This window comes from Neofelis nebulosa, chromosome 2 (assembly GCF_028018385.1).
Source record: "Neofelis nebulosa isolate mNeoNeb1 chromosome 2, mNeoNeb1.pri, whole genome shotgun sequence".
NCBI classification, from domain to species: domain Eukaryota; kingdom Metazoa; phylum Chordata; class Mammalia; order Carnivora; family Felidae; genus Neofelis; species Neofelis nebulosa.
Genome location: NC_080783.1, coordinates 29,052,472 through 29,124,560, shown reverse-complemented (window position 1 = coordinate 29,124,560; position 72,089 = coordinate 29,052,472). Strand labels below are relative to the sequence as shown.

The window sequence follows — 72,089 nt, the reverse complement described above, 5'->3', positions numbered from 1 at the left end:
CAAAAGACATGAATAGACACTTTTCCAAAGAAGACATACAGATGGTTAATAGACACATGAAAATGTGCTCAACATTACTCATCATCAGGGAAATACAAATCAAAACCATAATGAGACACCACCTCACACCAGTCAGATTGGCTAAGATTAACTCAGGCAACAGCAACAGGTGTTGGCAAGGGTGTGGAGCAAGGGGAACACTTTTGTACTGTTGGTGGAAATGTAAACTTGTGCAGCCACTCTGGAAAACAGTATGGAGATTCCTCAAAAAATTAAAAATGGAACTACCCTGTGACACAGCAATTGGACTACTAGATATTTATCCAAAGGATACAGGTGTGCTGTTTTGAAGGGACACATGCACCCCAATGTTTATAGCAGCACTATCGACAGTAGCCAAAGTATGGAAAGAGCCCAAATGCCCAGCGACTGATGAACATATAAAGAAGATGTGGTACACACACACACACAAACATACACACACAATGGAATATTACTCAGCCAACAAAAAGAATTAAATCTTGTCAATTGCAACAGCATCGATGGAACTAGAATGTATTATGCTAAGTGGAATAAGTCAGTCAGAGAAAGACAAATTTTATATGATTTCACTCATATGTGGAATTTGAGAATGAAAACAGATGAACATAGGGAAAGGGAAGGAAAAAATAAGATAAAAACAGAGAGGGAAGCAAACCATAAGAGACTCTTAAATACAGAGAATAAACTAAGGGTTGCTGTAGGGGAGGTGGGTGGGGGGGGAGGCGCTAAATGGTTATTAAGGAGGACACTTATTTGGATGAGCACTGGGTATTATATTAAGTGATCACTAAGTTCTACTCCTGAAACCAGTAGTATACTATATGCTAAATAATTTGAATTTAAATTAAAAAAAAATTTAAATTAAAAGATTTTGAAAATAAAAGTAAGAAACAAGTCAGAAGGTCTAGATTTTATGTCGAGATGAAACATCAGGACCAATGGACAGTTTGGGAGAGTATTTAACAAAGCTAGGAGCCATATGTCGTAGGGCATAAAGAGGGGGGGAAATGAGGTATTACACCAGTAATAGATCCAGGAACTATACTAGGATGGGAACCCCACAAGAAATAGTTAAACGAGACCTTCCATAGAAAAAAATCAACCCGATCCACAATAATGGCTATCACTTAATCAGAACTTACTCTGTGCCAGGACTGTACAAAGTGCTCTAGTCACAATATTTCCTTTAATCCTCCTCACGACGACTTTTTGAGTCTGTATAATAATTAACCTCACAGATGAGACATGCTCAGGCTCATATGGGTTGACTGACTTGCTCGAGGTCACACAGATTACAAATCACGGAGTCGGGATCCCAACCCATGTCCAAATCCAAAGCTAGGAACTGGCACTAAAATTCAGGTTTACACCACAAACATTATGGAGATTCCCTTCCATATTAACTGATAGCTTTAAAAAGAAGATGGTTCTTCTTCCACTGTGTTTCCCTCCTTCCATGGAAAACTGTGAAAAGGTGGTTTTTAAAAAAAAAAGGTTTTTTTAAAAAAACTAAGTTCAAAACACCTCTGATATAGTTCCAGCAGGCTCATGAAATCCTTGAGAAGTTAAAAAAAACAACAACCCAGATTGTAACACCAGCTTTGTCCATTCACTGAATTGCCTCATACAATGTTGCCTAACTTCTTGGAACTTCAGTCTCCTCATTCACAACAAGGTAGAGTAGATGATGTAATTGGTCCCTCCTAGCTCCTAAATTCCATGTTGCTCTTATTCTTTGTATTTTTGTTGCCAAATGATGTTGACTAGAGGACTGAGCTGACAAAATCTAAATCTTACTTCACTGTCAGGACTGCATATAATCCCTTATAATTGCCTTATGCATTCATTAATTTAATCATTTATAACGGTTAAAAGATCTGGAGTATCTACTACATGCCAGAAGCTTCTCTAGATGTTGTAATTATAGCAAGGAACAAAACATTGATCTTACCTCTTGGTAGAATAACGATAGCTAACTTTTAAAGAGTGTGTCTTTTGTTCTTATATATGATTTAAGTATTAACTTATTTAGTCTTTACACCAAGCTTGTGAAGTATTTCTTCATAAGAATGAGGCACAATGAAAGTAAAGTAACGTTAGCTATATAGCAAAATCAGGTCTTAAGTCAAAGCAGCTGGGTTCCAGAGCCCCTTCTCAACCTCAGTACTTTGCTCAATAATCATCACAATCTCTTCCCCAGAAAGTATCTCACTGTGAGTAGCGCCATTACTTGGTCAAGGCTGAAATGAAAACCTTCAAGAGAGGCTACAGGATTCTTTAGAATCCCAAGGCTATATCTGAAGTCCAGTTTTGACACACGCCTGTCAAATCAGTGATCTCAATTTCTCTGCAACTCAGTTTTCTCATTTATAACACTGGGAAATATAGTGTCTTCCCCACAGGGCTGTCCTAAGGCAAGGGACAAAAGTGAGTGCTACGGTGGGAGTCAGAATAAGTACCCACATTCTTTAAGAAAATACACTAGCGCTTTGGATGTTGGAAAGTATTTTTTTTAATGTTTATATATTTTTGAGAGAGAGAGAGAAAGAGAGAGAACGTGTGTGCGTGAGTGAGGGAGGGTCAGAAAGAGACAGAGAAGCTGAAGCGGACATTTAACAGGCTAAGCCACCCAGGCACCCTGGATGTTGGAAAGTATTTATAGATACAGAACCCCATCCTTACCTCAGCCATCTGATCACCTACTTCGAAGAAGCCCCTAGAGCCTAAGATGTGCTAATTCCAAACTTTAGGCATTAAAACACTGAAGTGCATTTTCACAGAAGAGTAAATTCTTAGAGATTTCCCATGCATTCTATAAACACTGTAATCACTAGGAACAAGGGTGGAAAAAGCGTAAAAACATCCTGGAACTATAAACACTGAAGGGAGGTTAGGTTTCCTCTCTGATGAAGGCATGTTGAATATTAAAGATGCCTTGTTGTTTTGTGTAACGTTGGTTGTAAAATGATCTTCAACACCTGAGGATCATTGTGTTGGCACCAGTATAGCCCCAAAAGGGAGATTAGCAGGACTATTTTGCACTTTAATTGATTCCTTGAAACATTTCCTAGGTGAGGCCATTATTTGCATTTTCCTGATGGCTAATCCCAATGTAGAACTTCTAACGGTTGAGATAAGACACACAATAAGTTTGTGTCAGTGAAAAGCGAAAAGAAAGAGGAATCACAGTACCTGGTCCCACTTCTCTAAATGCTAAACTGCTTTTCTCTTCCCAATAACTATGACTATATAAATAAATAAATACTCAGGCTCATGGAGCTGCAATTTCAGAGTATGACAAGAATTCAATTAAACCTACACGGAAACAGGCAATAGATGAGATATACTCATCCCTAATTCCTTGTGGTAGAATTATACAGTGCAAGGCAGACTCTAAATCACAACCATGACCGCCATTTGACTAACCCTTATAACTTAGTCTTTAGTAAAACAGAATCTAGAGCCAACAGATTAGGGTTTATATCCTCATTTTCCCACTTACTAGCGGGGGAAATTGCTTCAGCAAATTATTTCTCTAAGACTCAGTTTCCTTACCTGTCAAATGGGAAATAAAAATACGATTTACCTCTATGGGCAATAATGAGAATCAAATGATATAATGCATATTAAACTGCCTAGCACGGAGCCTGGCAGATAGTAAGAACTCAGGTTTGTTACTGTTTTAAAGCACCTCGTATACATTATTTCTGATCTTTTAAAACAACGCTTCCAAATAGACGGTCACTCCATCATACATATATGGCAACACAGGTCCAGACCAGCCATGTGACTTGCATGAAATTAAATAGCTGCCAAGTGGCAAAGCCAGGGCTTTCCGACCACAGAGTTCAGGCGTTTTGCACTGGTGCCGTTCTGCCTCTCAGAGTCACCTTGGTCCCCATACAACCCACCATCCTGACTGAAATGTTCAAGTAACCCCATCCTAAGTCAGTTTCCCCCAGAGCCCGGGATTCAGCTCTAAGGACCATACTTCAGCGAGACTCGCCAACTAGACAAAGAAATGCCGACATGGACTTGTTTACAAAATGTCTTTCACCATAGAAACCAGCCACTTTGACAGGCATATTTTAACAGGAAACAAGGTAGCTTGTTTTCCAAAGTGCTTGCTCTCGCATCTCATAACCAAAGGAGAAGAGCAGCATCTTTTTTTTTTTTTTTTTTTTATTGGCCCATAACCTTTTAGTTATGTGAGTTTGGCACAAAATGACAGCTGTTAACACAGCAGGCCACCTCTTGGCATTCCAGTGATGGCTATATTAGTGCCACCACAGGCCCAGGCCTGTCATAAGCCTTTCGTGAATCAAAGTGCCACTAATTTTCCCCTTATAAAGACCACAAGATGGTATCCAGGCTGTGCCTTTCAATTTATATTGTTCTGCCGTGCAGCAGCAAGATCATGAATTTTAAATGCCTACTGTGATTTGGTCCTATAACTGCACTGTGGGCCCAGTGCCATTACTGAGAGAATAGTGCAAAGTAAGTATAATAGTATTTTTACAGTGAAATCTACTTACAATAAATCCTGAGGATGGAGAATAAGTTCTATGGAGGATCCTCATTAAATACTAATTTCCCCTTTCTCCCCCTCCCCCCACCCCACCCTCTCACACATTATATAAGCCTTATCTTATAGGACTCAGCGTAAGACTAAAACGAGCCCCCTACTGTCTTCCGTAGATGCTCGTAATAAAGAGGAGAGATCGGGGGGATAAGATAGAGGAGGAAGATAGAAAAAGAAAGAACTGGAGGCCAGTGTTGAATGTAGCTTTGTTAATAATTCATAATCTGTCACTCCCAGCCAAAGCTTCCTCCCAACTTCCTTTCTCAACCAGTATTACCATAATTCTCCTAAACATCCAGGCTTAAAGCAATGAAACCAAATCTCTGCCTTTCCCCACTTTGCCCCTCACATGCAGGCTCTAGGTCTGTGAATGCTTCCTTTACATTATCTCTCACCCCCCCAACCTTCATTTCCATCCCCACTGCTATCACTTCAACAGAGGTCATCATAACTTCACAGCTGAATTATCGTACTCATTGGTTTATCGGAGAGTAGATAAGAATTCAACTCTGAAGACCAACAAATCCAAATGCAAATTCTGGACCAGCTTCTTGCTAGCTGTGTGCCCTTGGACCAGTTACTTAACATTTCCAAGCCTCATCTGAAAAGTAGAGATAACAATAAGTAACTACCTGTAGGGTTGTTATAAAAATCAAGATACTGTGTGCAAAATGCTTATGTTACTTTTTAACTGTTTTGCATAACCAATGTCTTCCCCCTTTATTTCACTCTATACACCTATTTCAAGTTTCTGTTTCTAATATAAAGCAGCAAAAATGACATCTTCTCTTCCAAAACCGAAGCTAGATCCCCGGCATACAAGACAAATACCAAACACCTTGGTCTCTCATTCAAGGGCTTTTACCATCAGAAGCGAAGTTACTTTCCCATTCAGCCCCATTTCATTACTGTTTATGGGTCCTATCATTCATTTCCCCTTCATCTCCATCCCATCATTCAAATGTACACAAATGTTAAGGTCTAGTTTAACCCCAGCATCCTTCATAAATGTCTTCTTGACACTTAACCCAAACGAGTCTCCTTTCTCCACCAAACCCTGTTGATGACACCTATTTCCTATGTCATTTATGTTGTAAAATACATATTGTCAAGCTTGACGTCCTTCTTTTGTGTATTTATGTCCTATTTGTGTAATTAAATGAGAATGTCTTTCGGTTCCAAGCTAAGGGAACACCTTACGGGTGGTCAAAGAACTGCCAAATGCCAAAGAAGAAAGCCTTTTGATTCTTTAGTAACTAATTTCTTTGGGACGCAATTCAAAATATCCGCGTCTTGCATGGCACCTTAGGGTGATGACGTTTGGAAGAAAATGACTTTAAACATTTAAGCTTGGACCCAGAAAGGACTGAGAAGATTTCAGAATCCTCAATGCTTGCTTGGTAGCAGCTGAGGTGAAGCCAGCAGTGAATATTTCAGGAAGAGGCCCTTCTTCAAGGCAGAGGAGGGTTCTTCCCCCCAGGTGTCTGAGGCAGGTCCCTGGAGACAGGGAAAATGTTCCCTGGGTTATGGCCATGTGTCAATGGCTAGATGTCTTCATCTCATGAAGCAGAGACCAAGGAGCCGTAACCCACCTCACATGTTGAGGGAGCAGAAGGAGGGAACCCCATCCTAGACAACATCCATGGGCCTCCCGTAATACTCTTGTTTTTGATAATAGAACTCATACCACAAAGCATGTTGTTTGAATGGAGCCTTTTTTGTATACAATGAATCATAACGAATAAGAGATAAAGTACCGGGGCACCTGGGTGGCTCAGTCGGTTAAGTGGCCGACTTCGGCTCAGGTCATGACCTCGCGGTCCGTGTGTTCGAGCCCCGCGTCGGGCTCTGTGCTGACAGCTCAGAGCCTGGAACCTGTTTCAGATTCTGTGTCTCCCTCTCTCTGACCCTCCCCCGTTCATGCTCTGTCTCTCTCCATCTCAAAAATAAATAAACGTTAAAAAAAAAATTAAAAAAAAAAAAGAAAGAAAGTACCCGTGTGTGAATGGATTCTATTTTATAAGGCGATGAATTGTCCTCACCCATGTCTTTCTTCCATCCTTATTAAGCAAGCCATCTGTTTTTTTCCAGCCAAACTGAACAACAAAATCTTTGTCCTGATCCATTTGACAAGTATAAAGCCAAATTTCTCATTCCCAAAAGCCACTGACAGTTGGCCAGAGCACCAGAGGGGGAGCCAAATCAAAACCAGGGATGTACAGAGCCGTACCAGGAACCAAGAGAAAGCGGTGGTAGGTTATTCCCAGAAAATGTGTCACCGTGACAGCAAAGGAACAATCCAGGGGGGTCTTTGGGAGATAAAGATGCCAAAAACCAAGAGCCAGTTATCATAACCAGGACAAAGAAGCTAGCTAATAAGAAGCAAAAGTGTTGGGACTATCATCTTCACCATCATTCTACAAACCTACAGTCCCGTCTGAACCCCTGAGCCCTAGACGCGTCCTGTAATTCAGAATTTTTGGTTTTGGATATGTCAATTAAATTAATTATAATGCATTACTATTTCTGCAGCAAAACACAGTAAACGGGATTCAATGGAGCCAGTAAATAACCTCATGTCAGTCCAGGGTCTGGCTTTGCCACCATATGGGTCTTGACACCAATTTATACACAAACAAAACAACTTTTGTGTTTTGTTTTGTCGTGGGTGTTTTGGGTTTTTTTTGTTTTTGTTTTTGTTTTTTTGCTTTTTTCAAATTTGGGGGTTTTCAGAATGACAAATGACACTGGACAAAAAGAGCACTTAGAGAATGTGAAGTTACGGAGTAGGTGAGGACCTTCACATACCCGGAAGATTGGGTCTTGGACGATGAGCGTCAACTCTACTGCAAAAAGAGGAAACCGAGGCCCCCAGAAGTTAACAATATTCTCATAGTAATCTTGTAACCTGCTTACAGCTTGCAAACCACAGCTATAGGTAGGTACAGGATTTGGACATATATAGGAATCCTCCTTTTTCTGACTATAAAGGGAGTCACATGGCAAAGCCATTTGTATGCAGTGAATCCAGGTTTCCCAAGAAAATTTTCATTTGATGTTGATCTAATTTAACTATACTCTGGAGTCTGTGTTCATCTCATATCGCTGCTTTATGGGCCTTGCCCACTGCTCTGAAAGGTCTCTATCTTAGAATTCTTCCTCCATGACTTTGGGTTATAGTTGAGTAAACAGGTCCTCTTACTCTGATACTTATCATTCATGCCAGTTACTCCATTTTTTTCTAATGACTAATTTTAGGGATTATATCTAAAGTTATTTAAAAACTCATTTGACTCTGCAATATCACCAGCAATTACCTGGACTTATGGTACCATGAGGCCTGCAAGAGAGAATTTTGTTTAAAAAACTAATTTTTTTTAATGGTCCAAGAAGACAAGGAGATCATGCTGTCCTCTCTTTAGTATGCAGATCATATTCGTGCATAACAATTATGGAAGTGCAACCAGACAATTACATGTCTATCCAAGCACACAGGAGACAGCTTTACCGACAAGTATCACTATCCCCACACATTTGTGCCTTGTTCCCTCCTCTGATTCTCACTTCCTCCTGCAACCATCCCTCAAGACAGGGTGCCGCTCCAAATTAGAAGTGCTGTGGAGTCAGATCAATGTCCTTGGCCCCCTCCCTATACTATCCTAATGATGCCTCCCCCCAGAATGACCAACTCAGCTGAAACCATGTGGGGAAGGACAGGAGGGCAGACAGAGGGGGCAGAAAATATCCATTTACCCTACCCTCTCCCCTAAGCCTGCTTTCCTGAGCTTCCTGGGCCATCTCATCTACGACCTCACTTCTACAACCAGGCACTAGTCAGAGCAATTTAAAAAGACGTGACCCCTGAGGGGATTTGTCATTCAGAGGCTTCTCCAAGTTTCCCGGCGCAATTTCTCCAATTTCTCCCTAAAGTGGACAGATCCTTTAGGAAAAGAAACACCTACTGTTTGGGACTTGTTTTCCCCAACTATTGGTTTTCTACCACATAAATCATTAAGTCATTTGCTGCATCTATTTCCCTTTGGCCTTGAATGCTCTGAGAAGTTGGTTTCTCATCCTTGAACCCGCAAAAATGCAGTTGGCAGAGAATGGAGTATAGGAAGGCTGGGGGAAGAAGGAATAGTCCCCTTGCTAGTGTGTGTGAATGCTTTCATTTGACTACTATTAATCCTAATGAGGGTTCTCCACCAAACTCCCTGTGCACTGAGATGGAAATATATGCTCTGGTATAGAGATTTCCTGTTACACTGTTGATAATTCATTGTATGATGTGATCAACTTATACTATAATAATGGCACTTATACATCACACTTTGAAGATGCTTTTTATTGACTTAATGTGAATATTATTGCCATCGTTTATTACAGAGAAGTATCTTGTAGTAATTGAAATACAATATGGTGTCATTAATCATCCTGAATACAAAATGTTAACTTTAAACTGGTCACACTGTATTAAATGCTCCCCTAACCGTAAAGCAATTTGATTTGCGAGTCTGTAAAAAGCTGGATGTTTAGGATTTAGTGTAACGAGCACGTGGAACACATTTCTCTATTCGATTTCTCAACAGTTGGCTTTACCTGAAGTTAACTTTTATTGTTTTGTTTGGGTATGTTTTCCCTTCACTGGATACGGTGATTGTTAGAAGTCATTTTCCTACAACATGAAAACAGGACTGTTTTCTTAATCTCTCTGTATTGACACTGAGGACTAATTAAACTACCTTACCCACATTTTCAATATTTAACACATTAGGACATTACATAAAGTGGAAAAAAAATCACTGGAAATGAGATGGCGGGGGTGGGGTGGGGTGGGGGTGATGATTGCAGACCTCTATCCACACATCACTCTGGTGTGCCCTGTTCCAGAAACCCCATTTGTTATCAAGTATTGACTGAGATTTTACAAGTTAAATGATGCGGGGTCTTCTGTTTCTTTTCACACAGCTAAGTGTATCTAATGACCGTTGTGCTGGAAACATTTCCTCTTTTGTCTTTGGGCTGAGTAATATACAAAGGGAGAGTAGTTGTTTAATTTTGGGTATAATATTTACCTGGTTACTAAGAAACATTTCAGTCCATCTTTAACTCACCTTTTATATCAGACAAAGATTTCTTAGGCATATGACACTTTGTCTACATTATTAAATAGTTTTCTTTATTCCAGTCATTTATAAAAATAACTCATTGGGTGGCATTTTCATATTTTAAAAATCTGTACTGTAATTCCATTTCTGTTGAAAGGCTTTTTGTGGATTACAGAAGTAATGCCTGCTCGTTATAGACAGATAATCTGCAAAATACAAAGAAAAACTTAAATCACCCATAATGCCTCCAGGCAATATTTTCAAAGGCCCATGTAACCATTTTGAATCGTACAGAGATGTTTAAAACACTCATTGAAGACGGTTTCCTTTCCTTTTCATTTGGAGTAAACCGCGAAGCAGTTTAGGACCCTCTGTGTGATAGGTAACAGAGTGATTCCGTGTCATTTTAAATTCAACTTTTGTCAGTTGTACTTCTCTTCATGGGGACATTTATTTTTGACCACTTTGCAACGAGATTAAAATGAAAATGTACGAAGTGTCCCAGAAGGTAGTCTGCTTTGAAAAGCTGTTTACTTGCCTCAGGCGCGATTTGGGAGGGTAAAGGTCAAGGATGAGTCACGAGAAAGCCCCATGGGCTGTCCATTCAGACGGGCTCAATACTCTTTCATTTCTCTCTGTTTTCGTTGACACCAGCTGTGTCTACCTTAATCCTCCCTGTGAGTTTACATCTTTTTTCTTAATAATCTATAAGCAAACCATAGAAAAGAGGCATGTGTTGACTAGAAAGTAATGGTGGGGGAGCAGGTGATAGGAAGAAAAGGCAAGGAAAAAAATGTAATGGGTAGCAAATTCCTTTTTGTACAATGTCAGAGAAGCCAACCGCATATTTAATGCGCCTTGGTTTGACTCAAAGCATTGGTGGAAGCTACGGTTCTTAAACATTATCCAATACCCGAAACAAGGGAATGTTAATATCCTAAATTTCTTATAAGAATCTCAAAGCACTTTCCACAAATTACCTTTTTTGTAAGTGTAATAGGGGACACATACAGTTTCACGATTTTGAAGGCATTAGTGACCATGAACGTTGAATACAATGAGCCTAGTAGATTATATGTAAGGTTGGTATTTTGCGTGCATGCTTCCAGTAAATGGCACTATCTAAGTAAGATGTGCTGCCCTAAGCGCCCCCGCCCCCTTTCGTAAAACAGAAAAAAGTCGGGATGAACCGGCATTTTAATGGATTTCTGAACCCTTCAGTGTGAAAAGAATGGGAAGTAGGTGGCAGAAGGAAAATCGGTGCATCTTGGTCAAATCTCTTGGTCAAAAGGATATGTGAATGCGCTGACAGGATAAGAGGAGAATGTTTAAAAGAGAAAAAAAAAGGAGAAGAAGAACAAAGACAACAAAAGTCCTGAAAATACACTGCCATGGCCAACTATCTGAAGAATCCAATTAAGAACTTATTAACTGAGTGACATCTAGGTTGGTACATTCACTGATGGACAATGCCTGATTGTGGCTCCACCCGCAGAAGGCAGCAGGTTGGAACCCTGTTTTGAGGTTTCTAGAAAAAGCGGTGCTGATGCTGTGATCTACAAGGAAAAACGGGGCAACAAAAGCATCAAAGACAGAGAATACCCTAGGCAACAGCTAGGGAATTTTCAGCATATTATTATTTTATTTCTCGTTCAAAGGAAAAAAACAATCTTTAATATGAGCCGCCAAGGTGGGGGTGGGGTGGGGAAAGGAGGGAAGGGTCGTCTCTCCGGAGAGACAGGAGCACAGCCTGGAAGTGATGGGTAAGGCTGAAATGCTGAGTGCTCTGTAGTAACCCGTGGCAACAGCCATTCCCAGAACAGCTGTCAAGCAGTGACTTAAATGGATGCCCCCAGTGCTGGGTTTGTTTTTATTTGGTTGCTTGTTTTTTAACCCTGATATGTGGCTTTGAACACCACGGAAGTCTCTTTTCTAGGAGAAATAAACTGGCAAATATTTTAGGTTCTGAATGCACCTTTTCTTAAATACCCAAGGGAAACAATTTTACTTCCAGAAGCACCAAAGAACTGGCTAATGGATTACCCTTAAAAGCCCAAATCCCAAAATTTAGTACATGCCGTGTGCAAGTACTATCATTCTAATTAATGCTTTCCGCCACTTTCGAGAAAATAGTGCTGTGTGCCCCATTTCTCCCCTCCTATCCTAGCCCAGCAGAGGCACATTGCCTGGATCGGAGCCCTAACTCCTCCCCCAGATATTAGCCATGTATTTCAAGGCAGCCACGGACCGGCTCCACACCTCAGTTTATATATCTAGAAAATGCGGGTAATCATGTGACCTACCTCTTAGCAATGCTGTAAGAATTAAATGAGTGCAGGTAAAGCACTTAGCACGGTGCTTGGCTCATGAGAAATGTCCAGTAAAAGTTAGCTAGCTATTATTACCGTATTTTATCAAATGCAAAATGCCTTCCTGTGTACAAATAAACGATTATTTCATGTGCCACTAAGAAAGGAACATTGATGTCAATACACAAGTAGGTAACACAATACTTTCTTGCAGTCCTTCATTTTATACTGTGTCAAAAGTTCTTCTAAACTTATTAGATACATATTTTATCACAGATCATTCTTGCACATATGTCAAAAGGGAAATGTAAGTTAAAGAAATACTTGAATGTATTCCTCAAACTTCTCAGCATTAGGGCCTGATTCTACTGAATCTCTTTTTGAATTATCAGAGCTCTGTACCAAGACCACCGTGGAACACTGCTGATCACACAAAACTGGGTTTATTAAACTTGCTGAGCAAGAGAACGCACCAGCTTGATAGCGTCTTAGCAGTGTTTTCAAAAGAGGAGTCAGGGGAGGGTACTTGTGGGGCTCAGGGAAGTCTGCAGTAGTCATAAGGTGGGTTGGGGCAGAAGACAGTGAGGGTTGGGTGAGAACAGGTCAGAATTTGTAATGAGAGGAGTCGCTGGAAGCCAGTGATCTTAGCCAGGCGCGAATGGGTCAGAACAAGCTGATGTTAAAACACTTTCAACTTGGGGCGCCTGGGTGGCTTGGTCGGTTAGGCGTCCGACTTCGGCTCAGGTCATGATCTCACGGTCCATGAGTTCGAGCCCCGCGTCGGGCTCTGGGCTGACAGCTCAGAGCCTGGAGCCTGTTTCGGATTCTGTGTCTCCCTCTCTCTCTGCCCCTCCCCTGTTCATGCTCTGTCTCTCTCTGTCTCAAAAATAAATAAACGTTAAAAAAAAAAAATTTTTAAAAAAAAACACTTTCAACTTGGTTTGCTGTGCCTATCACGGTCTGTATAGTTTGTCTGCTTTGCCAGTCACTATGGTTTTGCGAGCTGTGGTTTCTGTTTTATTTCCTACCCATTGTCATCAACGTCCATATTTTCCACCAACATCATGTTCTGTGTCCTTACAAGTGTGGGTGATGAAGGGGCGCCTGGGTGGCTCAGTCGGTTGAGCGTCCGACTGCAGCTCAAGTCATGATCTCACAGTTCATGGGTTTGAGCCCCGTGTCGGGTTCTGTGCTGACAGCCTGGAGCCTGGAGCCTGCTTCGGATTCTGTGTCTCCCTCTCTCTCTGCCCCTCCCCTGCTCACACTCTGTCTCTCAAAAATTAACAAACATTAAAAAAAATTAAAAAACAAACAAACAAGTGTCAGTCTTATTGCCTCCAGGACTTCCTTTGCAGTAGCTGGCACCCATTCTGGACACTGTAATACCCGTGTGCATAGTGCTGAGAGCCCCATCACCACTGTGACCAGGCTGCTGATGATTTTGATATGCCTCCTGACTTCAAAAATCATGTGAAAATATGAAAAAAATGGTGCATCTTAGAATCAAACAAATGCAGAAATAATTTGATAACAATAAAATCTACTTTTCATCTTGGAGAGTAGAACCAACTCTGTGTTCATACTCCCATTAAAGAACTGGCCAGTGTGGGACATGAGGCAAAAGGTGTATCATAAAACTACACCATAAGAACACTTATCGCCTTACACCCCCTCTCTGAGCCCTAAAGGAAGTTCTTATTGCTTTGTTCTGATCCTTATAATTTTAGTATTAATTTTGTCTCCTCAACTGAGCAACTCACTAATTTTTCAAAGGTTTGTCTACTGGGAAGGTATCTGGTTCCAGAAGGAATGATCTAAATCATGTAGACAGGAAATGTCCACTGGGTTCTGCCCATGGAATTGCCATGCCACAGGATGAAACTAGAAAAGATAAAGACACTCTAAGGCACTTTTTAAATTGGATCTTTAAAAATTGGGTGGATCTGGGGCGCCTGGGTGGCTCGGTCGGTTAAGTGTCCGACTTCGGCTCAGGTCACGATCTCGCGGTCTGTGAGTTCGAGCCCCGCGTCGGGCTCTGTGCTGACAGCTCAGAGCCTGGAGCCTGTTTCGGATTCTCTGTCTCCCTCTCTCTCTGCCCCTCCCCTGTTCACGCTCTGTCTCTCTCTGTCTCAAAAATAAATAAACGTTAAAAAAAAAAAATTAAAAAAAAAAATTGGGTGGATCTGAACTTCATTTCATTGTAACTTGCCCAATGGCAAAACCTAATAAGGAGCACAACGGCAGCTCTCAGGAAGATAAGCCCAGGAGCAGATAATCCATCAGAACCCCAACCTTTGGACTCACTGTGATTTCCAAGAGACAGTGAGTCTGTGTGCCCATTGATGTGTTTGCAGCGGGAGAGAACTGAAAATCCATGTATATTATCAATACTAGTATAATACCGTATCAATCTCTAAAAGATTACCCAAAGTGTCAGGGGTAGAGATAATGGCTGTATCACCTTATGACCAGTATGGGTCAAGGATGAAATCCCATCCCAGGAAGCCCTTTAAAGTTTCCGTACAGTGAATAGATGTTGGGGCTCCACCCCCCCCCCAATCTTGAATAGGAATTCACATCAAAATAACACTAAGTCAGAAAACAAGTATAAGAAACCCAATAAGGATCTGCTTTCTCCACGACTATTTTGAGACTTTTTCTGAGATATGAAAAATCTGTTTTGTTTTCTTTTTCCTTTTTCAACAAAAGAAATGTGAGCTACCCCTGCATTGCTAATGTCCTGAACATATGCTTTGTCTGCCTGCTGGGTTACCCACACTGGGTGGCATCTTAGTTTGCTTCTGGATCAGGAAATGCTCTTGGCTTTAGGCTGTGCAAAATGGAGACATTCAAATAAAATTGTGAACTTTTTTGTGTTCATTTGTAAGCAAAATCCCTCCCCTACCCCTTTCCTAACCCAGTGTCAAATGGATTGTTTCTTCAAGTATGATTCAGATTTTCTTCACTGCAGATTATTCACCCTGTTGGGTTTCTTTATCTGAAATTATCCTGGGGAACCTTTGTGTTTGAAGTACAAAATGATATGAAAAGTCAAGTTTAAAAAAAAAAAAAAAAGGCAAACCTAAAAGCCAAAGGCGGGTGTTGGAAGCAGGAAAATCGTTCCTTGAACTCCCCAGGAGTTGATCAAAGAGACAGCCATAAATTGCAACAAAGGCAGAGATCTACTCTGCTCTGAGCGCCAGCCAGAAACACTGGCAATGTTTCATTATTTATTTCATTAATTCTGTGATAGCAATCTCTACTGACAAGATTTGCAAATCTAATCATTTATTAATGAAACGTGTCTGGTGGATTGTGCCCAAGATCTTCCTTAGGTCCCAGCCTCTGCATGGCTAAAGCCCTTTGCTAGCTGCCGGCCTGCTCTCTTGCCACGATAAGACATTGGGATTTCCAAGGTCCTCACCAGGGACTCTCTGAGCTCACAGGCACATTCAAAGATGGCTGCCAGACTCAGCCCTGCTCTAAGGACCAGTATGATGGCCACTTCCTGGTACGATGATAGCCAACACGGTTACTTCTATTTGTAGAAAACATTCTCTGAGAATCACAACATCGAGTGTGTGGGTTTAAGCCATGGTGCAAACAGGAATGAATCTTTCCAGCTGTATCTGCATTGTTGCTACCCACCCTGATGCAGAGAAGGCTTAACCTGACTCTTGACTAAGACATTGATTTTTCCTAGAAATTTCACCATGGTTTCAGATATTTCAAAAATCTCAGCCTGTTTCCTTGGCAACCGTCTAAGCTTTATTCCCTATGAACCAATGTGGCATGATGCATCAGTAAACAGCGAAGCAGCAGCCACCCAACTTGCAGGCTTCCTGAAGATTTCCTGGAAAGCGATCCCTGCCCTGAGCTATTTCACAGGCACTGTTGTTGATAGTCCACAGAGCGCAGCTAAAAAAATAATAAAAGTTCCATAACCGTGTGCATGGGGAACAACAGCGTTTATGGAGATAATGAAATGCAGAAATGAAAACCCCTCAGCAAAGCCCCTTTAGATGTGCCTAAGCTCTGTTCATTAATCTGTGATAATTAGACTTATTTGCAGAGGTTAACAGCAGTGGCACATGGTAATTAAGCACTCCCTCTCTACCAGAGGGATCGAAAATGCTTCTCGTGTGACGTGTGTCCACTCTTCAGGACATTTTATGCTGGTTTCACAGCTCAGGTGTCCTATAAGAGAAAGAAATTGTATTCTAGACAGCCATGACCAGACCTTACTTTCCATAATGAGTGGCACCATTGAATTTTAGTTGCAAGCTCCCCAGTGAGCATGACATAAGGTTAGAATTATTACCTCCGATCACTGACTGGCTGTATCACCTTGGGCAAGCTGTTAAATCCTTTTGCCTTAGTTTCCCCATGTATAAAACGGGAAGGTATAAGAATACCTTCATCAGCGTGTTGTTGTGATTATTTAATAATGATAACAATGATAACAGCTAACGTGCATCGAATGTTTACAGTATGCCATGCGCTGTTCTGAGCCCCTTACATATACTCATATTAAATCTCATTTTACAAATGAGGAAATTAGAGCACAATGGATGGGGTACCTTGCCCAAGACCAAACTTTGGGAGCAAATAATTTAATCCACTTGGAAGCATCCAAGTCCCTGGTGAGCAAAGTCCCTCCAAATGGGCACGGACTCGTGGTTTTGAAAAATGTATTTGCTCTCCCTCCTCTAGAATGAGAATAATATTTATGCACTAAAATGACTTTCTCCTTGGCAACAGTCACCATGTGGGTTTAGGCTAGGCACAGTGGCATAATCCTATCTATGAAGAAATCCATTAATAAAGAATTACTGAAATGCAGAAAGGAGACGTTCCACTTCTCCCTAGTTTTAATAATTGCACTTAAATGAGAAAGTATATGCAAAGCTCTCACTACGGTGCTCTGTGCATACTAAGTGCTCAATAAACAGTGGCTAGTATTATTAAAGAAGTAAATGTGCAGGAGAGCTGCACAAAGGATGAAACATATGTTTCACCTCACGTATGCACGTGACTATGGACATACTCGAGTTTGCAGTCATCCCTAAGTTCACACACAGTGTGATTTTGATCTATTCCAGCCAAAGAGTAGATATGTCATCTCTGGCACTAAAAAGGAAGAAATGAACAAAACTAGACCCCTATTTACATGATACACAAGAAGCACTCAAAATGGATTCAACTTAAGCGTAAGACCTCAAGCCATAAAACTCCTAGAAGAAAACAACTGGTAAACTCCATGAAATTGATGATGGCAATAATTTTTTGGATTTGCAACCAAAACAAAGGCAACCAAAGCAAAAAGAAAAATATGGGGCTCTACCAAACTAAAAAGCCTCTGCACAGCAAGAGAAGCCATCAGCGACAGGAAAGGTAACCTATGGAATGGGAGGAAATATTTGCAAACCATATATCCAATAGATAAGGGGTTAATATCCAAAATATATAAGAAACTCATATAATTCAAAACAAAGCAAAGCAAAACAAAAACCATTCACAACCAGTTAAAAAGTGGGCAAAGGACCTGAATAGACTTTTTTTTTTTTTTAAAGAAGGCATACAAATGACCAACGGGTACACGAAAAGGTGTTTAATATCACTAATCAGCAGGTAAACGCAAATCAAAGTTACAGTGAGATATCACCTCACACCTGTTATGATGTTTACTATCAAAAAGAGAGGAAACGCTGGTGAGGATGTAGAGAAAAGGGAATACTATTGCATACTATTGGTGGGAATGTAAACTGGTGCAGCCACTGTGGAAAATAGCACAAAGGTTCCTCAAGAAATTAAAAATAGACCTACCATGTGATTCAGCAATCCCATGTCTGGGTATGTCTCCAAAGGAAACAAAATCGCTGTCTCAAAGAGATATCTGTGTTCCCCTGTCAGTTGCAGCATTATTCACAATAGCCAAGGTTCGGAAATAGCCAGGGTAGGGAAACGACCCAAGTGTCAGTCGACATATGAATGGATAAAGAATACGTGGTATATGTGTGCAGTTTGATATTATTCATCCATTAAAAAAAAAAAAAAAAAAAAAAAAGGAAACCTTGCCATTTGTGACCTGGATAAAACTGGAGGGCATTATGCTAAGTGAAATAAGCCAGATAAGAAAAACAAATACTGCATAGTATCACTTAGTGGTGGACCACAAAAAAAAGAAAAGAAAAATTGAACTCATAGAAACAGACTAGGATTGTGGTTGTCAGGGTCTGGTGTGGGTGGGTGGTGGGCAGACTGGTCTGGTGTGAAGCATGAAGTAGGGAGAGGCTGATAGAAGGACCCAAACTTTCAGTTACGAGTAAGGTCTGAATATCTAATGTATAACATGATGACTACAGTTGATAATACTGAATTGTATAATTGAAATTTGCTAAGAGAGTGCAATTTAAGGGTTCTCACCAAAATAAAGGTGAGTATATGGGGTGATGGATGTGTTAATTAGCTCCATGGTGGGAATCGCTTCACAACGTATATGTATAGCAAACCATCATGCCGTATACCTTAAATGTATTATAATTTTGTCAATTACACCTCAATAAATCTAGAGAGAAAAAGAAGATGAAGAGAAAAAAAGAGAAGGAGGGAGAAGAAGTCAGGGAGGGATCGGGGCTGGGGGGTGGGTAGAGAATGGGGAAGAGAGAGAGGAAGAGACAGAGACAGAAACAGAGAGATAGAGACAGAGAGAGAAGAGAGAGACAGAGAAAGAGAGAAAAACAGGGAACATACCTTTAAAAAACAACTAAACTTCCCAGTCCTCAAATCTAAGAAAGGGGAATTCAAGTCTCGGGTCCTAAGAAGAAGAGAAGGGTTTTGCCTGGATTTAAGTTGTTACCAAACCAGAAAGTGATAACAGAATGATAGCTGCTTTTCCTCGACACGGGGTTCGTTTTCAATGGGTATTTCAGGATCGCCTCACCTTTGTTACCTTTACTCGTTATTCACGTTGTGGTTAAAGCCATGCTCATGTTTCTCACGGGCAGTCTAGAATCGGGATCTCCGCAGAGACATAAAAAGCCCAAAGCCCAAGCTTGGCTGATTTTCCACACACAGCTGGTACATTCATTAGCAGTTCCTGACTTCTCTCTCTGCACCAATGTGCACATGGGCAGCATGGCGCTTGTTTTTGCAAATCCTCTTTTTTTACATTTTTTTTTTTTTTTTGGCTTTTGAAAGACAGGCACTGACACTTTCCACAAAGAAAGAAAATCCCTTGCAGCACCAAGGAAAGAATGAAAGGAGCTCTACGAATGATCTGGGAAGGTCCACCCATCCTCATTCACATGCGAAATCTGTCCTACACCTTCCTGCCTCCCCTCGGATTGCCCTTACCTTTGTCCTCTGACCTGAATTTCCCCTGGGAGATCAACCTTATTGACCTTGTGGGTGCTGCCACTGTCCCAGAAAACAGGGCAATGCTGACCCCAACACAGCCCTGATTGTCTCGGGGGCAGGGGGGACGTTTATGGGAGGGGGGGAGTAGTTTTCTAAAATTAGGTGTTGGGGTGGGTTTTCCATTCATACACAGAAAGGGGACACAAGATTCAACTGATCGTTTGGGAGGAGGCCTTGTCATGTCACCATTCTATGGTTGCTGAATGAACTCAACGTCGCGGAGCTTTCCAAACACCATTTGTACACCTCTTCACGTTGTCAGATTTCCAGCACACGCAGGATACTTTCCACTTTCCTTTCATTAATTGGACCGGACGGAATGTGAATTCCAGCCTTCACCTGGTAGCTAACCTGTGTTTTCATTCGATAGTCCCTTTATTTAAGATTCCTTCCCCCCCCCCAAGTTTTTGACAGCAGATCTGATGATCCAGATAAGATTCTATGTGTGATTATTACAGCTGCGTGTCTTGTGTTTGAATCACGAGAATCTAAGCTGAGCGATGAAGATTGGGAGAGATAGAAAAAGATTCCTCTTGTTAAAGTAAATTAATTAGTTGGATTTATATGAGGAGACAGAAGGGAGGAAGCCAGGCTGTGTCCCATATTAATAACTCACTTGGGAGAAGCCAGATTGGATTGAAAGCAAAAGAAGGGGGTGGGGGGGGGGAGCACCGTGCCACTTTGGAAGAGAAGTAGCTTTAGTTTTCCTCACTTTGCACTCCGTAACCCTCACATACACAAATGCACATCCTCATTCCTGACATGAAAATGATGTCATCTTTCTTTTTGACTCACCAACCAGACTACATTAATCCCCTGCAGTGTGAGGGCCAGCAGGAGGCTGCTTAAGGGACTTCAGGCCTGTGAATAAATGATGACCCAGTGGTTAGGGGCGGCAGCCTAGACACATTCAGGATGCATTAAAGCAATTAGCTGGAAAAGGAGCAAGAGCACCATTTCCAATCCCCAAGAAGGACCAGGCCGTGCTTGGAACGGGGTGACGAGCTGTACAGCTGAGGGCTGGTAAGAACCACTTAGCAGAACAGCTCCACACGAGAGGAGGCCGGTGTTCACCCCTTGGCCTTATTTGATACTAGTGCCATTTGGGGGTGTGTGTGCGGGGGGTGGGGGGTGGATTTCAGGATCATAGGAGCCATGAAACAAACACACAAACAAAAACTACTTGTGCAAATCAGTGTACCCGAAGCAGCCTCGTCACAGATGAGCCCAAACCGTGGTTTGCAAACCGGTGTCCCGCTAGCTGAGTCTGGCCCACGGACTTTTTTTTCTGCTTGGCCTGACTTTGGGCCAACATGAAAAAAAAAAAAAAAAAAAAATCTGGAGACTTCACAAAACCCTGGCAAGTCTGAAAATGCCGGGCTGGCATTCCTTTACGACACCAATCTGCTAGAGCTGAGTGGCAGCTTCACTCTGATACCCACCTTGTGCTCTCCCGTTTACCACCGTCCTCAGCGCTCACTACCAGTGTGCTCCCCACCCCCCTCCCTCATTTACTTCTCCACGGACCCTGGAGGCATTTGGGCTGGAGACCTTGACCTTAAATGGCTTCTGAGTTAGGCTCGCCCAGGAAGACCAGGTTAAAATCCGCAGCCCATAAGTGCAGTTTGCCCGTGGACCCTCCCCAGCTGGTGGCCCTGAAAGGTTGGCCTCTGGCCTTGCACGGTGCCTCGTACACTCGCTCGGCTATTTCAGCCCGGTCAGGAGTGGTGGCCACGAAGCGACAATTAACGACAAAGAGGTAACCCAACGCGGCTTTCAATTCCGCGACAACTGCAGGCTTGGGCAGTATTGATGCCCGCCAGAATAAGAACAGTCAAAAATGTCACGAGTTAAATAAAATGCCAGCCAAAGCATCTCGGAGATCCAGAAACCGCTTGGCATATTTTGTGACGCGTACTTCACGGGGCAGCGGGGACGTGAGAAATAGCCCAGACCGAGTAAGAACAGCCTCGCCAAGGCCGACGGTTCTGATTTCTCTGAAGCAGCCCTAGCCTCTTTCCGGGACGATCCGTGCTTAACTTAGGTCAGGAAAGCTTTGTCTAGATTTTGTTTCTCGTTCAGATGAACTTCCCATTGGAAATGTCACTTAAAGACAAAAGAGCTCCAGTGACGTAAGGAAACCAAATCGCACATCTTCTATGAAACTCCCTCCTCCTTCCCACCCTCCTCCGAACCCTCAGATGCTTTTCTCACTTCTGGCTTGTAATCTCCCTTCTTGTCCTCCCCAACCACTCGGCCCGAATGGGACTCAAGTGCTAAGTGGCTGCTCTTCCCCCCCTCCCCCCCTCCCCCAGCTGGCCCACATCTCGGCACCCCTAAAAGGCAGCTTCCAGACGGCTACTGGCACAAGAGCCCAATGTTAGCAATCCCTTTGCTGGACACTAGAGGACAAGGCATGGTTTTAAAAGGTGACTGAGAAACCCGTGCGACTACACTTCCCCCGAAAGAGACTGTAGCAGACTGCGGTGAAAAGTACCCGGTACAGGGTCAGGAAATGAATAATTCAGACTTCCCTCCCATGCTGAATTAACCTTGACTCATTTCATGCCCCCCCATCACCCCGACTTCTGCTTCTCTCCAGGCTGGAGCAGGCTAGAGTCATTCAGGTGTGCATTTTAATCCCTCCAGGAAACTTCTTCTGCTCTATTTGGATCACAGAAAGTGAGAGCAGGTGGATAACTTGTGCTCGCTGCCCTGAGGGAAGGGGTGTCATATGGAAGCCTAAAGTGACAGGTCCTTGGGGGTACTTGGGTCCTTGGGGTGGAAAATGAACACGAAAAGTTTTTCCACTAATACTGATAGCCAGGAGGCGAAAGCAATTTGGGGTTTAGAAAAGGCCCCTCTTCCCGGTTTCACAACACTCATTTTGTCTGAGAATTTTTTTTCCGGCCTCCTCACTCACGTTACCCCCGACAGCAACAACAACCTCCTTCACCCTTCACCCCCAAATCCTCCCTTCTAACTCTGCTCTTGAAAGGCCGCAAAGGTGGGGATTCCCACCTGCTTTAAAGTCACCTCTTCTGTCCCACAGTACGATGACAGAGTGTGGTGGCCTCGTCTCCCTCACCTTCCATTCACAAAGCCATACAGGGAAGCACACTATGAAAGTTGTATCTTCACCTAAATCATATTTGCAGGCCTTTTCTCTCTGCTGAGGTTGGCAGGAGGAGTTGGCCAACCGACGTGATGTTCGACATCACTCATCATCAGGGAGATGCAAATCAAACCCACAGTGAGATACCACCTCACCCGGTCAGAACGGCTGAAATAAAAAACACAAGAAATAGGGGTGCCTGGGTGGCTCAGTCGCTTGAATGTACGACTTCGGCTCAGGTCTTGATCCCGCGGTTTGTGAGTTTGAGCCCCACCTCGGGCTCTGTGACTGTGTGACTTAAAGGATATGCCACTGAAAGAAGACTGTATACTCTGAGACAAAAATACATCTGAGTTTTGCCTTGAGAAACCTGTTCTTTTGGTAAATAACATCACGATAAAGCAATTTCTGCAAGAATCCTTTCAATGTTGTCCAACAGAACCTTCGGCAATGATGGAAGTTTTCTTTATTTTCGTTGCCCAGTATGATACCCAGTAGCCACCTGTGGCCATTGAAAACTTGAATTGCGGCAAGTACGACTGAGGACTTGTGTTTTTTAATTTTAATTTTAATGATTGTAAATTTAAATGGCCACACAGGGCTCATGGCTACTCTATTGAACAGTGCAGGACTAGAGGTCAAGACATATCCTATTCCTTGCTCCATTTTTTAAAAACTAGTCTTAAGTATATCTAACTTCAAACACGTCCTCCAGAAATTCTTTCAGTATTATCAGCAATGGGGAAAGAAGGAAGCAAACATCGGATTAAGCATCCTCTAGGCACCAAGATTGGGAAAGGTGCCTTTACACACGAACCTCATCTGTGCTTGGTTCAAACCTTACAACTCTGTTATAAATGATATTATTCCCATTTTATAGCTGAGGAATCTGAAAGTGATGAATTTTAATAAATGGCCTAAAGTCACTAGATGAATATCTAGCAGAAATGGAATCTGAGTCTTTGGATCCTGTCCAATAGTCTTTCCATCTTAAGTAAGTGGTGTTATTCCCACTGCTGTCCCCATTCCACAGAGAGGGAAAACGGGTCATTAATTACAAAAGAAAGTCCAACAATGAGCGGTAACCACAGAGGTTTGTGGTCTTTAGCTACAAGTTTCTATCAGATCCAAGTGCACGTTGGAATATCCAATGAACTTGTACTTCTTGGTACCAACCGTGGGGCAGGCAGATCTGGAATGATAGATTCAAAGTCACCCTTATTGCAACGGAAAGAAGTTTGAGCCCCACAAGGAGCAGGTTGACGTGTTTATTAGGCAAAAGCTGCGTCCAGAACAAGAAATTGGAGATGTTTCCAAATGAAATGGTGTAAGAGTCAGGGAGAAAGCACCCTTCGTCCAAAATAGCTCAGAACCTTGACTCTGGGAGAAAGGAGAATTACCAAGGTTTGGGCAAGTTGTTAGAGGTATTTTTTCTCTTCCCAGGCTACAGCCAGGACCCCTGGCTCCAGCACCAATCGGAGGGTAGTGAGGAGAAAGCTTTTCTCTGCTGGTAGCCATCCACCCAGAAGTTTCCTAGAAGGTGATGTTGATTGTAATTAGAGCCTCTTCTCCGGGAGGGTGGGGGTTGTCTCAATTCCCAGTCCTGCAAATGCAGCTGGTGGCTGGGAAGTTGCCGCCTGGCACTCTCTCCAGAGACAGTCTCAGCTGCTCTTCTCGTCTCGAATCATCACTTGGTTTAGTTTCCCAGGGAAGGGGTTTTGAGGGTGGGGCAGGAGGGAAGATGGGGACGTTTGGCCCTGGAAGGAGGCAATGACCATCACGCAGGCAGCTTTTCACAGCGTGTGTCTGCCCCTGCCCTGGCAGCAGACTTCAGTTACTCCCTCGTCCCTTGCTGGCTGTTCACTTTCTACACCAATGAGCTCTGAGGTGACAAGTTCAATTCCCAGCTCTGTCAAACCTGCATTTTCTTCCCTGACCTACTTTTCCCACTCTGCAGTGTTTGGAACAATGCCTCTCTCTGTTCCCTGTTTAGACCCATCTTTTGCCGGAGCTGGTGCAGAAGCCCAGGCCTTTGCCAGGCTTTTTGCCTTGAATCCCTGACAAGTGTTGATGGGAAAAGAAAAAAAAAGAAGAAGAAGGAAAAAAATCCTCTCATAAAACAGAGTTCAGCTCTCTCACAGATGCCCAGATTCTGGAGGGAGTAAATGCTCCTGTTGGTAAGGAAAGAAATCAAAAGGTCCTGCTTCTCTATTCACACCTCTCCCCCCTTCCCCCTCCCCCGCACCCCAGCCTCCCAGGCACAGTGAGAAGCAGCTGAGGCAATGCCAAGAGCACTCCTGACCCCATGAACATCAAAAAAGCTGCTGCTGCATTTACTGGCTCTAACTGAGGCAGGGTCCAAGACTGCGCTCCTCTACGTGTCCAGAGAACTCCCCCTTGGGTGAGTGGCTCCTGAAAGGAACCCTGGGCAACCTCCCTCAAAGGCTCTTGGGTACCATCTATGGTTCTGACACCGCCAAAAGATTTCTCAGGCTTTGTAGCCACAAGTTTGCTATAAAGAGAGCAGTGTGACCAGGGACCCCGTGAGGTAGCACATGTGAAGATTCTTCAAGATCTGTACAGCAAACGTCAGATCTGCAAATACATGTAGGCTAATCTAACCCTGGAAGAGGTGAGTGGTAGAGAATAGCAGTTAAAGCATAGCCATCCTTTGCCTACTGATTGCTTTCTACCAAGATTGCTCTGTGTGTTTTCATATGTACTGAATGCCTGCTTGTCCTAAGACCCTACGAGACAAGTATTACTATCACCCCCATGTCATAGACGGTGACGTACAGGGCAGAGCATGGCTAGCCAGTGGTCAGGCGAGAGGCTAGGATAGGCGCCCACGGAGGCTGCCCAGAGCCTACACCTCTTCCCTCCAGCCTTGGACTCTGCACCTCCACCCTGCTAACACTACCCTCTTCTGCTCACTCTCTCCCCCACTCTCCGTCTTACACTCCAAGATGGAGACACTGGTGTGTCCTTTCTAACACCCCAGCATCCCTCTCCTCCCACTCCACCAAAGCCCAGCTAAGACCACTGTGGCTCTGTTCCTCCTCGGGAGCATGAAGCAATGGGCTCCCCTGGAACACCCTCCCTATTTCCGTTATTCCAGAAGTTTTCTCTCCTAAGAGGATCTCCAAATACCACCTTGGAGACAGCTCTGTGCTGGGCACAGAAAGGGCTATGCCTGAGCTAACACTCTCGGGTCCCTTCTAGTCTAGGGGTACGTGTCTGTCTAGTCAGCCCTGTTGAGGCAGGTGTCAGAGGACGCATCCTCTTGCCTGCTTGGTCCGCCGCTATGTGATGACACAGAGCTTAGAGCTGCAGGCTCTTCGAACTGTGAGAGAATTTGCCTCTGACATCCTACGGGGAAAAAAACGCGGAAAGAAACGTCCCCGGGAACTTGATCAGCGAGTTACTGTGCCGATCCTGGAGCTGGCAATTTTCAGGTTGTTTGGTGAAAACAAAACAAAACAAAACTTTTGAGTTTATACAATTAACCTACCACTGGTTGGGTTTTCCATTACTTATGGCCCAAGGCAGCCGACTGATAGGGTTACCCAAAAGCAGCCCTCCAGAAAAGGTGCTCAGTGACAACTTGTGCTCCTTGTTGGCCACCGCTTGCCCCCACCCTGACGTGCACAGCATCGGTTCCCCTCCCCAAGAGGCTCCAGGAAGGATACCCTGGCCATCATCCTGCCTCAGTTCCTGGCCTTTGCAATCCCCACCCCTTTTGCAGGGAAAGCCACTCCCCATATCTTCACGGGGCTGCTTTCTTCCCTTCACCCACCTCAAAATCACCTTGATAGAGACAATCCCTGCCACCCAACCTTGAGTAGCCACCCACTAACTGTGTCTTACGCACTGTTTCCTTCATAGAACATCTTGTGCTGTGCAAGTGTCTTCATTGTTTAAAATTTCTGTGCACTGGACAGCGTGCCCATCTTACTCACCTAGAACATCACCTGGCTCATAGCAAGTGCTCAGACATTGGTGTCCAATCCCCTGCTCATCCCCAGCTGTGTTTGTTACGGTGTCTCAGTGGCTCCTTCTCCTCTTCTCCTCCCCACCTCTTCCTCCTTCTTCCCCTTCTCTTCCTCCTCCTTTTCCTTCCTTTTTTTCCCCCCTCCCTTTCTTTTTTCTTCTCTTCCTTCTCCTCCTTTGAATCTACCTGACGCCCTTTAGCTTTACTTGGCGGTACAGATGAGCTCTTTTCCAAATTAACCTCCCCAAATTATTAGAATTGTTGCCTGTGTTCTACCGCTGAAATCCCAGTTTGATCATTTCCAGTGAGGCTTGGTTTTTCGGCTATCACTGTAAACTGGGATGCTTTGATGGAATGGCAATGTGGGGATGTTTTTAAGCTTCTTGTATGCGTTTCACTATATCATCATGGTGGTTTTCAATCTTTCAGACATTTTAATCTATGCTTAATTATGCTCATTCCCAGAGGCTCCTTAAAAGCAAATGACACAATTTTTTTTAATCAAATAAATAATACACACGAGGCCTGCTAAGACTTGATAGAAGCCTGTCTGATCAGCTAAAGAGGACAATCGGGAGACAGGAGATTGGGAGACTCATCACCCACCCTTCTGGGATTTCCAGCCACTCAAGAAAAATCTTCAGAACCTAGGAAGGTAGGGTCTGTGCTCACCATGTACCCTGACTTCTCCTCTCAGCTGGGATGGAATCTGCTGAATCTGATTGCTCTCGGGGATCAGTTTACTGTTCAGAAGAGTATCTGTGGTTCACCTTCCTTCCAAAACAGGTAATATGGAGCCCATCTGGCTGCTTTGAGAAAAGGAGAAGGAGGTTCCATCATAGTTAGTATGGCCTGTTATAACAAAACACCACAGACTGGTAGCTTAAACAACAAACATCTTTTTCTCACAGCTCTGCGAGAGTCCAAGGACACTTCCCAAGAAGTCTGGGGAGTCCAAGATGAAGGCACTAGCAGATTCAGTGTCTGTTGAGAGCCCTCTTCCTGGTTTTCAGATGGCCATCTTCTCATTATGTCCTCCCATGGCCTTTCCTTGATGTGTATGTGGTGGAGGGAGAGAGAGCTCTTTTCTGATCTTCATTTTATAAGGGTATTAATCCCATCATGAGGGCCTTACCCTCATGCCCTCATCTAACTCTAATTACTTCCCAAAGGTCTTACTTCCAAATACCATCACCTTGGGGATTAGGGCTTCAAGAGATGAATTTGGGGGCGGACACAAACATTCAGACTCTCCTGCTATTTCGCCATAATGACAAGAGTCAGTGTAAGATCAGCATTGGGACGTCCCTTTCCTGGGCAATCTGGGACCTCTCAGCTTGTGAAAGGCATCTGCTGATTTAGCCTGTCTAAACCTGCTATGCTCTGCATGTTTCCCTTGTTTTGAGCAGTTTCAGAAGGACTATCAGCTAAGGTTCTTCACCCTTATCTAGCCAAGAGGTTGGCATGGGCCCAAGCTGGGTCAACCTAGATTGTCATGGAAATTTTGATCTTGAACAGAACAAAGACCTAAACTGAAGATGACCCAAAACCCTGGTAACTTCCCTGAAGACAGTGTCCCTTACTTTCTGCTACTTACATTCCCAGGTGCTCATGCTTTCTGATACTTGGTCTTGGGCTTTGGCTCTTAATAAATGACTACTACATATCCTTCAATTAATTGTATTCCCTTGTGAGTTGCCGGGTTAATATCTGTAACTTAACAATAAAAGGACCCAAACCGCCTGGGTCCTGGGGCGCCTGAGTGGCTCAGTCGGTTAAGCCTCCGGCTTCTGCTCGGGTCATGATCTCATGGTTCACGAGTTTGAGCTCCGCGTCAGGCTCTGTGCTGACAGCTCGGAGCCTGGAACCTGCTTCAAATTCTGTGTCTCCCTCTCTCTCTCTGCCCCTCCCCTGCTCATGCTCTGTCTCTCTTTCTCTCTCCAGAATAAATAAACATTAAAAAAAAAATTTTAAAGGACCCAAAATCTTAGACTTTTGAACAATGAAGCCTGGAGTTCTACACCTGCTCCCACCACTGAGGCCTCAGCATATGTTTATGTTATACACCCTCTACTAACTCTGGTAATCAGTGTGAAAAAGGCCCAAATAATTGAAAGAAAAGGAAAAAAAAAGCCTGGGTCACTCTCTCTCTGGTCAGCCATGTCATTTTCGAGTAGAAAACAAAAATGGTAGTTGCAAGAAACCAAGGGAAAAGGAGTCTTTAGGAAAAAAAAAAAAATCTTATCTGCCTTAAAAGCCATGAATGAAATAAAGGAAACAGTGTTCATAGCACCTGACTCACATGATTACTGTGGGTCAGCCATCAATATGTAGATAGAAGGAAAATAATTGGCATAAGCTCCTTGAAATTTCTGCCTACAGTCTCCCCAAGGAGGCCTTGGGGAGATTCCGACAGCATTTGAACAGCTAGGGCTTAGTAATGAGAACTGACATTCTAGCGTGTAGTACAAAAGACACTTCCCTTTTGGAACCAGGAAAAGTACTTTAATCAGCCAAAAAGTTGCGACTGTAAAAAAAAAAAGAAAGAAAGAAAGAAAAAAGGGAAGAGGATAAAATAACCCCCTCTTTTATTGTTTCTCTACTGTTGCGGGGCCCAGCTCCTACTGATTGTTCGAGCCCCTGTGCCGTCTTCTATGCCTACCTCATTAATGCCATTTGCTCATTGCTATGCCAGAAAACCCAGCTGATTAACAGGAAGTCCTGAGCTGAAGGTTGCCTGGGTTTCAAGTCGCTTATGCACACAATTCACACTCCCTGTGTTAGGAGCTCCCTCCTTCCCTCAAATCACTCGGTGAGACTGGAGTGGGAAATCGGCTTTGAATTGTCTCTGGCTCCTCACTGACCGGTCAAACCCCAGGGTGCCCGTGGAATATTTGATTAGTTGTAAACTCAAAACAACCATCACAAAGAAAGATAAAAGGTTAAAACCACAAGCAAGGCACCCCAGAGTGAACAGCCTGAGACACTGGAGAAGGTAAGCTGAGAAAATACTCCGACCCCTCGAAGCAGAAGCTAAAGATAAAACAAAGCATGTTTCATGCCCAAGGCAGAAAATTAAAAATTGAGCAGGTTCCATTCTGAGAGGAGTATTGCAAGGTGAGGCCTCCTTCTTCATACCCCACCCCAGCCCCTGTCATCCTCTCTGGAGTCCAGTCTTACCTACTGGCATGCTGTGTCTCCCTTTGTCCCCTCGCTTCTAGCTGAGATGAATACTTCGTTACTAATAAGTGTGCCTACAAGTGTCATCAACAGACAATATTTTCAAGGCAATCATCATAGAAAACTTGAGTGAGGCATCACACCCTGAGGGCTTTGGGTATGCACTTTGGGTATATATAGACTCCTTTGTATAAACGGCCAAACACATCCTTTAACACATTTTCAGAATCTAAAGGCTGGAATATGGCCAAGGTCATGCCCCCTTCCCGAGGGCATCCACAGCAATTTACTGATCCATGTGGCTCCCTTGCCTGACTTGAGATATCTTTGAAAATACATTCAGCTTCAGAGTGCCCTATTTAAAAAATGGTAGAAATATGCCATGATGGCATTGTAGTTCAACATCCCCCTCTGCTCAATCCTGTTCTATTATTCCCTCAACGATGGTGATCCCAAGAGTACTCCCCCAATAAACTTATTAAAATATTTTTTTTAAGCTGGAGTAGACTGAAGTGGTCTTGGAACCCACCCTTATATTCTGTGACCGTAGAAATCCCCTCTGTGATATCATTAAGAGAGAATCAAGTGGCCTTCCATGAAAACTTACCAGTGTTTGGGGTTCTACATTCTCATGCGGGAGTTAAAAGGAGGTGGTGAGACATTAGGGAGGTCCGTCTCTGACACCGAAGTAGACATCAACACTGTAATGTGATAAACAAAGGACCACAAAAAAGAGAACAGCTTAGCTTCTGGAAGGGGCAAAAGGATGATATGTAAAGGTATTAAAATGTGATGGTCCAATAAATATGAGTGTCCAAAATCTAGCCGAGAAAAATCATCAAATGGTACCCTGGCGTCCTTTTCCTTACAAAGTCGAGCTAATAAAGGAATACAGTGGGTCCTTCTGCCAAGAGTGGTATAGAAACAACACAGGGAATTTATGATAAAAGGCCAAGGAAATGGGCAAGAAAAAAGGAGCTGAAATACAAGGACACTACAGAGAGAACCGTTAAACAAGCATCATGCCCCTGGCTTATCTCCTTTGCACACTGAGCTCCCAGAGGCTTCCAACAGAGCTCAACACGGTGAAGATTGACACAGAAAGAGTTTGGCTTGTCACATATCTAGAATAGCAGGGAAAAGTAGAAGGAGAGGCTGTGAAACATGGAGTCAGACAATTTCTAGCAGTCAATCAGGATGTTAATTTTTGCAGTGACTGTCTGCAGATATGGTCCTCAAACTTTGTGATCATGGCCTAAACCACTCTGGGGAAATACCAAGACGAGGAATAAGGATGCTGGTGATGAGTTGGTGTAGGTCTTCTTTACGTGGGAGAGCCTCCATCAAGGAGCTTCAACTGACATTCGAGTCTGGATTGTTGAAGTCCACTTAGAAAGACGGCGTAAGCAGATTTGCATCAGCATGTTACTTGTCCAGGACAAGACAATAGGGAGTGGGACCTCTTCTAGTCTTGGCCCGGAGAAAACATTTCCAAACCCTTTGCTGGCTAAACTATTATGTCCGTGGCTGGATTTGACTCCCGGGGTGCCAATTTGCAACCCCCACTCTTGAAGATGGGGACCTTCTGAGATTACCTCAAGCAATCACCTGCTAATACCACTATTCACACTCAGATGGATCAGTCTCCCAGCTATGTTTATGTTTCATTCCATGTCAGAGAATGGCCTCCCACATTCCCCTCTCCTCTTTGCTGTTACCATCCCTCTCACCATTTCAGGCCCAGAAAAGTAAGTCAGTGCAACTGCCAAGATGGAGGGGAAGGAATTGACCAAGTGGAGAAAGAAAAATGTTGAATAACAGTGAGCAAAGCACAAAAGGCAGGGTAAAGACCTCCAAGATCGTTCAGATGTGATAACCCAGTTCTTTATACAAAATCAGACTTCAGCATCTAAAGGTAGCTTCCTCCTTCCTTCTTGAGGAAAAGGAAAGCATGAGCATCTATTGAATACCTCAACTCTACCAAGCAAATACCCAGCACTTTACCCAGAGGGGCCCAGAGAACGTGGGGTGGGCTGGGGTTATGATCTACCCTCTTCCTTGTAGGCCATACAGACTTTGACTCTCAGGCCACCCGCTCAGCTGATTTATGTCATTTAACAAGACATTATGACTATGAAGGAAGGGGCGCAGGAACCAAAGGAACAACCTGTGCATTCAATGTTTGTAACCAACAGTAACACAGAATAAAACTAAGAAAACACAGGCTTCAACTGTGAAAAAGAGGACGAGAAACAGTTCTATTCCCAAAGCTCCTAAGCAAGGCTTTGTTTCACTGATGCCGTCTATACGTCGGTTAGTCCTCTGAGGCTCTGATCAAAGGGTCGTCCAGGTACCAAGTGGAGACAAAAGTGGTAGAAAGGCAACAAATTCAAAATCCAAACCAAATAAAGTCACTTCCGATGGGACCACCCAAACCGCACGTTGAAAAGGAAAGGGAGGGGTTTTTTTTTTAAGCAGATAGATCTTCAACATTGTTTCTCATCCCTTTTATAGACAAAGGTTACATGATGAGACCAAGTTTATATGCCAATTAGTACTGCAGAGGTCAAGGATATCGAGCTTTAACACATCTTCCATTTCAAACATCATCTTTTTTTTTTTTTTTAATAATTTTGCCCCATACCTGGGATTATTTGTGCCTCAGCCTCTCCCTCATTTTAACCCCTTTGACTCCTAAAACTTTACATTCATTTATTTGACAAACATGTATTAAGCACGTCACGTGTACCAAGCCCTATTTTAGGTGCTGGAGATAAAGTAGAGAGAGGGGTCAGTAGAGAACCAGGTAGATAACCAAGGAGCTTATATTCCAAAGGGAAGATGTTTGGAAGCATTAGTTGGCTAAGAATATCTCCCTTTGTTAAAGTTAATTTTTCTTTTTTTTTTTTTTAAATTTTTTTTGCAACGTTTTTTATTTATTTTTGGGACAGAGAGAGACAGAGCATGAACGGGGGAGGGGCAGAGAGAGAGGGAGACACAGAATCGGAAACAGGCTCCAGGCTCCGAGCCATCAGCCCAGAGCCTGACGCGGGGCTCGAACTCACGGACCGCGAGATCGTGACCTGGCTGAAGTCGGACGCTTAACCGACTGCGCCACCCAGGCGCCCCTAAAGTTAATTTTTCCACGCAACTTAAATCACCTTACTCCTTTAGAAAGGAGTTCTTACGTAGAAAGAACTTAGACTTTCCTGGGAACCAGATCCAAAGACTTACAGGTTCTAATACGAAACAGTATTATTGTCACCACAGTATTAAAAATAAGAATGCTAATGCAGGTCACAGCCATTGCTTACGCTCACTCAATGACCTCTGCACAACAGCCTACTTCAGAATCTAGAAATGTTTGGGGCATCACTGAGGGGCGCTGAAAGGGAACTAGGGACAGACTGGTAAAAGGAGAAAGGAACAGAAGAGAAAGAATGGAGAGAAACAGCCAGGAAGGAGGAAGATACTAATAAAAAGAGAAATACAGAGGAGGTGGGGCTACAGAATGAAATAGAAAGAGAGCGTGTGCATCAGAGTGACAGGACCCATCGAACGATAGGACCAGGTTGAGGACACAGAGACACCAAATTTAAAAAGGTGCTCATTCTCAAAGTCATGCACGTGCCTAAATATCTTGGTTTCCCTTCCTAATCCCCGCCTTGGCACCCAGGACCCCTTAGTAACCACATCAGTGTCACTGGTACTCAACGCTGGGCTGTGATAAGTGCAGTCGCATCTCACTTTCTCCCGGTTGGACATAGATGCACAAGAATTTTGAGACTCAGGTTCTTTCTACCTCTCATGCCATCTCCTTCCTGAAGAAGCTCTCTCATTCCCCTGAGCTCTCCCTCTTTTCTCTTCAGGGCTGTTGTGCTGTCGAGCTCTTAGGGGATTGCTAGCTGTTTCACAGGGGTAACTTTTGTGTCTCCAACTGATGTTTGAGCAACTGGAGGACAGACGCCATGTCTGTCCACAAGGCCAAGGAGAGTGATGGGCACACAGTAAGTTCTAATTAAATGATTAAATGAACGATTGGTTGGTCGGTTAGTGGTGATGCTGCTGCTCAGCTGTAGAGCTAGAAATGGAGATAATAACCTTTAGCTCATTTTTTGCAGGCCACCCAAGTCACATTTCCCCTGAGCAGCTATAGGTCACACACAACAGGTGTGCGAAGATCTAAGGGTGACACTGAGGAGGTATCAGAAGCCCCCCCTGGATGACAGTGGAAAAAGAAAGCAAAATACAAAACAAGTGTCTGTGTGAAAAGGAGGATGAGACTTGAGTCCACTAAGAAGTGATTATCTTTTGCTTCAACAACAGAATGCCCAGACTGTCATCTCTCCCACTTACGAGGGTGGGGGGGCTACTGTGTATGCAGCTGAAATGCAGAAGAACCTAATCTGCAGAGAAAATCCCCAATTTCCATTCCGGGTAGAATATTGTTAGTTGCTATGTTAAGCCCAACACTACAAAGGAACTAAAGTCTTTGGTTCTCTTTGTGCTTATGAACAGCCCCCTAAGCATAAGGGGGGAGTTTAGCCACTGGGTAACACCTGTCTGGGGTGTGTTGGTCCTCTACATCAGCCTGGCCCATCGCCAGAGCAAGCGTGATCTGGCCTGTGCAGGTAAGTAGTAGACAATTGTCGATGTTTAGGAAAATCACCACCAAACACCATTTGCTTGATCTCAGCACCACTTCTGGATCCCTGGATCTGCAACCCTTTTTAGGCCAACCTGGTTTGAACAAGATCTCACCAGCGCTTGAGCCTCAGCTGCCCTTGCTCTGGCTTTCCAAACCCTGCATCGCATCTCACGGGCAACACAGCTCTTGCCCCCTGGGACATGCCGTGCGGCTGGTATCCTGACTGAGCCAACCCTGGTGGCCCTGTGAGTGCAGTGACTCAGACACCAGGAAACCACTGACAAAGCAGCAAATAGGAATGGCAGCAATTACAAAATTCTCCACCGCACTGGAATCAGGTCTGCATGTGGCTGGCAGATGAGGCCAGGAGACACCCCCATCCCTGCTGGTATTTATGCCAACTGATTTACCTGGGGCCTGAGGGGACCTCAAGGGAGCATGTGATTTCTGTGTACAATCGGGATCCAAACATATGGGCATAGCAGGTGGAATGGGAGGAAGTGGGGAAGGGAAGGCACCCTGAGTCAGTTTGCATGGAGGGAAAGCAGGGCACCCGAGAAAGGCCACACGGTGACGGGAAGAGCCTGGAGTGTAAACCAGATTCAGCAACACGTGCTAAAAATCTGGGAGAAGTCATGCTTCTGACTCAAACTGGTTGCAGGTAGTTGGATGACCCCATCCCAGCTGCTCCACATGCACGTGCCAGGGAGAGAAAGAATTCAGTGTATGAAATAAACCCTTATTAAATCCTATCATAACCGGGGGCGTATGCAACCCTGCTGTAGGATCTTCTGTAGCTGATCATCACATGGAAGGAGAAGGGTTCTCCTCTTTTTTACCAAAGCCTACCAAGTTGTCAAGGCCTGTGTAGCTGGGGACTAGTGGATGCCAGGACAGAGGCCAACCAGGTCATTAAGGTCAGAGGCTGGGGCTGATGTGTGGGCCCTGTAAGATACCCCTTAGGCACTCTCAGGACTACACTTTGGTGAAAGGGTGCTGAGGATGGAGAAGAGCTTTGCAAACTTTCATGGAGTTGGTGGAGATGTGAGTACCAAACATAATGGTACCTAATTCTGCTCACTGGCTGGTAAAGCTTGGGGATCTATTCGTTATGCCCATGTACCAAATATCCTAGTCCCTTTTTAAGGGTGTCAGGAGATATCTGATCTACAAGAACCAGCCATGCTGGTTCTGTCCTAGTGATAAGAGGTCAGTAACTAGGGCACCATCAAGGACCTTAGCTTCCATTGGTCCAGAGAAGTGGGCTCTCTCCACGTAGAGAAATAGGAAGCCCTTCCTAATCACTATGCCCCCACTGGCCCTTTTGTCCCATCATGAAACCACCTGTGCTATCCAGAGCCTTCCTTTGCTCCAGCAAAGATGACAGAAAGCCTTCACTGTACACAGACATCCAATGTCAGCCCCGTCATGTGCCACATTCCAGTATTATCTATTGTATTCTGTGCACCTCCAGCCAGAGAGGAGGACGAGCAAAGCTTTCCACAGTGTTTTTTCATGTGCCTAATCATCCCAGGCATGCCTCTGGTTTCCTCCCTGGCCCTCCAAGCTCATAGTTTGTTTCCTTCTGTGGTGAATGTGGGCACGTCTCGCAGCTCAGGGTGGAGAGCCATGAATCATGAGCAAGAGGCGCTAAGAACACTGCGTTTCTGCTGCTTCCCCCACAAGTCCCAGACAGCCTCGTGGGATCCAACTCTGACCCCAGTGGAGTTCTTCATCCATGACTGGTGCCTTCAGGAATGTGTCTGTGGGCAGCAAGAAGAGTTTCAAATGCAGTAGAATGGGGCCACTGACTTTTTTCCTTTCTTTCCAGGCTGGATGGCAAGAGGGCCCTGAAGGTTGGTGAACTGCACGAGTAGGTAGACACAGAGGCCCGAGGCCTGCTGCTGAGTCATTTCAATCTGTTTCAGATTCGATTTGCTCAGTGCATGGAGAAGAACAAGGCTCCCAGTGGAGATATCATGTAGCTAGAGCCTAGAAGTATTTTCTTAATAGATGAAATTTAGAAAGAATTTGAATCTTCTGTGCTGGGGAGGTAGGTCGCCGAGTGAAATGGTTGGGAAAAGGAAACATTTGGCTCCAGTGATTCCAAAGGACATTTCACTGATCTAAATATTTGTCCAGCTGAATTGCTATGTCCACTGTCACCTGCCTGGAATCAATATGTTCAAATCAAACACAGTCATCGGCATCTGAGCATGGAGAAAGAACTTCTTAAACCTGAGCTGGCAACTGGGAGGGCGAGAGAAGAACCAGACAAGGAGCTAGGACAGGGGAGCTCTTTGCCACCAAGTGAGGGACCTGCAACAATGGTCAATCCCCTAGAGTTCGCATCTGGATCCCGTGATTCAATGACAAGCTTCAGATCGTTGAGGTGTGGTGAATAACTTTGATAGGACAGCGTATGCATTTTTTGAGAAAGACTTTATCTGTTGGAACAAACACTTGCTCTTTTTGCTTTAGCCTTGAACCTCTCAGGATGCAGACAGACCACTGTGCTCGGAAGGCACAGACAAAGCTGAGCATACCGTTCTCCTCACTTTTTAAGGAGTTTTCTTAAAATGCCTGTGTCAAGGCCTTTTGATTCTGAGTCATGTGAGTGTTCTCCAAGAAAAAAAAAAGAGAAGCACTTTTCGATTTAACACTGTTTCTCACCAAATGCATGCAAGTTGGCACAACAGGTAGCCCAGATGTTTACAGCCCCTGCGGTGGGTTCACAGAGGCACTAGCACCTTCCTAGGCCCTGCCTTACATGCGGTGTGGAATTAGGTGGTGAACCCATGACAGTGCGGGAGAATCAGGAAGGACCAGCGTCCCGCGGCTCCCATCGGCGACAGAGGAGTCTGCACATTTGTGTGGACAGCAGTGTGCCCAGGGGCCGGTTCCTGCCACTCCTGTCACCACAGCTATGCAGCCAAGGACACGTTGGATCTTGCGACCCACCCTCTGTGGACTGAAGGAAAAGCGCTTCTGGGCCCTATACATGCTCTTTATGTGCTTGTCCGGAAAGGAGAAGGTAGCAAGACGCAGTGACCATTTTTGTCATCGTTCGTAATGTGGTAGAGTGATTGCAAAAATGTCCCCAACTCTTCACCCTTCCACGAAGCCATACCTCTGCGGCGTGACGTTGCATTTCCTCCCACCAGTAAGTGTCTCCCTGCGCTTGTAAATCTGGACTGGTCTTGTGACTCACTTTGACCAACAGAATATAGGGTCAGTGATGGTGTGCCAGTTCTAAGCCTCAGCCTCAAGAGGCATTGAGCACTTGTGCCCTTTCTCTTGGGCCCATGATTGACCTATGATTGTGCTCTTTCTCCTGGACCACGGGAGCAAGCTGCGCTGCTGGATGAAAGAGACACTGCCCCGGTCCCCCTGTCACTCTCGCTGACAGCCAAACAACTGCCAGACTTCTGAGTGAGGCCTTCCTAGACCAAGCAGCCCTTGGCCCATCTGCCAGCTGACCACAGATCCGAGGAAGCCAAATCAGGATCAACCAAACCTGGCCCAAGTTAGCAGCACTGCCCGGCTGAGCCATAGACCTGTGAGCAAAAGCAAATGCCTGTCGTGGTAAGTCATTAACTTCGGGTGACTTGTAACTTGTAACACAGCAAGAGCCAAGTGTTACACTTACTCAATTCAGTGAGAGGGCACAGCACACAGGATGGTGTAATACCACCCTTCGGGCGTCCACGTACTCATTTATTCCACAGATCGTGGTTGAACTTCTGCTCTATAACAGGTACTGCTCCAAATTCTGAGGATGCAAGGTCCCTGCTTTCTTAGAGTTTGCATCCCAGTCTGGGAACACAAACCACAAATAAATAAATGAGTCAATAAAATAATAAAAATATCAGCTAGCAGTAATGCACAGAGCCGCCGAAAGGGCATATGATAAAGAGTAACGGTGTGGTTACTTTGGCTTTATGGCCAGGGAAGCCTTCCTTCTTGAAGAAAGATTTAACTTAGGCAAGAGGAGGTACAGAGCACAGAGGGCTTTTAAGCCAGGAAAAGAATTAAGATTTTCATGTCAAATGCACTAAGTGAGCTATTATCACTTTTTAATTTAATTTAATTTAATTTAATTTAATTTTACTTTATTTTATTTTATTTTATTTTATTTTATTATTTATTTATTTAATTTTTGAGAGAGAGAGAGAGAGAGAGAGAGAATGCATGAGAGGAGGAGAGGAGCAAAGTTAGAAGGAGAGAGAGAGAGAATCTTAAGCAGGCTCCATGCTCAGCACAGAGCCCGACACGGGGCTTGATCCCACAACCATGAGATCATGACCTGAGCTGAAATCAAGAGTCAGACACTTAACCGACTGAGCCACCCAGGAACCCCTAGTTATCACTTTTTTGAAACAAGAGTATAGCATAATGTGATTAATGTTTAAATGAATCCCGCTGGTGGCAGACATAGTTTTGTTGTTGTTTTTTAATGTTTATTGTGGGGGAAGAGAGAGACAGAGACAGAGTATGAGCAGGGGAGGGGCAGAGAGAGAGGGAGACACAGAATCCAAAGTAGGCTCCAGGCTCTGAGCTGTCAGCACAGAGCCCGACGCAGGGCTTGAATTCAGGAACCGTGAGATCATGACCTGAGCGGAAGTCAGACATGTAACCGACTGAGCCACCCTGGCTCTCCCAGACATAGAGCAGTTTTCAAGGGTCAAAAGTGGAAGAAGAAAATCAGTTAAGAAGCTCCTGCAATAACTTAGCTTGGGCCATGGTTATAGTAATTAAGATTAAGGGAAATATGGTTTAGGGGAAGAAATAATCGGTCTTGGGATGAGTTACGTGTGGAGTCAAAGGAGAGACTGGAATCCAGGGTAATGTCTAGATCTTTGTTCAGTCACTGGATGAACCAAGGTGGAAGACATCAGGGGAAGGGCAGGCCTGAGGGCCTGGCTGCTTGAGTCTGGGACGTCCATCCATTAGGACAGGGAGAGGCCAAGTGTGTGGGAGGCCACATGGGCCTGAAGTCCTAGGGAGGCGTCAGCACTGCAGAATAGGTTGGGGGTCACTGGCATGCACATGCCACAAGCGTTGGACTAGATGAGGTCACTGAGGACAGTAATTAGAGAAGAAGCACACACAAGGATAAGCCTTGGGACACACCCCCACCGACGGGCCGAGCAGCTGAGAAGGCTCCCGCAAAACAGACTGAGAAGGAACAGAGAGTAAAGGAAGGGGCAAATGACGAGGGACACATGGTGTCACCAAAATCAAGAGGGCAAAATAGAGAGAAAGGAGGTTCTACTCTATGGTGTTGAATACTCCTGACTGATACAGAAGGCAGGAACCTTCCTGAAACCATTGAATTTGGCAAACGTTCAAATATCTTGTGTCCTCTCCAGGACAATGATACACCCCAAACATAAAATGGATTGTAAAATTATTCTCTAGTCTCTCTGTCAAAGCAGCCTTCTGTCACTGGATAGCTGAATTACTTAATACCAGCTGTCCCCGCTCCTCTTAATCTCTGTTCTCATAGGTTCAGTTATTCCTCAAATTTCATGATTTTCCAAAGGCCCAGAAATATGAAGACCCCTCAGGCGAATCCCTATAGGCTCTCTGGAATCTGTAAGTTTCATGAAAACAAAGATGGCCTCCATCCTGTTTACACGGTATCCCAGCAGCCACTGCAGTACCCACCCACAAATAAATTCTTAACAAAAGTTGAGTCCATGAATAAACATTAAATCCCATTTGACCTCCTATCATCCATACTGTACATGGCTTCTTCTGGTAACCAAGCTGCCACCACCTTATCCCCCTGTGGATAGATGTGAGGCATTTTTTCAATATTCTCCAAACTGAGGCTTCTCAGGGTTAGGATCCTGTCTCGCTCTTCAATCTGTGTAGCATAAAGTGCTGCTCTAAGGCCAGTTTCCTGGTATTGCTAGTGACTTCTCTGATGTGGACTTCTCATTGGCTGACGAGACTTTCCTGGTGACCTGCCCATCCCCACAGTTGGGACAAATCGTACCCCTAAATTATGTCTGAGGGTCCCATCTCCCAGGACTTTACATTTAAGATTTCATAAGTGTTTCTTGCGGAATTTTTCAGCTGCTTTGTATTCAATTCACACATATGCATGGTCTGTGTGGCTGGGTGCTGGGATGAGTCTGTGTCAGCTCGGGCCAAAATGTTGTCTGTGTCTGAAAGTCAAGGTTACAATGCCTAGCACCGATATCTGGGAGCATCCATGTGGCTTTTGGATCCCTGCAAGGGTATTACTTTTATCCTACAATTCTGACCTTGATGCTTGTGTGTGAATCAGTATCAGAGTTTGTGCTTCCAATAGTTCATTTGGACCCTCTCTCAGAGAGGGGCATTCAGTAACCATTCCAAATGCACCTAGAATAAATCAGCTGCTAATCTGAGGGCAACTCTGTTTCCCAGGACAAGCAGGTGTTAGGAGGCAAAGCACTGAAAAGTCAGCCTCAGTTGATCTGAACAAAAGGCCACCCTTTTTCACCTTTAAACTGATTTCACCTAGAATCATTAGGGTTTTGGCAACTTTTAAAGGCCTTGGTAATTATTCTGGGCTTACCCCTGTAACTTTCTGCTACCATTTTCTACCGTAAATAACTCATATTTGCTTGGCCTGTGATAGGAAATTATCGCAGAAACAAAATCAGATTTTAGCTGAAGTCAAGACACATATTAAATCTGATGCTTCACAGATGAATACAAGCCCCTCCACCTCTGACAGGCTTCTCCTGGCTGTGTGCAGACACTTAATAAATGCTTTTGATGAAGGTCCCTCTGTCTTAAAAGGAAATTAGATTGTTCTGACAATATCTCTTCATCGCTAAACTGCTGGTTATTATCCAGCAGCTTGTGATCCTCTAGGTGTTTGCAAATTGATTGTTTAATGTTTTGCATTCTTCTATGTCCACATTTCCAGGGTCAGCAGGCACATCTACAATTCCCAGTGTAGGTGATGTGTTTGTCCTTTGCTGGTCTTTGGGTGTTTCATTGAAAACACACACACACACACACACACACACACACACACTGTTTTGTTTCAAAACAATTTCCCAAGCTCTTCCTTCATTCACTTCTTTGTATTTACTGACTACCAAACATGTATGAACTAGCACTGGGCTAATCACTGGGGATACATTGGTATGCAAGACAGCATAAAATCTAGTGACTGCAATTTCAGATTATAGTTAGGACCGTGGCTAAAATAAACAGGTGCTATGATGGAAAATAAATGTGACAGCCTTTCTGAATAGGAGCATTTTAAGCTGAGCTCTGGAGAGTGCAAGAGGGAGGGACAGCCTTAAAAAGTGAGTAGAAGGAAGTGATGAATGCAAGGGCCCTGGGGTCCTCTTCTGGTCTAGCACCTAATGGAAGGCAAATGGGAGTGGACTTTGGAAAGAGGGTGAAATGAAGGTAAGGGGTGGTCATTATCAGGAAGCTTACAGGTTGGGTGAACATCCATCCCAGTTTGCTAAGAACAGTCCTCGTTTAGACCGTTGTCCCTGAGTAATTACTGATAAGGCTCTTTATTCTCAAAAGTGTCCTGGTTTGCATAATAAATTATATGGCCATCCTATTTTTAAAGGGCAGGCCAAAGAGTTGGGATTTTATAATACGAAAGATAGAAAATCAGGAAGGATATTAAGCAGAGATATGAGAGAATTTGATTTGTGTTTCCAGACTGTTCCACCTGTAGTCTAAAGGGGGCCAAGCATGCAAGTGAGAGAGAGCTGTAGTAAGGCTACTGTAGTGACCCCGGGAAAAGTGGATGGTCAACAGAGAATCACATTTAGAAAATATCTTATGCAGGGATGCCTAGCTGGCTCAGTTGGTGGAGCGTGTGACCCTTGATCTCAGGAGTGTGGGTTTGAGCCCGCCCCATGTTGGGTGTAGAGATTATTCAAAAATAAAATCTTTAGAAAATGTATGTATCTTGGGGCGCCTAGGTGGCTCAGTCGGTTAAGCGGCCGACTTCGGCTCAGGTCACGATCTCACAGTCCGTGATTTCGAGCCCCGCGTCGGGCTCTGTGCTGACAGCTCAGAGCCTGGAGCCTGTTTCAGATTCTGTGTCTCCATCTCTCTCTGACCCTCGCCCGTTCATGCTCTGTCTCTCTCTGTCTCAAAAATAAATAAACGTTAAAAAAAAAATTAAAAAAAAAAAAAGAAAATGTATGTATCTTATGTTAAGCAATAGTCTATCATCTTTTTTCTTTTCAAGCCCTCAGTGCTGGTTCCAGTAGACTAGACACTATGGTGCTCTGTGGAGGCCCCACCCCTTCGAGACTGAGCCCTCTCTTCCTCCAGCTGCCAAAAGTGTCAGCTCTTGACGGCTCACAGCTAAGTTCCTCCCCAGGAATTACAGAAGGGAGCTGCCTTACTCTAGGTTATGCCCCCTCCTGGGAACAGTGCACGTCTAATTAACTGGTTGGTATAGGGGTACAAAGGCCCCATCCCCTTGTCTCAACGTGGGACATCTCTGAAGGGCCATCCCAGCTCCAGAGCTCCAGGTAAAACCCACTGAGGCCTCTGTTGCGGGTGCATCCCTGTTCAATCCCCTCACCCTCCAAACAGGGGCTGTTCCCAGCGCACTGCCCCCAAAACACTTGCATGCAAATATCCACTGCAGAGTCTACTGCCTGGGGAACCTGGCCTACAATCCCAGTGTTAGCACAACTTTCCATTAAAATACGTCTTTGGTGTTACCTACCCTGACATCTCCACATCTAATCAGGAGGTAAAGCTTCCCTGGTGCTTTCTGCTGGGTATATAAAGAATCTTTTCCTATTGTCTTTTATGTCCTTTGTAAATTGAATCACCTACTTTGTTTTGACCTGGATAATTTTCTCTGCAAACAGTTGTACTGGTTCATGCTACTGGCTTCCTGTAAACTGGCACCCTTCCCACTTTTTGCTGCATTCCATATGCTTATTTCAGATCTTGCAAAACAACAGCTCTTCTTTAAACACCTTGATTTTTGATTACCTAAATTTAGTTTCTTCTTTTTGTACTTGAATTATTTCCTTAGGGAATGTAAAGATCGCATAAATTCCCCCTTTATTTCTTTTATTCATGAGATTATTCCTGGTATTTCTATACAGTAATTTGAAATCTATTGAATACTGAAATAAATTACAGTAGGACCCCATTCTTCATAGCTCATTATCACCAAGAATGCACTGCATCATGGATTAAATCATGCTCTCCCAAAACATAACCACAACCAACAAAAGATGGATGCTGGGTCATTAGAGGATAATAAGAGAGAGTCGGTAATCTTTACAAAGTAACACATCACATCTTCACTCCCTCACAGGCATAAGAGGGATAAACAAGCATGCAGGTGGGGGGGGGGATGCACCCTAGGAACGGGGAGGGGGACGTCCACACACTTTGAGCACAGGGGCTTGCTGATGCAACCTGGTGAGGTCTCTTAACTTGTTTCCAGTCACCCAGCCAGTTGAAGTTTCCCCATCCCTACCTTTGCTCATTGTGAAGAGCACACGGGAGGAGGCAAAGACTTGCATATCTTATTTCTCCCCATTCATTCACTCAACAAATATTCTTGAGCATGTGCCATGGTGCTACGCCCAGGTAGCACTGTACTAGGCGTAGAGCATGTTGGAAAACCATTCACGCTCCCTCCACCCCACCCCTACCACCGCCACCAATCATGACATACAATGTGTCTCTTGGTCCTGAATCCCAAAACAGTATAATAATAAAAATATTCCACTTTTTTGTTTTGCTTTTAACAAGTTTCCTTTCATTAAAAGTCAAAACTTCCAGGGGCGCCTGGGTGGCGCAGTCGGTTAAGCGTCCAACTTCAGCCAGGTCACGATCTCCCGGTCTGTGAGTTCGAGCCCCGCGTCAGGCTCTAGGCTGATGGCTCGGAGCCTGGAGCCTGTTTCCGATTCTGTGTCTCCCTCTCTCTCTGCCCCTCCCCCGTTCATGCTTTGTCTCTCTCTGTCCCAAAAATAAAAAAATTAAAAAATTTAAAAAAACGTTGAAAAAAAAAAGTCAAAACTTCCATTTCAGGTTATCTGTCCTTAGCACAACTTCTACTGTGGAAATCTTTAATCCTCCAATTAAACTTTCCAGTTTTAGAAAGATTAGGTAAAAAAAAGTAGCTTCTTTAGTTGACCCAGAAGCAACCATTGTACCTAATACTTTTCAATCACTTGCTTTCACTTTTATTTCTGAAACATCGGTTATATGATGCACTTCTCACTTCCAGCTTATGTCATAGTAGAAAACATGTGGAAACCAGTTAGAACTTCAGCTCTGTAATTTATGAGTTGTTGAATCAGTCTCCTTAGTCTCTCAAAGCCTCAGTTTCCTCATCTGTCAAAGGGAAAGAACACATAATTTAAAGGATTTTATGAAGGTCAAAATGAATCCTGGCAGTAAAGGCTTGAACCATGCCTGACACGTGGTACATATTCTAACCATAGGTTCCCTTCATCTTTCCTGCCCAGAATGTCCATTCATTCATTCGACAAATTCATGTTGACGCTTAAATTGTGCAAGGCACTGCTTCAGGCCCTAAGGATATAAAATGGGAAAGTAGGACAATGTACCTACTGTTATGCAGCTTCTATTCTAGTGGGAGGAGACAGACAGTAAATAAATAAAAACATAGCAGGCAGCGATAAGTGCTAGGATTAAAATTAATCAGGAAATACATGGGGTGTGGTTGTGCTTTATGTTGCGTGGTCAGGGAGGGCCTCTCTGGGGAAGTGAAGTTTAAGCTGCGACATAAACGACAAGAAGAAGTAAAGTCAACTGAACGTGTGAAAGAGGAGCTCTCTAGAAAGAGGATGTAGCTAGTGGGAGCCCTCAAGAAGGAACGGACTTGGATGACTTTCTACAAGGAGTGGGAGAGTGGTGGGCAGAGGCCTGACCATTGTGGGCTACTTGGTCAGAGGAAAGAGCTTGTATTTTCTTCTCAGTGCAATGAGGAGCCTGTGGAGAATTTAAAGCAAAGGAGGAACAGGATCTGACCTACATGAGTCTGAACCATCAGGAAGGATGGGCCAACAAGAGTAGAAGGAGGGAGATCATTTAGGAGGCTCTTACGGTCACACAGGTAAGAGATGTTGGAGGCCTGGAGCACCATGGGGGCCACAGGGATGGTGAGAGGTACACAGGCTCTGGGGAGGTCTCAAAGCAACCGTCATCTACAGGTCTGCAGTTGGGCTGAATGGAGGAGAAAAGCAAGGGGCCAAGGAGGATTCCTAGGACTAGACTAGCCACAGAGGTGCCATTTACTGAGACAGAGGACACAGGGGCAGGAGCATATTTATGGGAGAAAATCAAGATTTCAGTGCTGGACATTAAAAGTTTGAGATGCTTCTTCAACATCTAAGGGAATGTGACTACAAAGCAATACATAACAGAGTATATGAGTGTGGGTTTCCAAAATGGACCAGGGCTTAAGAATAGGGGTATACATTTGAGAGACATGACTCTAACGATGGTATTTAAGGCCACAGAACTGGATGAGATTCCCCAAAGTAAGGATGTGGATGGAGAAGAAGAGGAGTCAAGGTGCAGATCCCGAGGCAAAGCAACACTTAGGGGTCCAGCCAAGGATTCTAAGGAAGAAAAGCCAGTAGAGAAAAACCAAGAGGGTATGAAATTACAAAAGCCAAGAGAGTGTTAAGCAATGAGGGTATGACTTACAACTGCTACAGTCACTGGGCTTACTTCACAAGTACACCATTATCAGGAAACCAGCATTATACCCAGTCACCCACCTGTCAACCCCAGGAGCCATTTCAGCATTCACTCCTCAGATATATCAGTGTTATGGGTCGCACTGTGTCAATAAAGTAAGTTATGTTGGAGTCCTCACCCCGGTACCTTAGAATGAGACCTAATTTAGAGATGGGGTCTTTACAGAGGTAATCGAGTTACAATGCGGCCATCAAGGTGGGTCCTAATTCAATATGGACGGCGTCTTATAAAAAGAGGACAACAGAGATACACCCAACGCCCAGGGAGACCGCCAACGTGAAAACGAAGGCCGAGATCAGGTTGATGGAGCAGAAGACAAGGAACACCAAAGATGGTCAGCCAACCACCAGAAGCCGGGAGACAGGCAAACACCGACTTTTGCTCGCGGCCTCATGGCCTTCGGAAGGGCGCGATGTCTCAATTTTAGACCTCTCGTCAGAATTCTGAGAAAATAAATTTCTGTTAAGCCACCCAGTTTGCGACACTTTGGCTAGGCAGCTTCAGCAAACTAATACAGGCCTTCAGCACGCTGTCACAGCAGGGGTCTCCTCTCCAGGTGGGCAAAACACAAGCTAGGTTTCTGGGACAGTGTTAGCCACTGTGGGATCCCTCCGTGGGCTTTGTGCTCAGGGTTTGGAAGTGGAACTGTGTCGCCAGCCCTTGTAAGAACACCTGAAACACAGTCACACGAGGTGAGTAGTGTGAAGGCTACAAGCTTTAGGGTAAAAATGAAGCAATATGCTGGAGGGAAGCAAATCGGAGGGAGCATGTCTATTCAATACGGAAGAAGCGAGGAAACCTGCCATCAAAGAAAGCATCATTGTTCATGTGGCGTTTGGCCCCCAGAAGTAACCCCAGATGGGGGGGAAGGTCCCCCCCTCCACTCTGCCTGCCCAAATGAGAGATGGCTTGTTTGGACAATGTACACACTTCGAAAGCCTCCTCTTTCACTCTGCCTATTTCTGTTCCCACAAGGCCCACAGTTTCTCTTTTTATCCTAAATTTATAAAATGCCAAAGAAAATATGACTTTTTAGAAGATTCAAAATCTGGAAAGTACCCTTAAGGTATTGCAGTTAAGCTGTTTTTGATGATAAGGAGCAGATACCCACAAATGCGTTCAACTCGGATTGGGGGCCAGGGGACTGAAGTCAGGAAGCCCCATGAGGTAGTAAGAGAGACATTCTGTTGAAACCAAGATCTTCTGTAATAAAAATAGATCACACTTACACAGCATGCCAGGCACCCTGATAAATGCTTTACGTGTGTTAGCTGATTTCTTCCTCACAATAGCCCTTTGAGGGAGATACTGTACTTCTCCCCACTATACAGATGAGGAAGCCAAGGTAAAAACAAAACAAAACAAAACAAAGAGTAAGTGCCAAGGTTAAAAGCTAGCAAGCAAGGAGCCAGGATTTGAACCAAAATGGGCAGGCTTCAAGGAATGTTCCTTTAAGTACTGGTTTATGCTACTCCATGGGAATCCAAATGGAATGGAAGCACATTAAGGATTTTCCCTTTCTCCCTCCTTCCGTCTAACTTTCTCCCCACTTCCTTCTCTCTCTCCTTCTCTCCCTCCACCCTCCTCTTCCAGTCTTCTCTTTACACCTCCCTCTGACTCTCTTAGTATTTCTCTTCCCCCTCTTTTGTGTGTATACTCTGTTCTCCTTTGCCTACTAACTAGTTTATTCTTTCTGTATGCTCTGTGTTGCCTTTTTGTACCCAACAGCTTCTACTTAATCCTCATTCCTACTCCCTTGTACCTACAGCCTGGACATGGCCCACTTTGGCTACTCCAAACTCACATTGGTCACTACCTCACTGGGATTTCTTAAGAATCCCAGCGCACAAAGTCCAATTGGATCTGTCCATGAGCTGCCCCCCAATCCAAATGGCTATGGCTACCTACTGAGTCATAGGGAACGAAATATGGCAGCCCACTCAGGGCAGCCACCAAGAATGATGCCTAGTAAGCAAAGTATCACCTTCATTTTTGACAGAAAAACTGTCTACTGATCACGTCTGTCACAGATAAGCCTGCCAGCCAAGTCCCCACTGCTCCCTGGCCCATGCCCGAGCATACGATGCCCCTGGTATAATAATGCTCATGCATGCTGTGCGTCTCTGTGCGATGTGGGTAGCTGATTGCAAGTGAATAAATGAGAATCTTGTCTGGCTCCTTCGAGAGAAGACAAATGGGCTGGAGTTGTGAGGCATATCGGAGAGAAGGGGAACCCAGGCATCAGGAGGAGGCAAAAGACAGAGAACCGCATCGTTCCGTGAAACTCATCAGAGACCTGCCCCTTCGACAAAGCAAGGTCTCCATCTGTCTTGGGAGTAAAAGCTGGACACCGGAAAAGAGAAGCTGCCTTGGTAAAAAGTCAAAGGGAACTCAGCCTAGGCCAGGGGTAAGCTCGTATTTGAACTAGAAAGAGAAATTCGATTCTTCTGGGAGAAAAGGAAAAGATGCTGAGCTACAAGGAGGCTGGGCTCACACAGCCAGATTAAGACATCTTGCCTAGAGCACATGGCGTCTCTGTATCAGACTTCTGTAGTCCCCAAACAGTGAATCACTCTGTAAGAGACACCTGCACTCGCAGGCCTGGATACAGAAAGGTATGTAGAAAGCAAGTCTGCTAGCAATTTCTTTTTTTTAAAGGTGACTCTATTCCAAATAAAGTATTCAAATGATACATTATTATGTTTCCACATAATCTCTTAACAGATTTGAACAGCCTTATTATAGAGTTGGACAGGTGTTAGTATCTTGCTTTATCCCAGCCTTCCACACCTTGCAAGATCATTCAGCCTTCCTCCTAGAAATTTTGCTCTCGTCTTTAATACACTGAATTACTGAAAATAGGTTTTCCATATACTTGGAGAGCAAAAATATTTTTCTCATTAAAAATAGAATCACAACAGGCACATAGATATCTAAACAAAGGGTACCCCAAATCTCATATCCGGACAGCGATTCTAGTTTTCAGGACTGCCACAAACATCTAAAAAACTCCCCTACCGCTAAAGCAGAATTTATGGAACTAGTATAATGTGTTGATGATTAACCTTGTCAACTTACTTCTCTAATAACCCCTCCTCGTTTATGCCCTGGTAGTAAAAGATTCCCTTCTCCTATGCAGGAAGTCCAGAATGAAAAGTGGGTTGTTGCCATGGCAACAGAACACAAGGCAGAGAACTCCAGAGAAGGGGGAGGTCTCTATACCCAAGGCCACAGCCACAAGAAAGCCCCAGGCCCAGAGTGGTGGCAGCAAAGCGAAGCAACCTGCTATGACTTCACACTGCCAGATGGCCCGCTGTTGACACAGGGTTCCCCCCAACTGCTAATTATTTGCATAACTCTGGATCATTCATTCAAAGGAAAATAAGGAATTCACTTAAATATGCATTGATATACTTACCAGTTTTTCTCTTTGAACGGCGTAGCATTGGAAACTTTCTCCACAAACATTTAACACAGTGCCTTACACATAGAAGCTACTTAAGAGGGGTGTATGTAACGATTTACTGGGTCCCTTCTTGAGCCAGGTACTACTCAAGATACAGAAATGGAAAAGACAAGTTCCCTCTCCTCAGAGAGGGTAGACATGCGCATATAATCAAGATCCATATAACCTTACATGCCACCTTGTTGCTACAGCCTTGCCCAAGGTGGGGGGAGGGGTGGGGGGGGTTTCAGAAGACAGCCCTACCCTGGAGGAGAACACAAGAAAGGGGAGTGAGGCACAGAGGGTACGTGCCCCATACCGCATGATCTGAGTCCTGAGGATGATTGAAGAGCTAAGGGTGCTCGTTGATTGTTTGCTGTTTGTTTTTGTCTGCTCGCTCTGAGATACCCATGACAGACAGGATGGCAAGAGCGAAGGCCCAAAGGTAAACAGTAGCACGGTCCATGTCAAGAAAGCATAGTCAGTTTGCCGTCCGTGAACAGGAATGTGCAGGGCAGGGAATGGCAGGAAGTGAAGCTGGACACACAGGTCACCAAGGCGTTGACGGAGCGTGGAAGTCCCTCCCCTGGGAGAGCCTGGACTGTGGTTTCTGGACAATGGAGGCACCGACTTGGCGAAGCCTGCTTTCTGGAAGGACTCTTTCGCAGCAGTATGGGGAACTGCTTAGCAGGTAACACCGTACTCAAGAGGGCCAGCTCCAACGGGGCTTCAGACATCCAGGCAAGAGACCATAAAAGCCTGAGTCAGAGTAGGGTATTAGGGATGGAAAGGGTGAGGATAGATTCTAGAAACATTGAGTAAGTAAAATCACATAGCTCCTCAGCATGACTCACCTCCCCAAATCCCTAAGACCCAAATCTCCATCCTCCTCTCCATACCAATTCGAACACTAAGAAAAACCTGGGCAAAGAAGGATAAGATCGGCAGTGACTGGTGCTCCTTCCATAGTACATGGCTTATACATTCATTGAACCACTTAAAATGATCACAGTCACTTTCAACCCTATTGGCTGAGTTGATGGACAGGCAAAAACATTTCTTTCGTGGATTTATTCCAGTACACTGTTTCCAATCATTATGGGTCATGGGGGTCAGAAACAGAAAGGAGATTTTTTAGAAAGATTCTGAACAATGTATCAGTGCCAACTCAGAGCGACAGACGAAACAAAACAGATAATGTTTTGCGCTGAGATAGGATCATTCCTTTGAGGTTCTCCTGGGTTCACAGTGAATATTAATTTTTAGAGCATTCCTATAAAGTAGACAAGTGGCAAAGGGGTTTGGCTCCATTTCAGTGGGGGAAAAAGGAAAAGATGCTAGTGCCTGGAGACATGAACTGATTTATCAGAGGCGAGGCAGGCTGGAGGCAAGCCTAAGGACAGGGTTTGGGCTTCTCGGTTTCCTCTCCTGGTTTTATCATTTCAACCTGTCCTAATGAGGTTATTGTACTTAACATAGCCTGTCCAGATCTCATCTGAAAAGAGGAAGCAAAGACCTGGGTAATTTTCCAGATAATTTCTTTAAGAGGAAAAAAAGCAACCTCTCTTCCCTCCAAATTGTTTATAATTGATGCAATACAGGAAGTCTCACTGCTTTTTAATGAGTTCCCAAACTCAAATTGCGCCATTTAATTTTTTTTTTTTTTTGGAAATCTACATTTGCCTGAAATATCTCAGTAATTCGAGTAGAAAGGGAGGTTTTGCCTTAATTATGAAAATGACCTCAACTTGCTTCTTGGTGCAGCAATGGAACGAGAGGGCAGTGCACAGTATCCTGGCTGTAGGAAGCAAGCCCTTCCCCTGTGGCCTAGGATGGACCCCTTTTGGTGCTGAAATGGGGGCACAGGGAAACCCCGCGCTGGGGCTCGACACTGTGATCCTTTCCATTCTCCACTATAAATTCGTAGGTCATTTTGCATGTGCCAGGACTCCAGTGGACACTGCCTGCTTTGCTGAGCTTATACACAGCTGAAAATGTAAGACTTAGGTTAGCGACTGGAAAAAAAATGACTCAGTTCTTACTAAAAGGTCAGCCTTGGATTCAGGTTTTATATACATATTGCATTGACGGGTAAACCGAGCTAGCAGTGATGAGGCGAGGAAAGGATTGCATTCCTTTTTTTTTTTTTTTTTTTAACCAAAGCACCCATCCCCACTCTTTGTCTCCAGTCCCGTTATCTGTCATGCTGCTTCTGTCCCGCCTCATTCAGCCACTCTCCCCTGGCTCTTTTTTTCTTGCATCTCTCGAGATAGAGTCACCTGCTTCTGGGCAAAAAGCCTGCCTTCCAGTGTGGTCCACGGGCAGCATTTGAGGTAAGGAGAAGGAGCCCTATCCTGAAGTAGCAGCTTTGGAGGTATACTGTGAGTCTATAGGAGGACCCCAAGAGTTTGCCTTTTCACCGGACAAAAGCTTCAGATCTTGACTATGAACAGAGGCAGCTCCTCTGGGCTGGTGTGCCGGCTGCCCTGCTGCTTCCAGCAGTCAGAAGAGCCACGGACCAAAGACGCTCGCCAGGCCACCCTGATGCCCAGCTGGAGTGCGTCCAGGTGTTCTCCACACGCTGCTCCCCTCCACCCTGCCAGGCTCCCTGCGCACACACCCTGCATGGAATTCGTGCTCTTCTGCAGGCACCCACCTCCCAAAAGGGGAGCCCCTTTCTGAGATTGAATCGCTTCATTTTTACATCCTAAACAATTACACATGATTTCCCAAAACGTGAGAGGAGTCAGCAGACTCTCTCCAAATACTGGGCTGCAAGGCGGTAAAGGCAGGGGAAGGGGGGGTGGTGTGTAGAGGAGGGAGGAGGGAGACGCATGGGGGAAGGAAGGCAGAGGCTCTGGAGTCTTTGTTTCTTTCCCATCTGGCTGGGCGCCAGGGGCGGAATCCAAGAGACCTATCCTTTGTCCACTGATCTGACGGCCGTCCCACGTTCCCACTCGGCAGAATCCAAGCGGAATGCATTCACACATTCACATCCATTGCTCAAAAGCTTACTGAGAAATCTAAGTCTTCCTGTGCCTAGTGGAAGCAAGATTTCTGTGCAGCGTATCTATTTTCAAGGTCACAGTAAAATGGAGAGTTCCACTCGCTCCGGTAGAGTCTGTCATTGTTAGCACTCTCCTAGTCCTCCAAGGAGACCAAAAGCATGTGCTCTGTGGCTTTAAGGGAAGAGAGAATCCTTCCCAGGCTCCCTCTATCAAGTCTGGTTAGGTTTTAGCATGTAAAGTTCCAGGCCATAAATAATTCAAAAGGCATGAAGAAGATTTTCTTCATTCTCCATCTATCCCTGCACACAACACCCCCCTCCCCTTTCTGGCTTATAACAAATGCTAATTTAATCAACTGGCAGTAAATTGCACTGGTTGCTGACTCATGCCAGACACAGCCCCTGTGGACTTGACAGAGCTCTGTCATCCCATTTGGAAATGAACAGTAAAGAAGTGCGGTCCTGAGCTGTCCACCTTTCTCCTTTTGTCCTCCTTTTGTCTCCTCCTTCTCCTTCTCCCTCCCCCAAAAAGGATCCTTCAGGAACGTGTGTCCCTGCCGTACAGGCAGGCGGTTCACATCCCAGCCATGCTGTGGCCAAGGGTCTGTGCTCCGTGCAAGTCGTGTGGCCTCCCAGCTGCCCCTGGTGGTGGGGAGTCCCCAGGGCTCCTGAAGGCTGCTGGCTAGATAAAGTCTGAGCAGCAGGGGGAAGGAGGCGGGGGACCAAGAAGAAGGGTGGGAAGCAGAATGAGGCAGAAAGCCCTTGTTATCCAAGCTGTGAAAGTATGCGTGCCTCAAAGACTCTCGGAAACCCCATAGATAGTGCTGGGCTGAAAGCTGATTACCGGATGGAGTGTAGGCCCTTTTTACCTCACCGAGCCAGCAGGAGTGAGGATCTTGGACTCCTGGGGACAGCTGGGAATGGCAGGAACTCCCTTAGAGACAAGACAAGAGGAGCAGGTGGAGGCCCGGGGGCAGAGAGGATGGGACAGGAAGCAATGTCCCCAAAAGGAAATGACCAAGAGATAAGAAAATATCTATGGGAAGTCTAGAGTCCATTTCCTTTTCCTTTAGCTCTTTTACTTTAGCTATAAATATTTATCTTATAAAGAAGCCTTCTCCGTCCCCACCCCACAAGGATTCCTTGAAAACCGTCCCTGCCGAGATCATCCAAATATTTGCCGAGCACTAATGTATAGGAAGGAGATGGGAGGTTGTTTACTCTCTTGTCTTCAAATGGCCGCAAAGCACTTAGAGCATTCGAGGCAGGATCATGCTCGCTATTTTGTTTGCTCTCTCGTTCTGACCGCCCCTCCTGCAGTGCACATCTGATAGCACTGGGCCCCTTTTGCAGGCAGGCTGGGGTCCGTGCACGGCCACAGCTGACACTGTTTCCCCCAGACTCTGTCTCTGAGGTTTTGCACACAGTAGGTCTAACTGCTGCAAAATTAGGCATATTCTTTATTTTCATTACTTTTTAATTTTTTTAATGTTTGTTTATTTTTGAGAGAGACAGAGAGAGAGAGAGAAAAAATGAGCAGGGGAAGGACAGAGAAAGAGGGAGACACAGAATCCAAAGCAGATTCCAGGCTCTGAACTCTTAGCACAGACCTCGGTGCCAGGTTCAAACTCAAGAACCGTGAGATCGTGACCTGAGCCAAAGTCGGACGTTTCGTTTAACCGACTGAGCCGCCCAGGCACCTCCCCCCCCGGCTTATTTTTTATTGAGCAAATGGAGTAACAGCAAAGCATCAGAACCTTCTAAAGGCTCTCACTCATCTGGTCACCAAAGCTTAGCCACAGTGCTGACTGTCCAAACCATTTTTTTTGGTCTGGAATCGTCAGAGTAGTTTTATGTGTAATTGTACCCCCGCCCCCCATTAGTTTATAAACTCCTCCTGTGGGGAGTTTTTATGTCTGCCACGAGGCTGATCATCCCTCCAGGACGGCAGCCCCATCCATCTCCGTTTCTTTGGCTCTTTCGTGGGTGTGCATGCATGCGTGTGCACGCAGACACATGTGTCTTAGGCCAACCGCGTTGTTTGCCTCTCCTTGAGTTTTTCTAGAAGGCTCCCTGCTGACAAACCAGACTGCATAATGGCAAAGCACTTTTGCCTTAGAACTTGGAGAATGCACAATCAACTTCCTGCAGGAAGCCCAGAAAGAGGAAGAAACAAAAGCCTTCCTGTCCTCCGGCACTCCGGTCCCTGCGCGATATTCTGTGCTTCTTTCTTCTAATTCACGGCTCCAAGATTTTGGGGTCACTGGGGAGCCAGGGAAGAATGGCCCAGCGTAGGGGAGGCTTTTGCGTCTGGCACACAGCATTCTAACGGACGTGCTTCAGTGCCAAGAGTGGAAGGCGTGGTTCACTTTGTCCTTATTTGACCAGAAGGCTCGGCATGGAATGCTGCCTCGGTGCCTCAGCTGTAAAGTCCTGGGGCGGTCGTAAATAAACGCAAGGCCTGGTATGGCTTCTTGGCTAAACGTTTGCACAGTAACTCAAATGAGGCAGCAGACATGAGTCAGGAGAGAAAAATAAGCTGAAGGAGGTGGGGGGGGCGGGTGCAGGGAGCTTGGGCTTCTCAAGCTTGAGAGATGGTACTTTACCCGGAGACGCTCGCGGGGTCCCCAGGGACAGACTGCAAGCCCTCCCCCTCCACCGCACCACCTGCCAGAGCCATTTGTCAGCAGCCTATAAGCGCTGCTAAGTGAGCCAGTGGCTTGTCCATACCCCTTGCATGAGGCCAACCAGGACCTTGCACGTTGCCGAGAGGGGCAATAAAAAGACACTAAATATTTTATCTATTTTGATCATTCGCAATTTGAACGAGGGCTCATGTTCAAGCTGAGAACTTGACGCGGAGGGATAACACTGGACCTGCAAGGTTAGGTCCAGTGGAAATGTGAAAAGACAATAGTTAATTTCATTCCAGTGGCCATTGTTACATGTTGAGTAGTCAGTGGATCACCAGATTTATCCTTGCCTCCCAGAGGCAGGAGGCCAGCAGCTGGTGGGCAGAGGTTATTAAGATTCCCTGGTATGCTTTGTTTTCTCTACTGGGGACAGTGAAAGGAAGGGTTCTTCCAGCCTCTACGTGCTACCCACCCAGGGTCTGAAATAAAAGTATGTGCTGAATGAATGATTGCATTCCTTCCTTTATCATTCATAATAAAACCCAGGGCTGCCCAGAACTTGTGCTTCTCCATTTTAAGTCTGTCTCCCTCCACTCCTTCAACTTCAATCACGTTAACCTGCTCCAGCTGTCATAAAAAAGTACCGCGGACCTGCTGGCTTCCACAATAGAAACTCATTTTGTCACAGCTCTGGAGGCTGGAAGTCCAAGATCAAGGTGTCAGCAGGATTGATTTCTCCCGAGGCTTCTCTCTGGCTGGTAGATGGCCGCTTTCTCCTGTCTTCACCTGGTCTCCTGGGTGTGTAAGGAGACTAGTCCCAGGGGATTAGGGCCCTCCCCTATGACCTTATCTTTCCTTAATTACCCTTTTGAAGGCCGTGTTTCCAAATGCAGTAGCATTATGAGGTCCTAGGAGTTACACTTCACCATATGAATTTGAGGAGGACACAAGTCAGCCCCTAACGACAATTACGACTTTTGTGTCTCAGGACCAAGGACGATAGTCTCCATCTGCATAAACATTTTGGAAAATGCAGCCCCTGTCGCTGACACAGACAGACCCAGGATCTGCCCTGCTGTCTACTGACCCGAAGGCACCACCCGCCCACCCACCCTCCAAGACGAGACCAAACAATTCCACAGCATTTCAGGTAGTAGTAACAGAAAAGAAGGCATTTTTCGAAGTACTAATTTTCCAGTCCGTTGCTTCCCTGGTGAAGGAGGGAGGACAGCAGGATTAAGTATTCTGGGGGCCTATCAACCCCTTGCCCTATATTTCTCTGTTCCCACCAGCAGATTGCCTCACATTGGGGGCCTGTCCCCTTGCAGGAAGGTGGCTTCTGCCTGGCTGCCTCTGGAGCAACACCACACCTGAGCAGTCTCTTTTGGTCACAGAATGAGGTTCCATTTGTTTTGAACATAAATGGGGATTCAGCATTTGACCAACCCAAGTTGTCGGGAAACTCCAAATATCAGGTTTACACCTGACTCCGTTGCGTCTTGTTCTTCCTCCAGGAACCCAGCAGCCTTATCACCATTTCTCCGGCCAAAAGTCACCTGACAGAGCCTCTTTTCCTACTTGCTGAAGCGAAAGGCTGTCCCTTTTGAAACTTATACCTGTTAGGAAAGTCAACATCCACCCTTTTCCAGGACAGGGATGCTGAGAGCTCTCAGGCAGTGATTTTTGGCCTCATCGCTACCGAAGAGTGAAATGGATAAGAGTCAACAAAGAATATTCCTATGTCATTTTTTAATGCTTCAAATATCCCCTTTAAAATTGTTCTGGTCCTAAATGCATGCTCCGTGTGTGTGTGTGTGTGTGTGTGTGTGTGTGTGCGCGCGCGCGCACACGCGCGCACGCAACCTGCCGTTGTGTTGTTGTTGCTTGACATCCTCCTCTGAGCCTGCATGCTGGAGGCATGACAAATTTGGTCTTTCAATTCATATGCCCGTTTGAATTCTAGAAACGCACACTGGTAGGTTTTAAGAGCATCTCCTGGTAAGTTAAGTCAGAGGTAGATACTGATGCTGATATAAACTTGAGCAGACAAGGAAAAGTAATTGTAAGAAAGGAGTGCGAAAATACCTCCCATTCATCTCCTTCTTAGCTCATAATTCAAGCCCACATTTCTAGAGATTACAAAATATTACAACAAGGAAGTCTTAAATGACCAAGACTCCAAGCCAAAGAGTCTAACCCCAATGAACAAATGCTCTTTGCTTATCCACTGACTACACATAGTCAGTGTAGAGCTGTACCTGGAGCAATGGTTGGACGTGCCCTTCTCTGTCCTCTGGTATTGTGGAATCAGAGTATGGAAACAGACACACAAACCATAATTAATGATGGAAATCAGAAAAAGCTGGTGGTTCCAACTAAGTGGGACAGACTCTCAGTGCTATTGGGTTTTGGAGGTGGGAATGATGGGCACAGTGAAAGGGTCTCAGAGGAGGTGCTACGTGAGCCAGATTAGGGGCTTGGATCTGGTCCTGAAGGCAGCATGGGCTCACTGAAGGCCTTCGGGCAGGGAAATGACATTATAACAAACCTGGTGTCAGAGCTGAGTACCCCGGCACAGAATGCACTGGGGCCGGTGAGAAGCAAGGCTGAGAAACCAGTTTGCAGGCTCTGGCAGTGGCCCAGGCACCAGCAACTCCCACCTGAGCTGAGGGTTGGCGGTGGTGACAAGAGGGAGAGACAGATGCTCAGGCGCCGTGAAGAAGAACAAGAGAATATTGGACAGGGTCCAGGGTCCGGGGTCCTGCTCACTGGCCAGCTCTCACAGGAGGACAGCTGTCCAGAGGGATGGTTTAGTCCTGGCTGGGCTGCTTTCTCACCTCCACCCCTTCCCCACACCCTAGAGACACCAGAATCACCCAGCTCCCCAGTGAGAGTCCCATGCCATCCCAAGAATGCAGCCCTGCCCTCCCTGAAGAGACAGAAAGAATGTTCAGGGCACAGGGATGAATTATGTCAGGCCAGTTTTCAGACAACTCCCATTTCTCCCTCTTGGCTGTTGTAATCTCTTCAGTTTCAACCCCAAAACCAGACCTCCGCCCTGATTTTACCGAAATGGACCTAGTCTGGCTATGACCTTGGATCATTCAGACTTCAGATCACATACCTCTGTCCCCTGTTGAGAATTTTGAAGTGATTTTTTGTTGACCCTGTTAAGCATCCAGTGTCTTCTCTTCCCCTTCCAACAACCCTTATTTCCATTTGAATCTCACACATGATCTTGGGGCTCATGTGGTCTAGGTTAAGCTCAGAAGGGCATCCCATCTGCCTGCACTTGTTGACATATTTAAGCTCCTGGCTCAAATGTTCCCTGAAGCCAGACACCTCTAAATTTTCATTTGTATGAAATAACTTTCCTTTCTTGTCTGACTTCTGTATTTTGTTCCTTGAACTTAAAAAGCACCTGGCACAGGTTCCCCCATTTAATTGTGTCACTGTGGGAAGGACTTTGGGAAGGAAGGCAGAGAGAGCACTGTCCCTTGAGGTCCAACTTTTGCATGAACTGGAAGAGTGACCTTTGTCAATGCTCTTTGTCTCTCTAGGTTCAGTTTCTTCAGTGGTAACCTGAGGGGTCAGACAAGCCAATCTCTACCGATCCTTTCCTTTTAGCTCTAGCAACCTGACTCCACGGGCCCCACCGTGTTGCTGAAGCCCTAGAAAACCTGACCATTTACTTCCTGATCTGCCCTTTCAGGTGGTCTCACCACTGTCTCCCTGTAACCCCCACCATGACCTATGGACACCAGGTGGACTGCCCTTTCAAAGAGGCTGAGGAGTCAAACGTGGTTCCAGCATTTTGAACACACGTGGACAAGGATTGACAGCGTGAACAGAAATTAAGCACCAGGGTTCTCCTTCTCCGTGGGGGGCAGAGAGATACTGGGGAGAGGCAGGATGGCATGGGTTGGGGATAGAAAGCAAAGTCACTCGTAGGCATATTGAACTGGGGTGAGAGGGAGACAGCCCGAATGGAATGTTCAACTATCTGTTGGAGATTCCACACTAGAGGCGAGGTTCCCAAACTTGAGCATAAAAATAACCAGGTGAATCTGAGGTGGGTGTAGATTAACGAAGGGCCAGAGCTGGAAAGATGGACCCTCCCCAAGATATTCTGATGGAGATAGTGACAGAGAGGTGAGAGCTGCAACTGGGGGAGTAGGGAGAAAGAAGAAAAGAGTCTGAGGGACTTAAACCTGATAGACACCATGTTTTATGAGGAAAAGGTCAATAGAAGTGAAGGAGGAAACAGAGAAGGGAACTAATTTCTTTCTTTTTTTTTTTTTTTTTTGAATGTTTATTGTTGAGAGAGAGACAGAGCATGAGCGGGGAGGGGCAGAGAGAGAGGGAGACACAGAATCTGAAGCAGGCTCCAGGCTCTGAGCTGTCAGCACAGAGCCTGATGTGGGGCTCGAACCCACGGGCTGTGAGATCATGACCGGAGCCGAAGTCAGACGCTCAACCGACTGAGCCACCCAGGCGCCCGAGAAGGGAACTAATTTCTAGAGCTGTTGCTACATGTCAGCCTCTTCCCATGCATTGATGTGTAGAAAACTGAGAATAAGGGCAAGGAAGCCAAGGAGGAAAAGCACAGCCCAGGACAGGCATCCTTGGCTTCTATAATGGAGCAGGGGGGACCATGCAGAAGAGGGCAGTAAAGCTGAGTCCGGGTCAGGTCAGCAGTGCCAGATCCTAGTGCACTCCCAGAATGATGGATCCTGCTCTTTGGCATTAGAGATGTTGACCGATCATCTGGATGCCCTGCGTCACACCCCCTCACTTCAACTCGGACTCAACTCTGACAAGGCCCACCTCACGCTTGCTCCTTCAGAGAACACTCTTGGCTCCTCTGCCTCAGGGCCTTTCCTGAAGCTATGGGAGATCCGCACAGGGAAAACCCAGACCCACAGAGGGCTTACTGCTCCCTTCGCCCAACCCTCAACTACCAAGAGACAGGAGCCAATAGAGCAAGGCCCCAGCCTCCTTCTGAATACCTGCAGAAGATACGTGAGTTATGCACCCATATGTTGGCTTTTCCCCCTTCCCTGCCTCAGTCTCTCCGCTCCTGTTTCCCGAGATAGGATCCCAAATAACTATGTTGACCTCGTCCTTGACCAAGACTCTGCTTTCAGGAGACACTGACCAAGACAGAGGTGAGGCGGCCTCGTGGTGGCAGCATCTTGCAGAAGCCCGAGTGCACGTTTCCTTTAAAGCCCCGCAATGCTCAACACACAGATTGGATTTCTGCTCCTCTCCGTAATGACCAAAGACTGAGCTATGTCCCGTGGGGCAGGCGGGGATGCGGCTTTGGATCTGGTCCACAGGCCCTCAGTCATAAATCCCCTCTTGAAAGAGTGCACAGGCAGTGCTAGGTCTCAGGACTCCTGGTGGGAAACACAAGCAGGCAGGAGCCCCAACCACATCATAGCAGAGTGGCACTTCCCCTTTAGAGGGTCACCTTCCACAGGACAGGGGCCACAGCCCAGAAACCGACAGCCTCAGGAAGCCCAAGAATGTGTTTGTTTCAGTTTGACACATCCCCACCGTGTTCTAGAAGCCAGGGCAACTTGCCGCTTTGTGAAATGACTTGTGGCAAGTCTAATGGCGGCAGGAGTCTAGCGCTAAGGTTATATGAGGTCCTTCAATCCTTTATGCCACAGGCTGGCACCTGTGGCATTGCCTACAACCCCAACTTCAGCACGTTTGGGGGAAAGGCCTTTGGCTCAGTCCACCCTTGCCCTTGGTGTTGCAGCTGTGTCCTCTCTGTGGCCTGGCGCCTAACTTCCCGTCTCCACTCCACCTTGGACTTGTCTGGTGGTCTTGCTATTGAGCACCTCCTCCGACCTGCAACAATCATCTCTCCTTAATACCACATTGCTTCCAGCCTTGGGAGAGGGGTGGTTGGGGGAAGGTTAGGGAGCCCTCCCCATTTTCCCAGCCCAACTTGGACTCTGACCCGTTGCATAATTTTCCACCACGTTAGGGCTGTACCGGGTCACCCATACTATGAAAGTAGTTTAGGTGATCACAAGGGAGTTTCAAAAGCCAGAAAAGGAAAATGAAAGCCGAAGCTCAGTATCTCTATTCCTGAGCACATCAGCGCTTGCGGGCCCCCTCCCTCCGTGTCTGCGGCCCAGCATGTTGCCAAGGTTCTACTCCTTTGGTCCTTTCCTGTCCTACCACCCTCTCTCCTCCAGACTCCAGTGTTGGGCTGCTACCAAGATGTCCTTCTCTTCCCTTTTGAAAACAAATCAACCATCTTTCGGCATAGGACCTTCTTGCCCTAAGTTGCATTTTGTGTTTTAAAAGTGTTTAAGAAACTGCCTTAGTAAACCAATTTGAAGCATAGGGACCGTAGTCAAGGATATGTAATGGCAGTGTATGGTGACAGATGGTCGCTACACTTGGGGTGAGCAGAGCATAACCTATAGACTTACCAAACCACTATGTTGTAACTATGTTGTAAAAAAAAAAATTTTAATAAAGGCAATTTTAACTTTTCAGTGAGCCAACATCCTTCCTTTAGAGACCTAGCCCTCGCTTTTACCTATTGACAGGATCATCTAAAGATCTTTCTTAAAGAAAACGGACTGGAGTGGTGTTATTTCAGCATTAATCAACACCCAGACTTCAGCCCTAAGCTGGATTTGATGCATTGCCACCATTCCATTTAACCCTCACAATAACAAACACATCTTTTACCATCTATAAAGGTTGTCGAGCCTTAATATTAAAAGAGAATAAAGTAAAGCCTATGACCCAACAGGAACACTTACATTCTCCACCCAGTGCTCGTTCAAAGCTGGAGATTTGATAGCCACCTTAGAGGCAGACTGGTCTGAAGGCCAGGCACCTGCATTCAGATTTCCCTTCTGTTTTTACCTTTAATCCAATGCAGTGGACAGAAATATGAATACAGGGCTGTATGTTTTATGGGTGATACGAGGGCTTTCCAAGGCCAATATTGAGTTTATAGGATGTTCACGTTAGGTGTCAATTATAGAACCTAAAAATATCCCTCCTAAGTTGTGACTTTTCCATTTGGAAAGCTTTCTTCAACACGAATTTTGCCAACAGACTAGAATTTCTAAATGTCCACAAAATTTTAAATAGTGCTTTTTTCTTGGTCTCACTACCTTTGGAAAGAGAGGTCAGTCCCTTGGGCCCAGAAGTGTCACCCCTCACCCTCCAGGTTACCACTTAGCAGCCTCTCTCTGGTGCAGAAGAGGGAGAGAGATGGAGAGTGGAAGCCTGGCTTTCCTGCTAACCAGCCAGATAACCTGGGGCTACAAAACTCAATATCATTCATTTCGTCTTGGCATTTGAAAGCAGAGATCTCCCTGGGCCCATCATATGCGTCCTGAATTTCCCAGCTTTATTTTGAGCCCTATTTCATCTGTCGCTGCTTATACCTCTGCTCAGGTTCATGGTAAATGGTCTGTTTCTGTCAATGACTTTTTCATCTATGTCAGGGAAAGGCCCATTAGACAAATCCAATGGGACAAGTTCAGAGATTTTGTCAGTTCCCGTCACTTTCGGGTCTGGCTGTGCAGCGGAGCACAGACGCGAAACAGACTTGTCAAGATGGGCAGCTTCTCCTGGAAGAAGTTTATCTCAATGGAGAGAAACACGTGATGGGTGAAAAACATCAAAATACTGGTGCTTCATCCTGGGAACGGCACAGGGAGCTGAAAGAGCTGTCTGGAAAGAAATTAAAATAAGTCAGAGCCTCAATCCCCTGGGCCCCGAGAGAGCCGGGAGACAACGGTACATCTCCAAGGCTATTCGGAGGGGCTTGGCAAGAGCCTGATAGAAATGAGAAAGCAGTCATTTCTCATCAATTATTTTCAGCTCATCAGTAATCCATAATTATTTGAGAGGAGAAATGAAAGACAGTATTTTATGTCTTATTTCACGGAGAAGGCAGAAAAAAAATACCACATTTTCCCATTGCCACATTAACCAAGCCCCCTGCACCGCCCCTCCCCCAGCTGCACACGCTCAGACCAGCCTCTGCCCCAGGCTTTACTGCAGGGAGGCAGTGACCTGGGTGCAGTGTGAGAGCAGATCCTCCAGCCCGCTGCCATCCCTTCCTCCAGCGCCTTGTCACACATTCACTCCCAGCACCGTCCCGTGCCTCCTATGCCATCAGTTCCTCTCTACTTGGTCCTTCCTTCAGCTTACAAACATGTGACCTGCTGAAGAGCTCCCGTGAAAAGAACAAAAAGCCTCTGAACTCCATTTCCCCTTTTACCTGCCGCCCATTTTTCTGCTTCCGTTTTAGCAAAGTTGCCTTCTCAGCTTCCTCCTCCTCCCGTTGTGTTGAACAACGTTCAGGGAATAAAAACTTGTTATCATGGTTACCAGTGATCTTCACTAACCAAAGTCAATGCTCCGTTTCACAGCCTTTTCCCTAATTGGTTGCTCCACGTAAACATTAGGATAATATAATGTAAAATAATATAATAATATGATATAATATAATATAATATAATATAATATAATATAATATAATGTAAAATTATACAATATAATATAATATGTACAATACAATGTAATACAATGTAATATATTTTCCTGCTTATCTGTTCATTATCTCCCCACCCGACCATCATTATGAGCCATTCTCATTGGAAAACAGCGACTTTGCTCTTTACAAGGTATCCCCAGCTCCTAGAACACTGTGCCTGGTGCATGTTAGGTCCTCAATAAGTGCCTGCCAAATGAATACTTGAATGAACAAATCAATCAGTAGATTAAGGGGTTACAACAGGGAGTGTGGCTTTGCTGGTACCTGTGTATTAGTAAAGAGTAATAGTAGAAGTAAAGAATAAGAATCAAATTTCTTCGAGACATAGCTATTGTGTCTATAGCCTAGTATTTTTTTTTTTTTTTTTTGCATATAGCACAAAAATGATTTCAGGAGCAGAACCCAGTAATTCATCCCCAACATGTAACACCCAGTGCTCATCCCAACAAGTGTCCTTCTTAATGCCCCTTGCCCATTTAGCCCATCCTCCCATGCACAACCCCTCCAGCAACCCTCATTTTGTTCTCCATGCTTAAGAGTCTCTTATGTTTTGTCCCCCTCCCTGTCTTTATATTATTTTTGCTTCTTTTCCCTTATGTTCCATCTGCTTAGTATCTTAAATTCCACATAGGAGTGAAGTCATATGATATTTGTCTCTTTCTGACTAATTTCGCTTAGCATGATACATTCTAGTTCTGTTCACATTATTGCAAATGGCAAGATTTCATTCTTTTTGATTGCCAAGTAATACTCCATTGTATATATAAACCACATCTTCTTTATCCATTGATCATTTGATGGGCATTTGGACTCTTCCCATAATTTGGCTATTGTCGATAGCAATGCTATATAATAATTGGGGTGCATGTGCCCCTTCGAAACAGCACACCTGTATTCTTGGGATAAATGCCCAGTAGTGCAATTGCTGAATCGTAGGATAATTCTATTTTTAATTTTTTGAGGAACCTCCACACTGTTTTCCAGAATGGCTGCACCAGTTTGCATTCCCACCAGCAACACAAAAAGGTTCCTCTTTCTCGGCATCCTTGCCAACATCTGTTGTTGCCTGAGTTGTTAATGTTAGTCATTCTGACGGGTGTGAGGTGGTATCTCATTGTGGTTTTGATTTGTATTTCCCTGATGATGTGTGATGTTGAACATTTTTTCATGTGTCTATTAGCCATCTGGATGTCTTCTTTGGAAAAGTGTCTATTCATGTCTTCTGCCCATTTCCTCACTGGATTATTTGTTTTTGGGGTGCTGAGTTTGATAAGCTCCTTATAGATTTTGGATACTAACCCTTTATCTGATATGTCATTTGCAAATATCTTCTCCCATTCCATTGGTTGCCTTTTAGTTTTGCTGATTGTTTCCTTCACCACGCAGAAGCTTTTATCTTGATGAGGTCCCAACAGTTCATTGTTGCTTTTGTTTCCCTTAATCTCCAGAGACATGTTGAGTAAGAAGTTGCTGTGGCTGAGTTCAAAGAGGTCTTTGCCTGCTTTCTCCTCGAGGATTTTGATGGCTTCCTGTCTTACACTGAGGTCTTTCATCCATTTTGAGTTTATTTTTGGGTATGGTGTAAGAAAGTGGTCCACGTTCATTCTTCTACATGTCGCTGTCCAGTTTCCCCAACACCATTTACTAAAGATCCATAGTCTAGTATTTTGCAGTGGTCTGGAAAGTGACGCTGTCCACTCTCAGGAATGGAGTGGTGGGGCAAGCAGAGGGGAGCTAATACTTTCATATACATTTCATATACATTTCATATACATTTCATATACTTTCATATACATTTGAATAGTCACTTTCATATACATTTCTTCACTTCACACAATCTTATAAGATGGGTGCTAGTATGATCTCCATTTTGCAGATGAAGAAATTGAGGCAAAAAGAGAAGCTAAATAGCTTGTCCACATTCACCCAGACATGAGTTCAACATGAGGAGCCCAGGCAGTGTTCCAGCTCCTTAGTGCTCAACATTATGAATTCACATAAAATTCTGAATTCACAGAAAATCAAAGGAACTGAGCTGATAGAAATAAACATAAGTCAACGTTTCCAAAATAAAACACACATTCGTTTGAGAATATTTGTATGGCTGTTTTTATTGTCAAAGGATATCAAAATGTCACTGAATTCAATACAATAGAGTTCAAAGTGATTTTATTGTTTGTTTCCTTTTCTAAGCAGACTCACCAGAGGCTTATAACCATTATTCACAGGATACATGTAGTTGTAGAGTAGCCATCTGGCTAGGGCTGCGAGATAAAATACAGGACATCCAGTTAAATTGGAACTTCAGATAAAACATAAATAATGTTTTAGCATACATACGTTGCAAATGTTGCATGGGACATACCTACTCTTAAATATTTATCGCTTATCTGAAATTCAAAACTAGCTGTCCTTCATTCTATTTGCTAAGTCTAGCAACCTTACACCTGGCCAAATGCTCCCTCACCCTTCCCAGGCATGTCCCCTCACTCCTCCAGACAGGTTTTATTGAGGCAATAAGGACAAAGAAAAGACGAGAGAGAAGGACACTTTGTAAAGACTCTGAAGCAATAAAAGCTAAAACACTGCTGTTTTGCTATTTCTGAAGGGGGGACCAGGACCACTGTGAAGTGCATTTCAAAATGGGTGAAGTTCACCTTCAGACACGTTTGAGCCCCACCCTTGGCCTCTTGGGCCTTCTGACTGCTGCTCAGAAACTGAATGACTGTGGCAATTCTCTTACATTCTCTAGCCTCAGTTTCCCCATCTGCAAAACAGCAGCCGTCTTTACATGTTAGAAAGGAAATAAAGCATGATATGACTTCTGCTGACATGGTGGCTGGCCCAGACCAGCCTGAACTCCTTTTTTAAAAGTTTTATTTTTTTATTTTTTAATGTTTATTTGTTTTTGAGAGAGAGAGAGAGAGAGAGAACAGGGGAGGGGCAGAGAGAGGGAGACACTGAATCTGAAGCAGACTCCAGGCTCTGAGCTGTCAGCACAGAGTCTGATGCAGGGCTCAAACCCACAAACCATGAGATCCTGACCTGAGCCTAAGTCAGACGCTTAACTGACTGAGCCGCCCAGGTGCCCCCAGTCTGAACCTCTCAAACAGAAGCTCGAGTGATCTCAAGAAAACAGCCATGTGCAGAGAGTGTATATGTGTCTGTGTAACTACAGATAAGAGAGAGGAGATGAGGCCCAGATGGGACAGCATGTACAAAATGTTTAATGGGGACAGAGGATTCCATACTGACCTGTTTTTTAACAACAATAAAAGAAACCAGATTTAGAGTAAAGTAAAAACTTGACAATTGGGGCAAAGCAAAACTAGTCTATAAATCACATCCCCTGAAGTTGATTTCAGTGGTGAGCTGAAACGCATGCTAAGTGAAAAAGAAAATATAAAGACTGGGCATAAACACAGCTTGGAGTTATGAGCAAATTGAAGTTACAACGAAATTAACCCCATCGATACCTGCTACTAGGTATCTTGAAGTAGGACACTGCTATGAACTGAATTGCTTCCCTCCTCAAACTCCTATGTTGAAGCCCTAACCCCCAATGAGACTGTATTTAGAGATAAGACCTTTAGAGAGGTAATTAAGGTTAAATGAGGCCATAAGGGTGGGACCCTAATCCAATGGTACCAGTGGCCATCTAAGAAGAGGAAAGAACTCCTTCACCCCACCATTGTGCACCTCCATGCAAGGACACAGCAAGGAGGTGGCTGTCTGCAAGCTAGGAAGAGAGCTGTCGCCAGAACCTGACCTTGTTGGCACCCTGATCCCAGACTTCCAGCTCTCAGAATTTCTGGGAGAAAAAAATTTGTTGTTTAACCCCCCCAGTCTGTGGCACATTGTTACGGCAACCTGAGGAGACTAAGACAGACAGGGGGGAATTAAACTCTGTCTAGAGGAGCACTGACACACCTACTTTAAGAGCCTTATTATGTGAAAAGAATATGGAAGAAGAGAGAGAAAGGAAGTCAGTAGGATGGATAAAAACAACCTAGAAGTTAATGGAATAAATAACTAGGAACAAAGCCTCTTTTCCAGCGTCAGGACCAGCCTTGGGTTTATCAAGGTCCCAAACAAAAGGAATTGATCACGGGAGATGAGACATTTCACTTAGAGTGCACACATTGAATTAGCAAAGGCAGATGGGCAGCCCTGGGAGAGTTTTCAGCACCAATTAGAAAGATTTGAATTCCAACTTTAAAAATTCTGAGACCTTTGATTTATTAACGTATCCATTCTCATTATTCTTTCACTTGGGTTACAAAGAAAAGGAACAATCTCTTGTCCAAGGTTCACTCATTCAAAGCATCACATTAGGAATGGGAGGATTTAAGATTTGATGACATGGGGTTCCTGCTCACAAAGATGCACAGTTCTGTAGAGTGGATGCTCAAATCTGAGCAATGCCAATGTGGGTTTGGAAAGACGTTGGATGAATAAGACTGGATGGATGGATGGATGGATGGATGGTTAGGTGGATGTACGAATTGGTAGATGGATGGATAAAACAGTGACCGTGACAAAGACTCACAGAAGAGCTAAAGTCCTGAAATGCTGGTGTCTGGCTATATTCAACCTATTTAACCATAGGCATTGACCATTCTCTGATGGATAACACCCTGTTCATAACTCCCCCACTATGAGCACCTGACAAACAAGGACTATCTTATTTGCATTTCTTTTCCCAAAAGCCTATCTTTAGCTCCCTGACCTGGGACCCTGTTAATCCCATTGACTTTTTGCCAACATGGTCTGAGTGGTCCTTTTCCCCTTGTCATTACTGGGAGCTTATTTAACAAACTCATTCATTCATTCATTCAACAAATATTTCTCAAGTGCTCACTATATGCTATGCACTGTTCTAAGTTCTTGGGATACATTAGAAAGCAAACGTGCTTACACTCTGCTGGGAAGAAACAGAAAATAACCATTAAAAAGAAAATATATAGTACATCAGAAAATGATAAGCACTACGGAGAAAAAAGGATGGCAGAAAAGAGGGACAGAGCAAGCCAGAGTCAGGGGTGCCATGTTTAAAGGTGCAGTCTGGGGCGCCTGGGTGGCTCAGTCGGTTAAGCGTCCGACTTCCGCTCAGGTCACCATCTCGCGGTCCGTGAGTTCGAGCCCCGCGTCAGGCTCTGGGCTGATGGCTCAGAGCCTGGAGCCTGTTTCTGATTCTGTGTCTCCCTCTCTCTCTGCCCCTCCCCCGTTCATGCTCTGTCTCTCTCTATCTCAAAAATAAATAAACGTTAAAAAAAAATTAAAAAAATAAAAAATAAAAAAAAAATAAAGGTGCAGTCAGAGAGGATTCATCAGGAAGGTGACTTGAGAGGCAAAGATCTGAAGGAGTTGGAAGAATGGCCCATGTCACTCTCGGGGGGGGGGGGGGGGGAGGTGGGAGCATGCCTGGAAAGAAAAGGAAAATAGTAGACAGACTATTGCATCAGGACAGAGGGTGAGAGGGAGAGAAAAGGAGGATATGGTGTCCGAGAGACAAGACGAAGGGAGACCAGTATAGGGTCCTGTCAGCCCTGGTAAGGATTTTGGCTTTTACTTGGAGCCATTGAGGGGTGATATGACCCGATATAGGTTTTCACAGGATTAATCTGGATGCTAGATTGAGACTGAGAAGCAGCAAAAACAGGTATTTTGATAATCCAAGTGAGACGGTAGCTCCAACCAGGTGCTGGTGGAAGAGGTGGTGAGAATCAGATTTTTAAATATCTTTGAGAAGGACAGCAGATGAGTAGCATTTGCTGATGGTCTGGATGTGGGGTTTGAATATACGGAGATGCCCCTTCCCAGGCACCCTTGGTATCAATACTAGACGCTGTCTGGCATCTTCTACTGAGGGGCCTCAGTTAACTGATTGCCAGCCCGGTTTGAATTGGGATCCTTCCAGCACCACCAGTCCCTGGTCCCCTGTCCCAATTAAGTGTTATTTGGATTACTGGTCACTCCATCCCTACACCTTCTCCTGACTCCTCACAGTTGTTTGTTTTTTTTTTTTTCATACCCAACCCAGGGTCCATCCTATAAACCCTCCACTTCTACAGCTCCCCACTTCCACTCAGATTCCCACCAGAATGGGAACTATGGGTGTTGAAGGAAGAAAAGGTTTTAACTAAATGAAAATGGGTCCTACTGGGGAGAGTGATTCCAAGCCAGGATAATGATTAAAGGGAAGCATTGGGCCACATATTGTAGCACCCAGATGATCAGAGCAGCAAGGCCAGATGTTGAAAATTAGCACCTTTCTAGCTTCCTAGCCAACACCTGTTTCCAGATTTCAAGACACTTTAGGTCAAAATGAGACGTATACAGCTGGCATCTGAGATCAAGAATTGATACCTAAAGGTAGAGGCTCTCGCAAACTGTTAGTCTTAGTTACGATTGTTTAGGCAACAAAGAAAGAAGGGAGAGAGAAGAAGGAATAATCACTTTTTTAAAAGAAAGATCGGTTCTTTCCCATGAACTGGTTTTAAAAACCAGCAATGGGTTATGATCACATTCTACACAATCTACCTAACTTTTAAGCCATCAACCTCCTGTATATGACTTGATGATTTAAGACAGGACTTTTCTGAAGCAACAGCTAAGAAAAAAGTCCTCTCGGGGAATGAGGCAGAGCGGGCTAAGTCTAACCAAACCATCTTTTGGTGTTAAACCACACACTGTGTTAAATATTTTGCCTCGTACTTCATGCAGTAGAGCCTGACTTCCTGCTTTGCAGATTCCTGATCAGGATTTCCAGGCATTCAGAAATGCTGGGGGCTGTGTGTGCACGTGTGTTGTCTTAAAGGACCCAATACTATAATTCTTGCATTTGGAACTGTTCCAGTGACTTCAGTTTTGCTACTATAAACCACCGAATCCTCAAAGATTGTGCCGAGGAAATTTGGAGGCAGCCTTCCAGCCTCCTGGTGGAATAAATTATAAGATGTGATGAAGTAGTTATTTTCTAGGGCTTGTTGTGTTTTTATTCCTCCTACAAACAAAATGCAAACCACCACAAATTAAATAGATTCCTCAAGGTCCAAAGGAGGCTTCTCATGCTGTTTTTTTGTTTACTCAGCGGTACTGTGGAAAAAGATGTTAAAGGGCCAGCCTCAGAAGGAAACGATTTTAACAAAAGGGTATGAATGGGAAGCAGAGGGCTTGAAGACCTTACCCCTCAAGAAGTTTGGGTAGGAAAGTGACAAGGTGCGTAAGCACGTTTCAGCCCCTTCCTAATCTCTTTAAGTGTCTCCCCTCTAGGTCTTCCAGTCTACGAAAGCAACAGATTGTCCCAAATGCTGGCTCACTAGAACCTTCCACTTTGCCTTCACCTTAATTACCCAGATAACCCTGCAAACAGCTACTACGATGACAGACTATTCCACCAGACACTACTCGTCGCCCGTGTCCCTGCGGAGGGTGACATGGCCAGATTCACTGTCAACTACAGTTGCTGGCACTGCTCTCGTGATGTTGAATTTATGGGACCAGGACGTGGAAACCGGAACTCCAAAATCACACCTGGGCAGCATCTCCACGTGCTGATACCAAGTGCGGGACACGAAAAAGTCATAGTGTGGCCCATAGTGTGGCCCCACGTGCCTTTCTAGTTTCCACGTGTTGAACAAGAGATGGAATCTCTAATGACCAGACCTTCCTTCCATACCATGCACTGAATATAACTGGGACGCCACAAGCATAGGGTAGCCCAGTGACATCTCAAATAGCTCTGAGAAAGTCCCTCCCTCCTTCACTCTATGCCCCCATCTGCCCAACTCTGCTCCTGACCCTCCCTTGACATTGGCTGGTCAGAAATATAGGGTGCCGGTCGGCTTTGGGGGTACCCACCTACCCCCACGCCTTTTTTAGCATCTGCCCCTCCTTAAGGCCACTGTCACTGGGCCTGATGCATATTCTCATGTTTGTGCCAAAATGGAACATGCGTAACAGATAACTTATTCAAAACCCAAAGTCTAGTTAGTGTAGCAATAGAAACTAACAGGCATCACATTCTTCACATTCTATTCTCCTTTAACACACCTCTGGATAGAAATTATAATGGAAGCCAGAAGTTACAAGCTTCAGTGAGCCGATTAATGAGAAACCTTGAACGTTTGGGAGACAATCAACACAGGTGTTTGAATAGACAAATCTTTCAGTAAGAAATTACATCTTGATAAATGGTTGAGAAAATTATTATGGAATATTTACATACCAGTTACCATAATTTAAGCTGCATCAATCCACTGTCTGTCCTGTATCTTAAAGCTGGGTCTCTAGGCCTGTTTCTTGCTGCAAAGAGACT

The 72,089-nt window shown here is 44.9% G+C and overlaps 1 long non-coding RNA gene across 1 annotated transcript; it reads left to right on the top strand.

Annotated features, from left to right (window-relative positions):
• Positions 1–36,008: 36,008 nt before the first annotated feature.
• On the top strand, positions 36,009–53,057 carry LOC131499452 (uncharacterized). The gene is made up of 2 exons (XR_009255885.1): positions 36,009–37,979; positions 44,855–53,057. It is a non-coding gene; the product is annotated as an uncharacterized LOC131499452 (long non-coding RNA).
• The last annotated feature ends 19,032 nt before the right edge of the window (positions 53,058–72,089 follow it).